Below are 72,089 nucleotides of genomic sequence, written 5' to 3' on the forward strand. Positions count from 1 at the left end.
CATATTTGTCGTAGTTATTGTCATGATTTTTCTCATATCCAATTTATTGGTTCATATTTTATTTTGCTCATTTTGGTATCATGGTTCATCTAGAAGATGTATTCTTAATATTTTTTGTCTATTGAAGACTTTCTCCTTCTATCCTTGGAAATTTTTTGAGTGTGCCGACATTTTTTCTAAGATGTTTAGTTTTCTTTTGTCACTGTTCATAATCACATGCAATTATTTTATGGTTTGTGATCTTCATCCTTCTTGGTGTCTAAGTGAGTTGCTTATAACCATTTAAATGATCATTTAATAGTATTGGCTCTTGTGAGATCAGTAGAGGATAGTTCTAAAGGTTGGGTGTAGGAGGCTATAGGTAGTAAGAGCACCCAATCCAAAGGTGTTGAAATGGACAAGAGTTGATAGAAACAAAAATTTGATAAGATAAATTTATTCATGTCCAACAAGAGACCACCAAAGGGTCTAAGGAACTGAAAACTTACAAACTAGGAAACTACCAATGGCAGGAACAACAAACGATGACCTAGAAAGAGCAAGAGGAGAAAGAAAAAGAAGAAAGGGGATTTTTGAGGGAAGACTTCATGTCCTTCCTCGGCCGAAAGAAATATAGAACCGAAGATCGTCCCTAAGTACCATTGGAGGTGGAGTGTCATTGCCTAGTGAACCCACTACGAGGTCTCACGAATTTGGTGTGACCAAGAATGTGATTGTTTCATGCCCCTTGAGGGGGACATGGGTGAGTAGAAGTTGGTGATACGTTGATTTGAGGCTTGGCTCCAAGGAAAAAGAAGTTGCAAATTGCGATCAAGAAATTGTATGGTCTCCTAAAGATAAAACGACGGGCAACTTTGATCAATGTATCTGAAAAGGGACAATAGGGATCTGCAATCTATGAAAAGGTAGTGAAACCTCCCTCTAATCTCATAGTAGATGGGACAACGAAAAATGAAATAGATCTTTGTTTCCATCTCAGATAAGGTACATAAGTGACAAATTCAATCCTCTTTGTCAAAGTGGTGGTCAATCTGAACACGAAGCCTATGGTGTGACACAATGCCAAGCCAAGTAGGCACAACGCATTACAATCTCGTCCTCAATATCCAGGAAGTGTTCAATATAGAAGGCCATCCGTGGAGAAATGGGCAAGAAGAGAATGCACTAACAATACATGCAACAAATTGGCAAGGGGGTAAAAAGGCACTAACTCTAAAGTTGGCAATCAAAATCTTGAAGGAAAGAGAAGCAAGACTCCTATTCCACAAGTTGGATGGGAAGGACGATCTCTCCCATTGAGGATGCATGAGATGGGAGACATTTCTTTTGCATGGAAGGCACAATAATTACAATCCACAAATTGTTTTTTTTTTTAGGCTAGGCATGCAAATAAAAAAGATGGAATTAATGGTTGTATTCGCATCCTCAAGGTATGCTTTTAGGTTTTGTTAGGCATAATCTTTTTGGGTTTTGTTAGCAAATAATCTTTCCTACCTTCTAATAAGTGTTGTATGTCAATATTGAGTTATTCGAACATCCCTTGGTTGTTTGCATCTTTGTGTGCTATAGAAATCATGTAGTATTTCATATTGCATAATTGTAACACTCTCATCACCAATCCTTTGAATCAATCATTTGTTTCAGTTAGGCTAATATATGCACCTCGAAGCCTTAGTTTATGTCTTTCTCTTTTCATCCATCGTATGATTTATGTTTCTGCTATGTATATTAATATCATTGTATAGAAGTCATTTTAAAGCATCGCTTGCAGATGTCGTAGCACTGCCTCTTTTTGTATGGTTTTTTCAAATGCATCGATCTCTTTGAATTTGTATGAGAAATAAACCGAGAAGATACATGTCCCTTCATGGAACATGTTTATTCATTAATATAATTAATATAATAGAAAACTTAATTTTATATATATTTCATAGGTTTATGCTACTAAAGCTACCAAAACATTAACACTCCCTCTTAGCTAGGGAGAATAAACATAGGACATGTATTACACCATTGGTAATATTTGGTATGAAAAAATTTAAAGATATCTTTGATCAGAAGATATCCACTATTTTGATATCACTAGTATTCGGTCTTCTAGAATATCAACACACAATATCCACCATATACTCGACAAGGTTTAATATCACATCTGATATAATGAGTATTAGTCTCCCAAAATATTGACATTTGATATTCATCGAGTACTCAAGAAGTTTTAATATCACATATGATATCATGAGTATTGGCCTCCCAGAATATCAACATATTATATTCACCAAGCACTCAATAAGGTTTGATATCACATCTGATATCATTAGTATTGGTCTCCCATAATATCAACATTGAATATGCACCAAGTACTCAAAGGGTTTTGATATCACAATAGATATCATGAGTATTGGTCTCCCAAAATTTCGACATTTGATATTCACCAAGTACTCTTTGAGTAATGACCTTCCAAAATGTTGAGATGAAAGATATTCACCAAGTACTATGAGTAATGGTCATCCAAATGCTCAAGTCGCATGATATTCACCAACTACTTTGTGTAATGGCCTCCAGGACATCAATTTGCATAACACTCATCATGTACTCAAAAAAAAAAGTTTATAAAGTATGTACACGTGCATTATCATTTGCTTACCATATAAAACATCCAACATGCAAAGTATAATCTGTCATGATCTACATAGACATCGCAAGATATCCATCATAATAGAAAGTTATTGTATGATCGTCACCTTTCAATAACTTTTGCAAATACAAGTGATGATCATTTGGAAGTCGTCACTTCCTCATGATGTTAATAGGGGGTAGACCCATTATGTCCTACAATCACACGCATGATACCAAAAGTTTACATGACATCAAAACTCCCTCTAAATCTAATATGATCAAGATCTTCAAAGATCAACTAAAACATATCCTCTATTCACTCTTTCATAAGGATGTGTCAAACTCCTTTTGAACATCAATCTTCATAGCTCCTCATCCAAAGTTATCTTTGAAGAAGTGTCCCTCTGAATCTTATATCAATCTTCCTTTTCCTACAAAAACATTCTCAAAAAAAATCAAGGCAAATGCCTCTTATAGTTTATAAATAAGAATGTTAACATTAATTAGAATGTTCGTAATTTAACTCATGTCCATTAGTAACAACATAAACGATTATAACATCTCTTTATTGTCAATAATAGAATTACGATAACACATTACTTTATATATATATAAGTGTTCCTTTTAGATGATATATACTCCTACAAATTCAATATTTATAGTTATCCCTTAAATTTCATCCTCTTTTAATATTCTTATATAACAATATTGGAGATTTATAGTATTTAACATATTCCTACGTACATTATGGTGGGTCCCCATCCCTCACGGCATATGCAATGTCCCTCCTTAGTGACATAAAAACCTAGGGCAATCAAAACTATTAAATAGGTCTATGCAAAGACGAAAAAAGAAAGAAATAAATACTTGTAGCCATCGTGGCTACTATCAATTTGAATTGAAATCAGCCTTCATTGTTCCTCTATCTCTATCTCTATCTCTCTGAGATAAGCTCTTGTGAGTATAGATACTTGACCCATACAAAAGGGAGCGAGGGTGTTAAGAAGTTGCTTAAATTTTATTTCTACGAGGATCTTAAATAGTAAAAGGATTTCTTTCGTTCGTCCTTTGACTTCTCGAGGACACTTGTTTTATGTACCTTCCATAACTTTATTTTATATGTTTGCCCCTCAATCTTGGTTGGAGAGTGTTGTACAATTATGTGTGGGTCGGTGTCTAAAGGCTTCCCCAAACCACATGTTATCAATATGTACCATGTATGGATCAAAGTTACCCGCGACTCCAGCCAAGGCTCGATCAATGAAATCAAAGGTCGAATCATTAAATAATCAAGCTTCCGCCTTTCAACATCCCTTTCCTTTGGCAAAGTTTATTTTGTGTTGATGTTCGAGTTAATATATTAATTGTGAATACTTCTGCAAATACGTGTGGTCACTGTTTCCCCTTTGGAGGGGTGATGAGACGTGTCTCTTCCATTTTTCCCACGCGCCTCTTCATTCATTTATTGCGTTAATCTATTTGTAATGAACCGTCAATATGACTGGTGTTCGCACATCCTTCATCCTATGAGGTGATTTGTTAGCTAGACTCATCTCCTCCACGGTGGTATTGTTCACCATCCATTTGTATCTTGATTACTTTACTCATGTTTCAAAGTCAATGAGACTTGTGTCTGATACTAACGATCGGGGTGATAAAGTCAATACTAAATACCAGTAGCCCTCTTTCTTCTTTTAGCGAGATGCAGCAGTAGATCCCTCCTCTGTGCCTCCAGATTTCTAAGAATAGTTTAACGAGCACCATATCAGATCCAAGGGATCCACATATTTTGTCTTGTCTTATCAGGAAATATGTGGAATCGCAACTAAACTATTTAGCTCTCATGTATTTCAAGTGATTATTAGAATAATAAACTCTTACGTGTTTTAAACTCTCCCTGCCAGTGTAAATGCCACCGTTGATGGACTGAATACCTTCGTTTGTATATGAATTATGAACAAGATTAAAAACAAACAATGCAAGACAACAAAGTCCTAAGATAATCACTCCCTACAGCGCCACAACAGACGTAAGGTAGGAAAAGACGCTATTGGATCCTTGATTGGTTTTAGTTTCTACATTTTAAAAGGATAAAGTATTAACAGCATCTTATTATCAAATGACATGATGCAATAAAGAAAATCTAAGAAGGAAGCAACAAAATAGATTGCATTTACTTGGTGCTAACAATTATTACCCTGGAGAAACATCACCTACTCTGCAGCCTGTGTTCTGGTGTAGCTGACCCCATGAGTTCTAAAAATTTACGTGCTGATATTCCACAGGAACTATAAACCTGGACGGAACACCAGCATACTTTTTCATTCTAACTTTTTTTTAATACAAAATTTGCGTAAAAGCAGAAGTTGTTCATTTCAATTGGTGTATTGAGCCAATTCTATTTATGCTGCCACTAGGACCTTTTTCTAGGGGCTGTCGTGCCACCAAGTAATTAAAACCATAGTTCCAAGAATCACGGCGATTCATGCGATTCACGCGATTCGGCGATTCGATTCAAGCCAAACGATTTTTTGTGAATCGGTGAATCGAATCAGCGATAAAGGGTTTATGAAATAAGTTACTCGCTAAATTTCAAGGGTTTTTTAAATTTTCCGATTCATGGCCGATTCGATTCCGATTCATGGCCGATTCACGATTTGATTCGGCCTTGCCGATTTCGATCCGATTCCGATTCTTGTTACTTTGATTAAAACCTTCACCTTTGATGAAAAAATAGTACAAAGTCAAGGTTGAATAGCCACCCTTACCACACAAGCATTTTTTGCAGCAGGAACATGCTAGAAAATATAAACAGCAAACAAACGGTACGGTCTTTTAATTGCCAAGGAAACAAAAAATTAAACACTTTTCATCGATACAAAATACGGACGAGCCTAACAATAAATTCAAGACAGCATGAAATCAAAAAACAATCATACAAAGAAAATATCTGAAGAGGTGAAACTAGATCAAATTTTGCCAGAGGTGTGCAAAAATAGCAATGTGAGAAATAAATGTCAACAATGCACTTGATTGTCCCTGCAAAATACCATTATAACTTTCTGAAAAGATCTCATGGATAACATTATTGTTGGGGGCAAAATTTAGTCAGCAAAAGATTACACTTTCGTACATTATCTACCAGTTTTCTTCATCATTGGAGAAAGCTAGTTCAACATAATGTAAAGAAAGAATTACCTGCAAGAGGCGTTGCTCTAGCACCGAAGCGAGACCAGGATAATGAATGGCCATTAAGCCATTAAGTGCAGTTGCCCAATCAACAGATGCAGGAATTAAGAATGGTACTACTTCATCCTATGATTGCCATTTCATGTATACTTTTCCATCAGGGTTCAGATGATATTTTACACTCTCTCTGATGCAATACTGCTAGACATTTAATTACCCAAATGGATCTAACATCCAGTCAAGTTACAAACTTAAATGTGTTTTTGCCCCTGTGCTTGATCAATTCTTTCTTAACCTCCAGATATACTTCGGCAAATAATATTCATGCTAAGAGATTGGTCCCAGAAACAATTGCAAGCATTATGCTTTATCTAAAGCATTACAAGAGAGCAACCCAATTGAAAAGAAATTGATGTGGACAATAGTCTACATCCTGAAGCATGAAATTTTCATCTGGAAATGCATGATTAGTATTGATATTATGACGTAGAAAACACATATTACAAAGCTTCTTTCAGCTGGAAAGTCTTTAATATGCGCCGGGCTCTGTCATACTCATTGAGCTCAACTAACATCCTTTTCAACCGACGAGCAAGTCCTGAAATATCTTCAGTACTGGCACCTAAAGCTTGCTTTTTCTCAAGCTCTTTTCCAAGTGTTGTTATGAAGTCAACCAAAGGATGTAATTTGTAGCTGCAAAAGAAAATTTTGATTAGCACAATTCTATTATAACATTAACACGAGGAGAATTAATGTATCCTGGAAAAAATAACAGATTTTCACAAAATTTTATGCATTTTAAATTTGACCTTGCACTAGATTAGAAAGAATAACAACCACTTTTTATTTTAGACATAAATATCTCATCGCAATATTTCAATAGGATGAATGAGGGGATGTTGAGCTGTATGGGGCAAATAATTCCATCAACCATGTGTTGGGAAATATGGAAGGAAAGAAATAATAGGATTTTAAAGGAGCTGGCAATGTCTAGGGAAGTATTTATCACAAAGATTGAGGATTCATTTGTACAGCTAGTTAATGAAACAGCAAAAAGGAGATCAAAAAAAAATATCTCCTTTACAAACAGAGATAATGAATTGAACAAGAGTTTTGAGAGGCTGAGTGTTCCAAAGGATTTTGAACCAACGCAGCAAAAAGAAATCAAGATTTTGAGGAAAAGCACAAAATGGAAATGTCCAAATATAGGATTGGATCAAGATAAATTTTGATGGCGTCTTTAGGTTGCCACCTTCTCTCTCCAATTATGGCTGCCACCTCCTTCAGCTTTCTGAGTCTTTTGGGCTTGTGATTCTAAACAGCCTCTTGTGCTTGACTGGCTCTAAGCTCTTTACCCGCTGGCCTCAATGTGTTGATGCTAGTGTGGTGGACTATGTGCTTACCTATACCTCCTCCATTCCCTTCATCCACAATTTCAGTAACCTCTCACATCCCATTGGCCGATCATGCCCTCTTCAACTTCATGATTCATTCTCTCCCCCCCACCCCCCACTCTCCATCTCCTCTCGCTCACTTTGTCCCACCCCCGCACCCTCTTCTTCTTCCCAGAGACTGACCAGGACCTCTTCACCCTCCATCTTAGACATCTCCCCCCCCCCCACCGCTTCACGGACTCTAGCCAAGCATCTTCCATGTTCGACTTATTGACCATAGTGATTTCGAAGTCAGCTCTCCTCTTCATCCTACACCACACCGCTCCCTCCTCCCTCATACCCAGACGTCATAGCACCTACCCTATGAACCAAAGGTATGATGATGACAATAGAAACATTCACTGCTCTTTGAGGTCGGCCTTTGTTGCTAGCTCCCCCTCTTACACTCACCTGAGTCTATCTTACTAACACATCCTTCGACACAAGAAGCGATTGTTCATTTCTTCTCAATGTAGATCCTTTTGTGACACACTTATCCGCAACCCCAAGATTTTCTAGTACATCTTGTTCCCCCATCACCCCCCACCTCCCATACCTCCACACTTTATTATATCCCTGGCCAACCCTCTATTTGCCTCACCCACCTTTCCCACTACCACATTTTCACCACCTCCAGCATTTACAAGATTGTCAAATCCATGAGATGCAATAGGGCAAAAGATGAGGAAGGGTTCCAGGCTAAGCTTTTCACGCTTGGCATCCCAATCTTGGGCTCCTTCCTTCCCGCACTCTTTAACAAGGTGTTGTGTATTGGTTTCCCTGTTTCTTAGTCAAGACACGTGATCTATCTGATACATAAGTTTAGAGTGGCTTCTGACCCCGACAACTATAGGACCATCATGATCAAGCACACTTTGGCCAAACTTTATGCCACAATGTTGAACACTATCTTATCCAAGGTGCTTCACAAGAGACTTTGTTGGACCAGGGCCAAGCTGGGTTTCAAGCTAACAATCTGACTATGGACCATAATCTAACTTTGTGTGCTATTATAGAGGAGGCTCGGCACCGCTTAGCAAAAGTCTATTACTGTTTTGTGGACTTCCGTAACGCCTTTGATTTCATCCCACAAGTAGCCCTCTTCCAAATTTTTCTAAGATGTTATTGACAACTGTTATGAGGCTCTATGAGACTGTTGTGGACAAATTCAGGACTCTAGAGGGTTTCTTCAATCCTATTCTGAGCACTATTAATGCGAAGTAGGGTTGCCCTCTCTCACCCACCTTATTTGGCATCTATCTCGATGAGTTTGAGGCTTTTCTCAAGGACCTGATGGATGTTACTTGCATCAGATTATGATCTCGATCCTTCTCTTTGCTAATGATGATGTTCCTATGGCCTCTCTAGAGGGTCTTCAAAGGCCTCTTGATGGGTTAGCATCCTTTTGTGACTTACATCAGCTTGTTGTAAACCTGAGTAAGACCTAAGTCATGGTCTTCAACTGCTTGAAGACTTCACATTTACATTTTTAATGCCGAGGTTAGGAGGTCGAGATTACTTCCTCTTATACTTACCGCGAGGTTAAGTTCTCTAGACCTCACTTCAGCTTGAGACCACCCAATCAGCCTAGGATCAACAAAGGGATGGGCTCCCTTGCTAGCTGGAGAGATAGTGTTTCAGCCATCATTTTCAAGAAACTGTGTCTAAGTTGTCCCCCCTAGACTCCTTAGTTAGACCACTTGTTTTCTATGACTCTATGGTGTGAAGCCCCTCCCTTGATTTGGATTGAGCCTCGATCAAGTGAGTTCAGATGCTTCTCCTCCAACGTATTACCAAATGCCATCAATCCACTCTGCAAAGTATTATTCTTGTTGAGTTTAGTGTCGACCCCTTCAAGTTGGGGGCTATCTTTGATTTGATATGGTTTCTCTACCGCCTCTGTACCTATGCAGATTTTGCGGTGGGTCGGCACCACTACTCTTGTTTGGCCTATTGCTCTTCAGTATCCATCATTGAAACTGCCATTGCCACCAGCGCTTGTCAGTACGCTAAGGCTATGATTTTGTCGGGTTCAACTGGGATTGAGATTGACAACCTTCCCCTCTTCTAGTTTTCACTAGATACTCCTGCTCACCTCCTCCCTTCACAACAAGAGCTGAATGGGCATGTCAAACTTGACATTTATAGATGGTACATTGCTACGATTTGGAGTAATCCCATGGGGGGGTTACATCTACGAATGGCCTTCTACACTAAGCAATTTTTGGATATCCCAGATGGGACTATTGCACAGCTGTTGATGTCAGTTTTATACCACTACATAACATATAGCAATTGATACTTGATATAGAATACCAAACACTCAACCCTCTCTTGAATAGTAAATACTCATGAAGAACATGAGAAAACTCCAAGGTTCCTTACACTTGCAGATACTAACTCAGTTATATTAATGTGATTCCTTGGTTAATCACGTAGGCGGGCTTATGTTGTTCTTTAAAGGATGTTAAACTTTTGGTGTGGCGGTGATGAAATCTAGCTTTGCAACATATATTGACTTGACTTTCTCAATTTACTTTTCCTATTTATCTCACTTCCAACTTTGCTCTTCAAAACTCCAACTACTAAACTACTTGTTGCTTTACTTCTACTCCTATGAATGGAAAGATTAGCAAATTGACAGGGAAAATAAGATGAAAGCTTGCCAGAGGCACTACCTCCATAGATGAAATGATTCAAGGGAAAAAGACTAGATTACCACGCAAGGCTTCCTAACAAGCCGCTAGGATGCTAGTGGCCTAGTTTATGGATCCCTATCAAACATCCACTAATATCACCATGCAACTATCCATCTATTCTTACTCTTGCTTAACAACTTTCTTGAAATAAAATCTACTTCAACAACTTCAATGGAATTTAACTTTAACTATTGGAAGTAGAAACCATGCAATAACACCAAGTGTTCTTAATCACCATGCAAGACACAACAATGATAAGAGAAGCAATTTTGGTATTATATAAGCAACAATTTTCTTCAAGCCTTTACAAATGAGGGCAAATGGCCTTATATAAGGGTCAAAAATAAAACCAACATTAGAGATTATGAGGCAAAATCAACGATCTAGATCGAATCCCAAAAACCCTAACTAGGGTTGCCACCCCATCGGCCAATGAGAAAATGCCACCTCATCAATGGACCAATGAAAAAAAAGAAAAGTGGCAACCAATGAGAAGGCACCAAAATGATAGCCAATCAAAATTAAACACTATTCCTACCCAAGAAGAAAGATGAGATTGCCACTTGGGCTTACATCAAATGATCCTCTAATATAATTCTACCCTTTTCTTTCATCTTCTTAGCAAAGGCAATGAACTTGGCTAGCCTGTCATTGACTTCCTTCGTGGGAGGGCAAGGCGTGTGCTTCATCTTGAGCTCAACTGAATTCATCATGTTGCTTGCTGCTTGCAATGCCTTCTCATATTCTTTCGCATATCCGATAAAGGCATTGAGGGAGACAAGGGTACCCAAATGCTTCTTCCTGATGGTGAACTTCCCCAAGTCATCCAATCTCAATCCAAACTCTGTATTATTGACGTTCTCCTCTTTGATATCTTCAAAATCAAGTGCAACCCCAACATCGCTCATCATGGTTGAAATGGAAGTGTCAACACCTAGGCTGTGTTATGCAATCTCATTCTGTATCTCTTCAAGTATCCTCAAGCTGATGGTCAACATACCAAGACTCCACCATATTCCTTCCTCCTTCATCCACCAACTTGGTTCTCTCCAAATATCTCTCCAGTAGCCCAATAACTCCCTGTAGCTTGGGAATGGCTAGGTCCTTGATTGGAAGGAAATCCTTTCACTCCCCTTCAAATGTTTTGAATTTGTCTCTAATAGCCACCAATGACCTGAATGTCGAGATAAAGGAAGGCAAGAAATTTCACCCACCTTGAATTATATCACTAATCCAATCTATGATTTCGTGCAACTCAGCCGATATCCCTTCTATGTTGCTCCTACTGTCTTGCAGAAGGGTTGCCTGATGCAACTATTGGATAGGCAGGCAATCTCTCCAATACTTGTTTTCGGCCTCCAACTTTACAATCCTCTTGTTTGCTTTCCTCAAGCTTTCTCTAATTGAAACCATGCCTTCCTAGATCTCCTCACACTCCATGTCATCAATGATTCTTCCCAAATCATGCTCTACTATCTCATACTCTTGGGCTTATCTCATCCACTGCCTTGCTAACCTTTGGTATAGCAATCTAAACTTTTCATTGACCCCAATCATCACTCCTGATTACCTTTGCCACCGTTTCTGCAATTTGTTTATGTTTCCCACTATCTTCCTTTTCCACTAACCCTTGAATAACTTCAACTGTTCGACCAATCACCACCTTGTCTCTTGGCATAAGCATTTGCCTTAACCATAGTGGTGCAGTGCAACTTCCCAAATCTAGATCCGGTTCAACTAGCAAAGCATCACCAACAGCCTCAGGCGCTTGGTTTACTTCCTCAATATCAATTGTCCTATCCTCTTTTTCACTAGTGACTACCATATTATCTCCATGCTGGTTCTCCAAGAGAGGAGAGTATTCAGTACTATTACTATAACCACTTGATTCTGAATCAGAGCTCACCTCTACCGCGCCCCTTTGTCCACTTGTATTAACCTCTTGGATCTTAGCCTCAATTATGCTCTCCCTTGATGGTGTTGCATTCTGTCTCTTTGTTGCAGGCTCCTAATGTTCTTTGTTTTTCTCAAACTCCAAATTTCTCTTCTTGCTCTTAACTTCTCTTTGTTGTTGGCTACTGTCCCCACCTTTATGTCCGACTGACTCTGTTGAACCTTCTTTCTCTGGCTTCATCTTCTCATAAGGCGTACTTTCCGACTTTGTAATTGCCTTAACTTCTCATTGTACCATGACTAATTGTCCTTGTAACTACCTCTAAGGAAGGATCCTGATGATCATCAAAATCCACTGGACCCAATTTTGTTCCATCCACTATATCATAATCTTCTCTTAGCACATTTTCATCGTCTTCCACTTGATTAGGAATATCAAGGCCTCTCCATCTGATTGCCCTCATCATGCCCAGTGACAACCTTGAGAAAGCTAGCTTCCTCACATGAAAGTCATCCTGTGCATTGGCCCAAAAATCTTCTATAGTAGGAATATGTTTGAATGTGTTTTCGTGAGATGCCTTGATAAGACCATTAGGATTGAATCCCTGTCTTGCTCTATACTATCCTAGATGATACCATTCTAACTCCTTCGCAGCTACAAAGGTGACAGGATTGGGGCAAGTATCATTGCCTATTCGAAATGAGAAGGTAATCCATGTCTCACCTTTAAGTTTCATCATCTTGTCATAATGCTCGAGTTGTCTATCCAACTCCATTAAAACTATTTTGTCGAGTGGGTACCTTGGAAGTCTCTTGGGACAAACTGTACCTCCTTTTACTCTGATATATGTGAATTGTGGAAATTGGATGGACCAACTCCCATATTTCTTAACTTTTGCTTCCGCTTCCGATGAGAGCCTCCTAGTAGGTGTCCCTTGTAATATTCTTACCGTCTTCATAGCAAAGGCATCATAAAACATCTTATAATCTTTGGTGTTGTGTAAATGAAGCTGTAGATAGCACTCATGCACCAAACATTGCCCCAGCCCATTGTCAATCACTCCTACGGCCTTATGTCCAAGATGTTCATATAGTCTCGTAATTAGATAGAAAAGGTAGGACCCCATGTAGAATTGCTTTCCTTTTGAATTTGTATTGTCCTTGGTTGCAACTCTAAATTTTCACTAATAATTCTAGCCCATCAAACTTTCTCTTTACATTTCCAATTTCATCAATAAAATAGTACATCCCGTTCTCCAATTGCATACCTTGAGCCACGTCCATGATTCCACTGAGAAGTACAATAAGGTCACCATAATCTGACTTGGTGAGCTTTGACGACTTGCTGACTCCCTTCTTGCCTTCTTGTAACCAATTTTGCTTTAAATGAATGAAGTAGGCATCCTAATTATCTTGAAAGAACTTGGTTGTTTGATCCATCATTACCACTGTCATGCCTTTATGTTGGGGAATATTGAATACTTTTTCGACCATTTGTCCGCTAATGTTAGCCAACACTCTCTTCCCTTCATCAAAAACGAAGGACTTGGTCACAATATCGAATCGGGATGCACGCTCCATTACCAATTCCGAACAAAGCAAGATAGGAGGGAAAGCTGTCCCGTGTACAGTTCTGCTCTTGTAGATCTTCTTCGCCATGGGGGATTTCCTTCCTTTAATCTATCCTCCAACTGTACCATATTCACTGTGTCGATATTGGTCACTTATTCGCCTCATTTTTGAGAAGGTGGTCTTAGGTATCATGTTTTCCTTATCTTTTTTGGTATTCATTCCCTTTGGATTCTTGCTTGTACTAACCTCCGCCATCCTAAACACTTATTTCTGCCTCTTCGCTCTAAATGATATGAACTACACTTATAAATCTCCCAACCTCTTTCTATCGATGGAATCTCTCTTATTTCTACCTCTCCAAATCCTATCTCTACACTTATAATCGCTTCTCCAACCTAGGGGTGGTACTACCACTTATTTCTACCTCTTTGGTACCTTAGGATGGACTGCACTTATATCTCCCAATTTCAACCCTAGGGTGGTCTAGCTTATTTCTACCTCTCCAAATGTCCTATCATGAAATCTACACTTATATCTCCCAACTTCAGCCTATCAATGGAGATGATGAAGTGGTGGATGAAAAGTGCAAGAAGAAGATAAAGAAATGAACCAAGCAAGAACAAGGAATAAAATCCGCCATTAAAACCAATCTTCACCTCTAGAGATGAATGAAAATCTTACCTTAAATCTGCCTTCTACCAACAATTGGGCCTCTTCAAATTCAGATGTGATCTCAAAAATTTCAGTCCTCCAAAATGTGATGCCTTAGCAAATGGATTACTTGCAAAAATCTGCTCCTTTCACCAAATTTCGACCTCCTTGCCAAAATCACCCAACTAGAAGGAAAATCACTGCCCTAGGGCAGAAAAGTCTGCTCCAAATCATAATTTTGTTCATCTAAATTTGGCCACACTTGCAAAAATCAGACCTCAAAGAACCTTGTCTCTCCACCAAACAAAATCACCCCAGCTGAAGGAAAAAATTCGCTGCTCTAGGAGGAAAATCAGACCTCCAAAATTGTCCGATCTTGCCTAAAATCAAATCTTCACCCACAAATTTGCCTTAGGGCAGAAATTGCCCAGCCTCTAGGAAGAAATTCGCTGCCAAAAATGGAAATCCTCAAGCCAAAATCGCTGCTAAAGGACAAATTCGCCTAGCTAGAAGAAATCCCCCAACACCAAGCAAGAGGAGTGGAAATGGAATGAGGAAATAAGAAAGGGGAAGCCCCTTCTTATATCCTCTTGTTGACCTCCCGAGTGGGCCGACCTGCCTGGAGGGAAACAAAAACTTAAGTTAAAACCCCCAAAATGGCCCAGTTTTAAATAAAACATGAAAATAACTAAGCCCCAAAGAGAAATTGACCCTTTTAATTGCCAGTTTGACCCAGAATTGCAAAATAGAAATAAGGTAAGTCTAGGAGATGTCAAAATTTTCATTTAACAACATTTTGGCAATTAAAATATCATTAAAATCGAATCTAGCAAACCAAAAATCATTTTTTTCCAAACTACGAATTTCCTTTAACATTTTTAAAATCCTCTAGGAAAAATTTCAACCAAATTAATGAGATTGTGCAATTTAATCCAATTTCAATTTTGCAATACAATCTCAATTTTTTAACAAAATAAATTTTCATGGCAACGAAATTCAAACTCTAAAAATTCACTATCAAGATTTCTTTTCACCGAAAAATTTCAAGATTTTCCAAAACAACTAAATCTAAAATTCATTTTGAAAATGTTCAAGCTTGTTCAATTAAATCAAGTTTTCAAAATCCATCTTAAGTCCAATTTTATCCTGCCAGTTATCATTTTAGCCATCAAAAAATATGTTGTTGTTGAAACCTATTAGGCCTAAGGACAAAATTACATGTCCCGAAAAATCTAGTTTCGCACCATGTGAAAACAAACCAGATCCCTTCCTGGCCCGAAGGCGTCCAAGGTGTAAAATCGCCAATTCAAAAGCCTCTAGACAACTCCAAATTTTGCTACTGCAACCAAAAAATTCCCAACACCCACGAAAATTGCCAAGGCTAGCCCGAAAAAGGGGGTTCCCAAAAATTTTGGGCCGATGGTGTGAAAACCTCACAGCAACGCCCAGGCTATTTGTAACGACACTAGAGCCACGCTATGCGTATCTCCCTGGGTTCCTTTTGGGTTGGTTCTCACAAGCTTTGAATCCAAACCATTGACCACATTAATAGGGAGGACCGGATTTGTCAACTATGTACCTTAGCTAAGGTGGAGACTAAGACTCACTTCATATTCCGATGCTCTATTAGCATGAATGCTAATGGTATTCCTTTGGGGTAGTATCATAAGCACTGCCGTAGCATGTGGAGATTGTTATCATGATTGACATGTTTCATTCATGCCTGTGTTTGTCATTGATGTCAACATAGCAATATTTTCGTGAAGACTGGCAGAGTAGCAAATAGAGAACGAGGTCGTACAGACAGAGAATTGATGATCAGGTCAAGCGCAGTTAAGGACGTGTTCTCCACTGTGTCCTGATAACAAGGTTAAGTGTGCATGAAGTAAGTCGAAGATATGGAGAAGATATGCTTGATTTATAGAGGACAGTATACAAACAAAGTATCTAAGAAACAGTTACTAATGAATGGATTGTATCTCCTAACAGAGATAGAATTGTGATATGCAAAGTTAGACAATGACAGAAGACAATCTGATGATGACGTTAATGAGTGCGCAAGGTCTGGAGTCACACGTGTGAGAAGTTGTAAAGACTGTAAGTCGACAGTGTTATATAATTGTAAAATAATTAATTATCTTAATAAGATCCTATTGTAATTAACTTGGAAAGCCTCAAGGCCAACTCAAGGAATTATTTTGAGGACATGGTATAAAGGAAGGATGTTTTCCTTGTTTGGAAATGTGGCTGTGAGTGCATGAAGTGCGAAGTGTGGGAAAAAAAAGCAGAGTATTTGGTAAATGCGAATAAGCGGTCCAAAGGATTATTGGATGTGAAGTTGGCGATTTGGTATCGAGATCAAAATAAGAGAAGTCAAGTTGACAGGACAAAGGAAGAGGAAGTACAAGTACAGTTCGTTTCTATTATTCTGCAAGGAATAATACAAAGATCAGTTGGACAGTAAGTTTAGTGGTCTTGCCCTTGAAGCTGTTTGGACAGTGGGTTCATCTGTCTTCTACAACTCCTAACAGAGTAGGGTCGAAATCTCCTAACAGGGATTCAAAGTCTCCTAACAAGGATTTATATGTACTTAATGTATTTCATTGGCACCTAATAGGGTCCATCCTCTAACAAGGAATACTTATATTAGTACATCATATCCCCACCTGAGTTTTCCCTCTGATCAAGGGTTTCCCTAGTTAAAATATCTAATGTTATTGTGTATGAGTATCTTGTTGTGGTTGCTGATTATATTGCTCATATTGATAAGGATTAATAAGGTTGATAATTGTTGTAATAGTTGGATAACTGATTCACCCCTCCCCCCTCTCAGTTATATTGGTGGACTTTACTTTCTACATGCCCCACCTACTATGAGATTAGAGGGAAATATTACTACTTTATTCTAAGATTGTCGGTCCCTCTCTTTCTTCTTCAGTTACACAGACCAGAGGTGTCTGGCGCCTTACCTTTAGGAGACTATGCAACTCCATGACCATACTCTACAGCTTCCTTTCCCCCAAAGCCAAGCCTCGAATCAGCTTATCATTGCCTCCTTCTCACCCTACCTCCTAATTAGGGTGTGAAGCGTCTGGTCAACACTTCTACCACTACTCATTCCAAATCCATTAGACCTTGCAGCATGATTACTCAATAGCATCACCCCTCCAAAAGTACTGAGAGACACACTAGGATTATTGGTTGCCCTAGACATTACCCTTCTATGCTGGATTTCTTTACACCAAGGAAGGATCCCTAGTCCTTGCCTTGGTGGTGTTCTTGTTCTTGTGCTTGATCTTGCTTCTCTCTCACTTTCTTCTTTACTCATTATCTGCTCTTTCTCGGACACCATTTAGTGGTCCTGTTGTTGTTAGTCTCCTTCATTGTACGCTTTCAGTCCCTTAGACCCTTTTTGTGGTCTCTCGTTGAACATTAATACATTTATCTTGTCTTATCTTATCTTGGGAAATTCAGGACTGGGTAAGGGAGGATGCTTAGTTCGACACTTGAATAGAATGATAATGGGCAACAGTGCTGAGCACATTAGGGAAGCTTCAAATAATATTGAAGAATTTTGAGCTTCTCTGAAAGGTCTCGAACTGGGGAAAAGGCTGGGGGCAGAACATATCGATTTGGAAGGGGATTCAGAAATAATGTAACTTGCAGCTGGCACTTACAAAGATGGCTGAAACCAACAAACAAAATATTAATTCAGTGCATAGAATATACGATCAGCAGTCATATTTATCAGGAAGGGAATGGTGAAGCAGATTAATTGCAAAATATGGCAGCTAGGAAAGAGGAAAGTAAAGAGATATTATGTACGATAGGGAATTGAGTTTTAAGGAATTTCACTGAAATAGGCATGAGATGATGGGCAAGTGGAATACAGATGGGAAAGATAGAACGAAAAGATAAAAAACAAAATTGCAGAGATACTTCATAGTTGGAGAGATTGATGAGTTAAGGAATCAATATGACATGTAGCAGAACTTGGGCCAAATAAAAAGGGTGTATGTTTGAAGGAATCTGTAGAATAGATGGCAGATTATAATTGCTATGGAGGGAACTGGATTTGAAAGGTGCATCAGGAGGAATTAGTGAAGGAGGCGTCTCATTTGCAGCATGCAACAGAAAACCTGGTAAGGTAAGGAGAATTTGATAGCTTCATGGTTATATAACTGGATGGGATACTGCAGGGCTAACAGTCTGTGGTGGACGTGCAGCCCATGAACAAGATATTGTCCCTTGCTGAGATACTTGGCTGAATAAAGAGCAGCAGGTCAAGCTGTCCCAGTTCAATGAGTGTTTTTGTTTAGTTTTTAGTTGGGGTTGGGTTGGAGGACAGCAGTTATGTATACAGTGTTGCTGGAAATGGATATTGATGAAATGTTTATTTATTATTAAAAAGGGTTGTAGAATGATGGTTTCTGGAGAGGGTAACTTATGGTCTATCAATGGATGTAATATTTTCTGGTATCATAAAAGGTGCTGGCCTATCCAGATAATAATGATCAAACAAAAAAAACTACTGGCCAATTTTCTTAATAAATTCTGGTTTTACTTCATCAAACATAAAGACAGGCAAACAAAGGGCTGCAAATCTGTGCTAATGCTTCTATCAGTAGAAAAAGTAACATGAATGAAGATTGAAAAGTGAGATGCATATAAAAATCAATATTAATTCCCCTACTGTTTCAATACATGTAACATGTAGTAAGCAAACAAAGAAATTGCTATGTGCACGTATTACAATTCACAATAAGGTAAGACTGAACCTACAAAAACTATAGACCTATTAAGCATAAGATGGCATTTTTCCTTGGAAAAAACAAAAATTAGTTAAATAACAAAAATAAATAGTAGCATACCTAAGTTCTCCAGACAAACTAGGACCAGTCCAAACACCTGATAATGCTGCAACAACCCTTTCAGTCCTTGTGACTGCATCATGAACATTCGGCACAATATTTCTTAAATGGGGTAACATTTTTGCACATAAAAGTTCATCAAGTGCGAGCTGTTCCAGAACAGGCATTGCCAAGATGTCTTTCCATAAAGCAATATTTTTAAGCAATCGAACAGACATGCCAAATTTGTATGCTGCAATCCGTGCTGCTTGGGATACAGAGTTCATGAGAGGGATACTCCACGTGGGCACCTGAGTTTCAAAACCATAAACTGAGAAGTTTCTAGGATAAAACATAAATATGAATTTTGGGAAAATGCTTCCACAATGTTTCCTAAAGTTAGACCATTGGTAGTATTATAGAACAAGAAATTTTGGGATCGTTTATTCTACTTTCGGTCCCTTAGACTGCTCTGGTCTCGTGGACGTCATTAAAAAGCATTCATTCATTCATTCTGAATTTCAAGTGTGTTAAAAAAATATAAGAACCAACAGTAGTACTGAATTGATTGAATCGACCAAAAGGGATGTCACCTGCAATTCAGCAATAGCTTCAGCTAAGCGTGTACGAACAGCTGCCAACAATTCCTGCAGAGAATCATTAGATGCAGGAATGTAATTAAGAATTACTTGCACTGCCGCAACTGCATTTTTTGTCCCTCTTGTACTCAGCCTGTCCCAGCAGTGTGCTACTTCGTGATGCAATATTGGCAGAGCAATTTTCTCTACAAGTCCTGGAACAAGGTCTGCATCTGCATCTTCTGGTTCAAAATCCTTGACATTCTCTGGCATACCATAGTCAAAGAGAAGAGTGTGCCTGAAGAAAAGGATCATAGCATATCTGAGATAAACCGCCTACTTTGCACAAAACAATTCTTGTTTAACCATAAAGTTTAAACACTATCAAATTTAACCAAGGTCATAAGATGCACACCATTGCATATTATTTAAATCTGCGTCTTCATATAATGGGTCCCACTTCAGCAGCTCCAAGCGTACAAAAGGAGAGAAAATAGCTGGTGCACTCAAGCACATATAAGCATCACGATAAGCCGAAGAGTACAGTCTTTTCCACCCTTCAAATCTTTCTTTAACAATGTAAAGTTGTGAAAAATCTTGCGCAGCATCACCAAAAACATGTTCAGATGTCTGTAACAACTCATCACGACTAGACTGATATGCCTTGCAATCACTATCACTTTCATCACTGCTGGATTCCCCTTCTATATGTTGATTAGCAGCACCATCTGAGGCAGTAAAAGTTGCAGCTTTCTTAGACGCCGTGCGAGCCCTCCTCTGCTTCCGGGCTTCAGCCCTTCGCTTAAAATCTGCCCGTTTCTGCAAGTTAATATCCCGACCAAACTCATCTAACTGAGGAGGCAAATTCAATCCATCTCTTGCAGCCAAAGATGCAGCTTGTGCTGCTGCTGCTGCCGCTGCTGCAGTAGCTGAACCACCACCTTTACTTAACACTGATTTGGCTGCATTAATTGCTGCTTCAACTTCTACCATTTCATCAGCATCATCTGATGCTCGTCTCTCTACAATGGCTGTTGCACGCTCTTCGTGAAGCCTCTGCATTTGCTCTTCAAGTTCCTCAATATAAGGTGCCTTATCCTGCAGTTTGTGCACAAGGATGATGTTTAACAGTTAAAGGTGAAAAATAGTTCAAATTTCTATATTAACAATAACAGTGAAAGTTTTGCAATATAAGACAACCATACAACACCTCTCACAGAAAACTATAACATAAATACACTTTTAAAAACAAATTGTTTGATCCTACCAAAGAAACATATTCATCCATTGAGATCAAATAGCTTCTTAAACGATGCAGAATTCCATGCCAAACAAAGATTTGTAGGTTTAAGTATCAGGTCAGAGACAGCCAATTTCACATGGAAAAAAATATACTATACTCTAAATGCATAATAAAAGGAACAACCGTAACCTTTATCTTACAATTGAGATTTCCATCTTACTGACTTGCAAGACAACCTTTGCAAAGATCGTAGCAAGGTGCTTCAAAAGAATCTGCCACACTCTCTTACTTATATCATCAGTATTGAGAATAGAGAGAAGTCTTGTATGTTAAATGTCATGTTAAATAAATCCACATGATATATAGTAGTTAGTAGAATGTTTATGTTTGGAATGTTGAGACAGGCATGTCATCATAACGTGCATTTCAAGTTTCTGTGAAATTGTGTAAAGCACTTAAGGCAGAACATTGGGTTGCAGTGATCAGGGTACTGGAATATGTAAAAGTGACACTGGACTTTAGCATTCTGTATAGCAAATATCCTAGGCTGGCTGGATTCACACATCCAAATTGGGCAGATTTTATTGATGTTGAAATTCACTTATAGATATGTTTTCGGCCTTGGTATGGGTGCCATCACATGGACCAGTAAAAAGAAACAGGCGGCAGCTCTTTTGTTGTTAGCAACAGAGCATCAAGGAATATGCAAACTAGCATGTGAGCTAGTATGGCTTCAGAGGGTGCTTTCAAACATGCACATTTCCCAAACAGGGCCTTTCACCCATGTTTTGTGACAATCAAAGGGTCCTACAGCTTTCCAAGAATCTAGTATTTCATTAGCGTACCAAACTTGTAGAGCATCATTGACATTTCATAAACATGCACATTTCCCAAACAGGGCCTTTCACCCATGTTTTGTGACAATCAAGGGGTCCTACAGCTTGCCAAGAATATAGTATTCCACGAGCCTGCCAAACTTGTAGAACATCATTGACATTCCATATAGCACCATGCAGAAAATGGATTGGTGACGTTGCAGGATTGTCCGAGGACCAGACTCATACTTACCTTTAGTCATGATAAATTTGTACAATTTTCAGATAAACTTCATGCAGTTAGCAGACTGACCAAGGAGATCTTAAAGTATTATTGTAATATGTGTTTCTAACGGTCAATTAAGTTGTAAGGATAGACTTAAGGAATGTTCTTTTATTATTTTAAGATATGCACTTATCATTTACTATTTGTCAATCTTATTCTTTTATAACTCTTGTATAAAGAAATTTTTGCTCCTTTATTTTTGATATTAAAGAAAAAAAAAAAAAATTCGCTCCTTTGTTAATATTGAATATTTTTTATAATCATAAACTCTAAGAATAAGAGACCTTATATTATATTTTAACTTTACCTGACGGAATATTTACTGTACTTTCCTTTATGATCAATGTATTGACCCTCTTAATTTATTACTATAAACCCATTTTTAATGCAAAATTCCTAAGCCTCATAGAAAATTTATGACAAGCATTGTGGATTTCAAATTGGCTTAAACAGGGTATATTACACATGTCAAAAGCATATTTAGAACTTTCTCCAATTCAGAATTATTCAAAGTGAATTAATGAAATTTAAAGATGTCATTAATATAATTTATACCGTGTTTACTTATTCAAATTTTAACCTGATATTAAATTATTAATATATTTTATACACTGCATTAGGTTGCTGAGATTAATTTCACATTGCAACTAATTGTTTTGAGACAGCTTCTGAAGTTGCAAGAGGCATTGACCAATGGAATTTGTGGAGGCAGAATGGGCCAAAAAGATCAAATCACTGATCCTAGATGACAAGTGGGGGGTTCACCTTGAGTTTCCACCAGCCCGTCATAATTATCATTACCATCATGGTCATTAGTACAAGTACATTGTTTGGGAGAAATCTATGATAGCAATAACAAGATGACCACACCTCTTCATCTCTCTTCATATGCATTATCTCCCAAAGATTACACCACAAAAATGCTTTCTTTGCCTAGGAGAAGGGCTCCATATAAAAACATTGTAGTAGTTAAGTACAAAAGAAGCATTCCAAAGAATCTTCTCAGATTTGAAAGTGGTGGACAAGTTTAGGACTGAATTTGATAGGTTCATCATAGGAAATTATTATTGTGCCTAGTCTTTGAGACAAGTACAATTGGATGATTATACATGGGGTACCTCCGTTGGCGAAGTTATATGTTCCGCCAAACTCTAGCAATAAGAATCTAATTTCTTACAATTGGCAAAGTTGTATGTTCCTCCAACCAGGTAAGCATTTCTGACCATTCCTTTGCATTTTTTAGTGTTATTGACTTCCTCTGCAATTTCAGGAAGTTGCAAGTTATTTGTCTATTAAGCATAATTGGAGTACATACTTCTTTATTCACTCCATTAAATAAAACCAGTTGGAATGTCTACGTCCTTTCCAACTTTGGTATTCTATCTCATAAGGAAGTAGACAAGAAGTAAGTGTGGTGAAGAATTGGCATATGGCTCCTGAGCCTACCAACTATGACGATCCATGATCAATCAAAAATTGTTCAGGTCTTTTGAACTAGAGTTTTGGAATATCCTTATCCAGGTATCTCATTTAGACTCATCCCAACTCCCAACTCCTAACCCTCACTTGAATATTGTTTCACTAAGTATATCATAGTTGTAGTCTTCCCTCTACCTGGGTGCTCGTTCCATGTCTAGCCCAACTTCCAAGCACCACTGATTATTTCATACACTTTTTCCTAGTCAAATTTTAGCCCATTCCTTCAACTCAGTCCCCCTAGTGCATCTCTGATACTCTACCACACAATAACTTCCTTTGTATTTACTGTAAGAGATTGGAGGACAAAATTCCTCCAAAATGATACTAGTTAGTCATTTCCAAAAACAGATCCCTGACATTCCAGTGCTCATTTATCTCATCCAGACTATTTGTTTGAATTTACCTTCATCACATGACCTCCCAATCTCTGAAAGAAGTGAAGAGGTGCTCCCAACCTCTGAAAGTTTTAAACTCCCAAAAAAAAAACTATACTTTCCCCCCACCTACTCCCGTGTATGTCCAAAAACACATTTAGAACCAGATTTGGTTCAAAAAATATCGAAAAAGGTTTTGCCCACTTGAAAAACCACTGCTCAACATTTGGCTCAAATTTTCATGCATTTTTCTCTTGATAGACGAGAAAACAACATAGAGTACCACTAAGCAACCAAAAAATGATATCCGATGGCACCCACAACTCAATATTTATGTAAACTGGCACCAATTTGGAAGTAAAAACAATGTGGTGGTGAAAATTAATCACAGCAATTGAAAAGTGTAGGGACCAAGCATTTACAACATTTCGCCCTACATTGTTTCTAGCAGATTTCATTGGCACTTCCACCCTATACACACAGATCTAAACGCCAGCATTAATTGACATGATGGTGAAACACAGGACTAAAGTTTCATACTTACAAGCATAATTTTGAGTCACAAGGGGACAATTTCAGCACATGGTTTTTGGATTCATGACACCAAAAGCATGGTTCTTCCCTGTAAATGCAAAAATGGCAACATTTGTTCATATCAGAATCATGTGCCCTCGTTGCAAATCTATTTCGGGTCTACATTTCTATTGTAACAAGTTAATCCTTATTCTTTTTCAAGCAATTCATTTATTTCAAGCTACAAATCTTCATTGTGCTTGTGTGTATAATTGTAAACAATTTTGGAGGTATTTGAAATCCTTTATTACCATAGATTATTAAATTTCCAAAAACAAAAGCGCAATATTAGAGGATACTTCTGTCCCATTCCAACAACTTGTCTTTATTTCTATTTGAGAGTTTCCAATGTTGACATTTGTTGTCTTTAGTGCTAATATATGTTAGTTTGCATCCGATAGGTGTTGTAGAACATACATTTCCCTTGTGCAAATGTGCAGGGGAGGGCAAAAACCTTTCAGGATTTAATGTGGGAATAGCAACTATTTAGTTGTAAAATTAATCAAGTAGAACTGCATTAGAAGGTTTAAGCTCTACAAGATAAAGCAAAGCACATTAAACTTATTTCTCTGTCATTAGGTTTTTGTATAGATTTAACTCTATGTTGCATGAATAGGCACTAATCTGATAGTTGAAAGTCAACCGCTCATAACATTTAAACTGAAGAAAACCATTTTAATAACTTTCTAGTGGATTGTTTGCAGTTAATTTGTCTTGCCATTGTGCACAAATTATTGGAGATCCCTACTAGAAGTTTTATGAACTGATAATCGATTATACCATTAAAAGACTTTTGTATGATGTGAGCTGTTGGGTTAATGATGTTGTAAGCAATTAACAGGGAATATATCTGCAGTGACTTCTGCCCTAGTTTTATCTTAAGATCCATGATTTAACCTAGTGTTGTTTGTATGTTCAAGTAATTCTCGATAAAGTAAAGTCCCCTTCTGAAATAGGATTTAATATCAAATAATAATTAAGAAAATAAATATAAATAAATAAATAGTGTAACATGAGCACTAGGGGCCATTCGGAAAGGTTTCTACCACAGGGAAGATAGTGGGGGTGTTGTAATTGTTACAAAATTCAAGAAGAGTTGGCAGATTAACGGATTTCCGGATGATTCATTTATTAACAGAGGAACAAATGTGTTCCTTATAAAGAATTACAAGGACGTTGTTTCTAAAAGAATTACAAGGACGTTGTTTCTAAAAGAATTACAAGGACGTTGTTTCTAAAAGAAACAACGTAGACTGAAGACGGAATTAGAAACAAAACTAGAGACGGTATAGGAAACATTCCTATCTGGACTGAAGAAAAAAGAGACGGAATAGGAAACATTCCTATCTAGACTGAAAGAAGGACTACAGACAAGTAGTTGACTATTATAGAAAGTATAAGATATTATCTTAATACCCTCCCTTAATGGTCAATGTACGGATGTCGGAACATTCTGTGATAACTGAGACCCTCCCTGGATCTACAGAATGTTGAAACCAAGAAGCTTTGCCAGAAGAGTGCTATGACTCAAAATAAGTTGCAATTACAAAACTTCGTTTTTGTGGAAAAAACGGTAAAACCCAGAATCTCACACAACCTTGCGTATTACAGACAACTTGAAATGATTTTTGAGGAGAAAATCAACAAACCCAGAATCTCACACAACCTTGCGTATTACAAACAACTTGAAATGATTTTGAGGAGAAAATCAACAAACCCATAATAAAACAGAAACAGATTCAGAAGGCGAAAAATGCAGCTTCGCCTTGATCAGGACCCGGAGAAGTCGAACGCTGCGTAACACCCAGAATAAGTTGGTCGGTGTTTCGATATTCGAAGATTGCGATGATGCGCTGCTTCCAGATTCCATAATTGCGACCATTGAATTTGGAATTATGTTCGAGCTGAATATTTGTCAGAGATGCCATGGCACGTTTTTCAATGAAAAACTGTGAAAATTTGTGAAGGCACGTTCTTCGAGGCAAAATACGAAAGACCCAGAAGAATCAGAGAATGACCCAAAAGAGAGCTCGAAAAACCCAGAAGGAATCTGCTGTCGTTTTCTGGATCCGCTGGCTCGAAAATCGAGGCACAAAAATCGAAGTCTCCAGAAAAAATGGACAACCCAATTGAGCTCTCGAAAAACCCACCAAGAATCTGCAAACAAAATATTTTTTCGACCCCAAAAATTAGGGTTTCGAAAAAAACGGCCCTAGCTGAAAAAAGCTTGAAAAAACTTCAGATTTCTTGATAAAAAATGGCAGATTTTTCTTCAAGGGTCGATGTGCATGGACGAATGGGGCTAGAGTGTGCTGAACAAACACAGGCAGACCCGAGTTCGGGAATTTCTCTCGGCCAAAAACCCTAAGCGGGTTTTAGAGAAATTCAACAGAAATAATTTTGAAAAAATTTAAACAAATAATTTCACGAAAAAATTTAAGTAATAGCTCTGATACCATGTTACAAGATTCAAGAAGAGTTGGCAGATTAACGGATTTCCGGATGATTCATTTATTAACAGAGGAACAAATGTGTTCCTTATAAAGAATTACAAGGACGTTGTTTCTTTTTAGAAACAACGTAGACTGAAGACGGAATTAGAAACAAAACTAGAGACAAGATAGAAAACATTCCTATCTGGACTGAAGAAAAAAGAGACGGAATAGGAAACATTCCTATCTAGACTGAAAGACGGACTACAGACAAGTAGTTGACTATTATAGAAAGTATAAGATATTATCTTAATAGTAATATGCTATTCATATAGTACTTGAAATGCTACATGAATATCAAAAACATCATAAAGATTATTTCAATTAGTAGCATGATATCAAGACATGTACAAAATCATGTACATAAATTCATAAATATGCATATATACTCTCTGTGTGTAACGGTGACCTTTACAATAGCTAGTAAACCCATTTTCTATCGCAAATGCTACAGCTGCGAATTTGGCTAGGAGGATCCCCGGCAAAGTGATGGTGACACGAAGACAATGGTGGGGGGACTCAGGAGCGCCAAGTCCCCAATCTGTGTGCAGGGAGGTGGGGAGGACGAGTTCCCTTGTTACACTGTAAATAAATAATAAAATATAATTACAAGTTACTCAAGTTTAATGAAAAGTCAAGAAGCATGTAGTGAAGGGTTGTGAGTTCCTCAACCTTAAGATCTAAAAGGGAGAAGATTTCATTTGAAAAGGGACATGAACAAAGCAATGAAAATTAAAAAATTAAATATCAAATAATCATGTTGGAATTGGAAAAGAACTGAAAAATAAACCTAAAATATAAAAAGAGCGGCAATTAAGATTGGTTAAGGAGTAAATAAAATATCGAAGAGACGCCACTCTTGGGAAGATATATTAAGAAATTGCAGAGTGCATTTGAAAAGAGCAAGCGTTTATATCATACTTACATTTGCATATCTGCAAATGAGAAAAGAAAAGTGAAGATCATCAAAGAAATGTTGAATGCATAATTGTAAGGAGTTTGTAGCAGAATTGTATGGAGAGTAAATGCAGATATAAAGGAGGAATATTTGCAGAAATAATGGAATATGCTGATAGAATTGAGAACGAAAGACTATGCAGACTTGAAGGAAAAGAATAAAAAGAAGACGTATTGAAGGTGTGAATCAAGAGAAAATTAATGAAGATGAAAGGATAAGGAAGTGGTCCCTCCAAAGGTAAGGTTTCTGGAGATTTGTAACTCTACCAAAAGCAGAATTGCCGGAAACTCTTCTGTCTCCTTGGGTACGCGTATCCCCGTATCCAATTTGGAAGCATATCCAATACTGCCCGGATACACATCGAATATTGTACCCGTGTCTGCCTAACAAACTTGATTTTTGAACCGTACCAAATACTATGGGATTTGTTTTTTTTTCTAAGATTTGACATAGATCTTCCCTTTAAAGAAAAAAACTATATTAAAGCAATTTTTTTTAAACAAATAGTATAAACAAAACCTCCACCGAATGAGAAAGACAAATAAAATGTTTTTCTATTTCAGCAACCCATTTTTGGGTTATCTTCTAATGCAACTCTTTCATGTTTACATATTGTAAAGCATTAAATTAACTTATAAATATTTATGTAGCATTTATGTGTCAATATTTCTTTTGAGATAATGAAAATCTCCTACAATAACTTTGAAAACTATGTTAAATATATGTATATGTGCATCCATATTAGGGGTCTTAAAAAAATGGTTGTATCCGTACCCAATAGCGTATCTATATTTGTATCCGTATCCATGCAACTTTGCCAAAAAGTGCTACTTATGAAAGGTTGTGACCATTACAAAGGTGCAGACATGGTGAAGGGGTGTGACTCTCCCTCATGTTGGAAGACAAAAAAGTTTCATTTGAGAAGATAAATAAGTGGTTCCCTCATATTGGAAGATAAAAAAGGAGTGTGACTCTACCTCCTATTGGAAGATAAAAAGACTCAAATCCTATGGAAGGTGGTGGCACTTTCACTGGAAAATTATTAAGGGGAGATCATTCCAAGCAAACATCAATACATCACCACTTGTCAATGCATCGCTAAATCAAGCAATCCATGATTCAGCAAAGGTTGCATCAAACAATCTATAAATTAGCAAAGATCAATTCAGTAAAGTGATCAAACAATCAATCAAATCATCATCAATCAATTCACATGTTGGAATCAGAAATCAATTATCAAATGTCTATCAAACCAATCAATTCGTCAATCATTTAAATGTCACCTTATCATATCCACAATCACTGACTCAATCATCAACAAGAAGAAGACACAATAAGAAAGAATGGATTAAAAGGTCACACCTGTGACCTGGGTATGGATATTATGTGGAACATGAGTACATCAGAAATCTCTTCGTGATTATCTTTGTTGAGTTATATATGCAGTTCTGGATCATGATATTATGTGATTGTTCATTTATGTATGTATGTATGTATGTATATTTCTGAGTTAACATACATTGCATTATGATCTGAGAATATTTTGCTATTATATTTGCCGCATTCTGTATGTACTGTCTGACTGTTAGGGTTAACAGTGATGAGATCACCTTCCAAGCATGTCAGCTCATGACATGTGACTAAGGAGTCCCATAGGGCCGAAGAGGGACAAGGGACTACCTTTGGGCTTAGGAAGAAGGGACTATCAGAACACCTCATTGTGAATATTCCTCATAGTCTCTATCATGGTGAATAAATGCATGGACATTGAAGGTAAGGTAGAAATAACAAGATTGACGGTAACGTGGAAGGGCACTACACTAGGTAAGCCACTTCATATGGATGGCATGGGCACCATCAGGCTAAGAGGGAGAATGTATCTGCTCTTGGGCCTGGGGTACGGGGTCACTAGGACACCTCATTGAGTCAACCAAAATTATTACTCCTATATGTAAGACAACTTAAATCTGATTGAAGCAATCTATAAATTTAATTTGCATTTCTAATATATGTTTATTTCTAATTTAAAAATGCCTAATTATTAATTATGTTTGTAAACGATTCCTTGCTTGTGGGATCTCAATCAGAGAGAAAAAAGGTATTAGCAAAATCCTATGGGCTTTAAAAAATTGTAATCTAGAGCAAAAAATTGGTTCACATAATTTGGGGATGCTAAATACAGCTACCAAATCATCATTGTGTGAGAGTTCATCTTAGTTTTTCCATCCATTTTATCTGGGAAAACCATCTTGAGCTCACCAGGGTTCAAAGTGCAAAAAAGTTTTTAATATTCTTGTTTGTTGGCCTTCACAACCCCTAATTTGTCTATGTTGACATAAGAGCCTTAGGGTTAGGGATTAAAACAAGAAATATAACTCACCCTTGAACAACATAGAACACAAAAGAAATTCATCTACCTCTAAATCAGCATCTATTTCATTTCCTCCATCCCACATAGACAACATTAGAGCCTTTTTTGTGGATCTTCACCCAAGAGAGTATGCAACTCTAAATGCAAACTCCAAATCTTTATATCAACATGACATTCTTTATCACAGTGCTTAGAAAGCCTTACATTGTCTAATATTTTAGCCATGGTATTAGCATTAATTACCTTTACTATCTTGGTTCATCCTATTGCTTGTGCTTATTGTAGGCGATCCTCTTCATACCTAACTCAAAATAGTGTGCTTGAACATGTACCCCATCTATGTTTTGGGGCTTGACCATGAGAACAATCCTTCGTACATGATCCAACAATCCTCCCACATAACTTTTCAGCACCTCACAATCCAAAATGTCATTACCAAGTTGAACTAGTTTCTTATCACTAAATGTTTTAGCACTTTGTTTATATTCCTGCTTCAAATGACACTTAGTTACCCAATTTGCATCTTGGAGGTGCAAACCAAGTCCAAATGCACTATGATCTAGATGCATCCTAAATGTGCATGCAAGACTATGGATGTGTACCAAGCGCATCCACAAGCCTAGATGTGCAAGATGGATGCATTTGAAGTGCACTTAGGCACATCCACGGTCTAGTCCTAAAATTTGACTTTAAAAACTCATTCAAAAGTGACTTAAAAGACAATATTTACTTCTTTTTACTTTTTTTGGTGCGCCAAGGAATTTTGTGCGGTTTCAAAGGTCTTAGTTTGGCAGTGCACGCTACGCCTGCCTCAAGACCCTGATAAGGGGTGATGTCTCCCACCCCCCCACCCCCAATTTCATTTTTTAAGTACACTACAAATATGGTTTGCACAGTATGAATATTTGATGATGTTATAGTGTTTTAAGGTTTATTTAATTGGCATTTAATATTTATATTTGGCAGTTGGCATTGATCAATGCAGTATCATACTATCAAATGATTTAAGTTACAGTTTTGTATATTTCTTTGAATTTTGTGTGTGTGTGTGTGTGTGTATAGACACACACACACACACCCAAACCCCAAAAAAAATTGCATGAACCCGCATTCTTATACCCGTACTCATATTAATAACTTAGAAATGATGTAATTACAAAAAATGAAAAAAGAAATGGCGAAGCGATGTTGGACTGGAAACTAGAGAAGATTTTCAGCGAACAGCAGGAATTTAGAGAGGTTTGGGAAGTCAGGAAATGGATGGGAACCATTCAAGAGACATGAAGGAAGGGTTTACTGGGGGGATAGGAAGGGGAGGTGGCAAAATGGGAACAAATCTTTTAAGGATAGTTTTCAATGAAAGAAAGTGGGACAGAACAATGAAGATAAATGGCAAAATGAGAGAGCAAGATAGAATGAATGTGGCTGGAGAACTCACCCAATGCAAATATTTACTTCACTAAATTTGGGTGGGAAAGAGGTTTTTGAAAATATAGCTAAAAATTTGAGAAAACCACAAGCTGTTGAAAATCAGGATAAGCAAATGGTCGAGGATCAGAAATGGACTCGGTGCACAGTGGAGAAAGTAGTGTTAAATAGTAGCTTGATAAAGGGGAGAAGTGACTTTCTGGAGAAAAATGTTTTATTTCTGAAATGGGGTGGGCCAAAGTTTGAAATGGAGAAGGTTAAAAAATGGTGTGATGAGAAATGGGGGGAAGTGAAAGATTTTAAAACTATGGAAAATGGTTTCTGCATGGTAACAGTTGAAATAGCACAAGATAGAGACTAGATTTTGAATAGTGGACCATATTTTATGGATGGGTATGGATTCTATTTAAAGAAATGGACCATCAACTTTGACCCAACAAAGGAGGTAATAAAGGAACTCCCTATCTGGATAGGGTTAAGAAACTTGCCTCAAGAATATTGGTAGAAGCAATGTTATAGAGTGATTGGAAGCAAACTCGGAACATTTATTAAGGTAGTAGAAACGGTGGATAAAGAAACTTTGCAAATTTTCCCAAGGATATGCATAATGTGGAATGACTACCACCCAATCCCGGAAATGATTGAGATATTTAGTGATGGAGTTGTGTGGAGACAGCCAGTGTCTATGGAAGAGGGGTTAAAGGTTAGTGAATTTTGTCTAAAAGAGAAACATGATTCTGAAGAGTGCAAACAAGATGGTTGTAATAAAGAGAAGGAAGTGGAAAGGCTACTGAGGAGGGCGACAAAGATTGCAAAGAGTTTAGAAGTGAAGAATGGGTAGAATGAACAACAGTGGAAGAGGGATAATACAGAAATAGAAAATGTGATGATGGTAAAAACTAGAGCAAATAACTGTCATGAAAGAGTTTGGAGGGGCTATGAGTTTATGGATGGAGATCAGAGGATGGGAGCAGATTTGGAAGCAGAAGAAGGAGTCTTAAATGTACAGCATAATAAACAAATGGGTGATGCTGACAAGCAGTAGAGGAGTGAGTCGAAGATTTGTGAGATAGGGTTTGGTGTGAAGGCAAGGGAAGAAGAAGAAAAGGGAAGGACAAGCAGAAGTGCAGAAGAAACTGAAATAAGGATTCGCAGGGTAGAGAAAGGAATCAAAGAACCTCAGGGGGGCCGATTGCCAATTAATAATGGTATCAGAAAGACCAGAGGAAGGACATAAAGAATGGGAGGAGACTAAGATGGTGATATGGATAGGGGGGATTGGGGATGTTTTTAAGGATATTGAAATCTCCCCAATCAAAAACTTAAAAGGAAGATCAAGGGAATCAAGTTCGGAGGAGAGTCTTAATGGGGAGGAAACAGATGGGGGTGCAAAGGAGGAAGATTTTTTTTGGGCTCGAGGAAAATTTGATCCTTAAAGAAAACAGAACCATTGAGAAATCTGAAAGTAAAAAACATAAAGTGTCGACTGGGGAAAGCCAAAAAAGGGGAAGACGAATGATCAATGCATTGATTCGGATAGCTGGAAGTGAAAGAGGCCAAAGCAAACTGAAGTCGGGAAGGGGAAAGAACCCCTCCCGGAAAGGATGAAGATTCTCTCGTAGAATGTCAGGGGATGCAATGCCCCTAACAAAACTCACTTGATTAGGAGAGGCCTGGATCAAGCAAAACTGGATTTAGTGTTCTTGCAAGAAACCAAGGTAAAGATAAGTGAGGTAGAAGGCATGAGAAGAAAGTTTTGTAGATGGGAAAGTGAATAGGCAGCCGCTAAAGGAGCCTTAGGAGGTTTATGTGTCTTTTGGAAAAAGGAAATAGTAAAGGGAATTGTAATACAGTCTAAAAGGAACTAGCAATGGTTAAAGGACTCCTCAAAACAATTGGGATATGATCTCAATGTTATTAATGTATATGGCCCAACTCAAAGCAGCGGGAAGAAAGAACTCTGGAAAACATTAACAAAATTGTTAGAAATTTTACAAGATGAAATTACCATAGTAGGGGGGGATTTCAATGCTATATTATACCCAAGAGAAAAAAAGGGAGGAAAAGGATAGAAGTCAATTCCACAGGAGGACTTTTTAACCTTTGTGATGGATAATGGACTAATCAATATATCTTTCAAACAAGGAGAGTTTACATGGAACAATCAGAGGCAAGGTTTTGTTAATATTGCTGAAAAATTGGATAGGTTCCTTTTTGGGGGGGGATTGGACTAAAGTTGATTGGTCTGTGGATGCGTAGATTATGCCTATCCATGGGTCTGCCCATTTTCCCATTAGTCTCAAATTACAAGAGGAACCCACACCTGATCGGTGCCCTTTTAAATTTGAAGCTATGTGGCTGAGAGCGGATGGTTTTAAGGAAATGGTTGAAAGGTGGTGGCAGGAAGCTTCGAAGAGGGAGGGGAACATGGCTTTTAAATATTCAAGAAGCTTCAATTTATAAAAGGAAAATTGAAGGTGTGGAATAGAGAATCATTTCAAAACATTTTTAAAAGGAAAAAAGAATTGGAAGCTGATTTGAAAATCTTGAATGATAAAATAATTCAAGGTGGAATGGATGAGGATGATTTTTAAAATGAAAGGCAGCTAAAAAAAGAGTATGAGGAGACCCTGTTAAGAGAAGAAATGTTTTGGAGGCAAAAATCTAGGGAAACATGGCTGAATGAAGGGAATAGGAACACAAAGTTTTTCCATAACTCAGTAAAAATCAGAAGAGCTTATAATAAAATCTTCTCAATTAAAAATGAAGAAGATGAGATGATAAAAAACCCCATCATGATACAAAATGTTGCAATCAATTTCTTCAAGGATAGAGGTAGATCAGAGGATGGGGGAGAGGATTTAGATGAGGAGGTTTTGGAATGCATTACAAATGAGCAAAAAGCAAGGTTAAATGTTGTGGTCTCTAAAGAGAAAGTAAAAAAAGCGCTTTGGGGCTTGGGGAAAGACAAGAGTCTAGGACAGGATGGATTCACAGGAAGTTTCTTTAGACTCATATGGGAATGTATTAAAGATGAAATCTAGGAGATGGTGGAGGAATCAAGAAGGGGTGGAATTGTTATAAAAGATCTAAATAACACTTTTATAGCCCTAGTCCCAAATAAGGAAGAATGTAACTCCTTTGATGATTTTAGACTTATCTCTTTATGCAATATTGTGTATAAAATTATATCAAAGGTTGTGGCGAATAGGCTAAAAGAGGTACTGAAAGATGTAATCTCAGAGGAACAAAGTGGATTTGCTCCACGAAGATCAATTTTTCAAGGGGTGATTATAGCTCATGAAATGATCCATTCGATCAAAACAAACAAACTTTTCAAAATGATGATCAAGTTGGATATAAGAAGAGCTTATGATGAGGTAAATAGAGTCTTTTATTTAAAGTTTTCAAAAAATTTGGATTTAAAGAGGAATGGATTAGTTGGGTAAAGGGCTGTTTAAATTCAGTTAGGTTTTCAGTGCTGGTTAATGGGAGTCTCTAAGGCATTTTTGAATTAGAAAAAGGGATTAAGACAGGGTGATCCTCTGTCTCCTTTCCTATTCATTATTTTGGTAGAAGTTTTAGGAAGGCTAATTAAGGATAGAAGGGTTAAAAGCCTATGGAAAGGGATCAAGGTTGCATGGAGAGAAGACCCAATGTCACATCTACAGTTTGTGGATGACACATTCCTCACGGGAGAAGCCTCAGAACGGGAAGCTAGATTAATGAAGAAAACTTTAGAAATTTATGGGTAAGTTTCAGGAAAGAAAATAAATTGGGCAAAATCTGAAATTTTCTTTTTTAACACCCCTCTTTATAGAAAAAGAGATATAGGAAGAATTTAGAATATAAGACAGGGAGTTCTGCCGAGTAAATATTTGGGCATCCCTCTATTCCAAGGACAAAATAAAAGTGAAATTTGGAAGGGATTAGCTAAGAAGTGTTTAAGGAAGATGGAAGGTTGGAAGGGTAAGTGGCTAACCTCTGCAGGAAGGATTTTGTTGTTAAAATCTGTTGTTTCAGCAGTTCCGATTAACTCAATGATGTGTTTAAAAATCCCGAAAAAGGTGATTAATTTAGTAAATAGACAAATGAGGAAATTCTTCTGGAGTGGGGCAGGAGAGGGAAAAAAATGGTCTTTACTAAAGTAGGAGAAAATATGCAGGCATAAGAAATTTGGAGGGGCAGGTATTAGAGACTAGACTACAATGAATATTGCTTTAGAGGGTAAACTGGTGTGGCAGCTAGCAAATGATACTGAGCAGGTGTGGATGAGGATTTTAAAGGCTAAATATTTGGATTCAAATGAGAATATAAGGATTTTAACTATTCAAAATCCGATAAGAGGGTCAGCAATATGGAATTTTATGCTTTCATGCAGGCATGTCATTACTGACCATACATCTTGGGTCATAGGAAATGGAAATAGGGCAAAGTTCTGGGAGGATTCTTGGAATGGATACAAATCTTTAGATGAGGATTCAGGTGATGAACACTTGAAACTGAAATTATATGAGAGGTGAGGCAGGAATGTTCGAGATTATATGGAGGAAAGTGATGGGGTTCTTGGGAAAATTTGGAATTGGAAAGACTGGAGAGTGGAGGGCCTTTCGGATGGACAGCAACAATCCCTAAGGGAGATCTTCAAGAATAGGAAGGTCTACATATTAAATAAAGAAGATAGAATAAGCTGGTGTGCAGCAGCTTCAGGTAAATATTCAGTTAACGTGGGATATGAAATTTTAGATTCTAAGGTTGATGAATGTTTTGAAGCAGGGGACTTATGTTGGAGTAAAGAAATTCTCCCAAAGGCTGGCACATTTGCATGGCTAGCAATTCAAGGAAGAATCCTAACAGAAGAGAGAAGACGAAGATTTGGTTTCCAAGGACCTACAAAGTGTGTAATGTGTGGAAAGGATGAGGAGAATGTAAATCATTTACTGTTAAATTGTGAGATAGCAGCAAAATGTTGGAGTCACCTTCAAGGAAAGTTGGGCTGGGTAGAACCTTGGAGCCCCTCTCTCAAGGCATTTTTCATTGCATGGCCGAGGGGAGGAAGAAAAAACTGGTTTGGATGCATTTGGAGAATATGCCCCTCAATAGCAATATGGGAAATCTGGAAGGAAAGAAATAGGAGGATTTTTTAGGATAAATCATAATCAACTGATCAACTTTTAAATCGAATAGACCATTCTATTGAAGAAGTGGTGAATGCAGCAGTCTTTAGGAAAAATTTATCAAATAGTGTGTTTATGGGCTCTGATAGGGCAATTCAGAATAGATGGCCAGCGATTAAAATTGGAAATGCAGGAGATACACGATTAGCAAATTCTAAAGCCAAGAAAAGGGAGGAGGTGAAGTGGGAGGCTCCTGAAATAGGCTGGCTAAAAGTAAATTTTGATGGAGCCTCCAAAGGCAATCTGGGAAATTCAAGGGTTGGATGCATTGTAAGGGATAATCTAGGGGATATAGTGGCTTATGGAGCATTAACACTGAAGGATGGGACAAATAATGAGGTGGAGTTCCAAGCTGCCTTGTTAGCTTTAAAATGTATAAAAAGATGTGGAGGGAGGAAAATTATTTTAGGAGACTCAATGGTGCTGGTGCAGGCGGTGAGTAAAAATTCAATTATGGAGGAGTTAAATGGGTTTGAGGAGTTTAAAATATGTCATGTGTTTAGAGAAGCTAACAGGGAGGTGGATGCTTTGTCAAAATGGGCAGTAGGTTTAGTTGGTGATGGGAAGACAATATTTGAATATTGTAGCCATTGGAATATGATGGAGGAAGTAGAATTTCACATTGATTAAAAGTTTACCTGTTTAAGGCAGGTCAAATGCATTGGAGATAGAATGAATTGATGACCGACGTCATAAAGGACTATCAGTACGAGAGGAAGAGATTTGGGAAACTGGCATTTATTACACTCATTATGACAAAGGGTGGCAATTTGCCGGTTTTGATATGTGTGGGAGAATGATGGGACTTTTGCTTCAAGGGGAAGGCAGTTGAATAAAAATATAGAGTAATGAATGGAACGAAATTTAACCACCTAAACAGTAATCGACAGAAGTGAAAGCGACAGATTTGAAAGCAAATGGAGGCAACCTTTACCTTCTGAACTAGTCGATAGCAGAAAGCTCTTTTTGGGCTAGTGCAGGACAAAAGGTTAAAAATGTTGTTAAAATGCCCAACGCCTGGAGTAGTGGATGCCGTGAAAGAGACAATTGGTGAGCTTTTTCAAAACTCTACACATCATTGGAAGATCAATGAAGACATTGCGGCAATCTTAATGGCGTGGGGAGTGGAAGTTGAACGCCAGGTGGATGAGGTGGAGTGGGTGGAGAAGAACTTGTTCCCTGCAGATTTAATTGTAGGAATAGACTCCCTCTTAGAGTGGGCATGGCTGGGGAAAGGCTTTGATTACAACGAATGCTATGAAGATTACAAGGAAGGAATGAGAAGAGGCCGAATGGGATTCCTGTGGTGGCCAACAGGAGTGGAGAAAGAAGTTTATAAAGAAAGAGAAAAGGTGGCATGGACAAAATTGGTGGCGGAAATTGAAGGCTTTCTGGAGGAGAGTGGGCAGAGGGTTAGAGGTTTTTTCATAAATCACCCGAGGAAGAGGAGAAGTGCAGGGGAAAGAAGGATAAGGAGGATGGATAGGGAGAAATTCCTAGTGTGGGTGGAAGAATGATGAAGATGAAAGGGAAGAAAGGCAATTTTGCCGAAAATTTTGTGGCATAAGTGGCAGTCATGTTCGAAGTGATCAAAGGAAGGGACTTTTTGAGGCAAGCTTTGGATTCAAAAAGCGAAATAGAGAAATTCAAAGAAAAACGGATAGTTTTTGATGGCATGTTGTGGGCGACCGAGATACTGATGTTGAGGAATGCGTACAGGAAAAAGGGTCGAAACGAGGTAAGGACAAAGATAAAGGAAAAACCTGAAATTTCAAATGATAAACTTTAATTTCGTTCCCCTCTGCTTTTTTTATGTTTCTAATGAAGCCAATTATGAATGGCTATGATGTATTTGGGATGGGCTTTCTTGATAGGGGGGCTGAGGGATTTAGGAGTGTTGGTTTGTACAATTTAAGGGTTTCTAGTAAAAGAAATGTGCATGTAAAATGGGTGGCTACCTTGGGAAGCCAATTGTAATTCTGTAATATTGATATTTTATTAATATAAAAAAACCTATTACCGACCAAAAAAAAAAAAAATTTAAAATGGTGTAATTACATCATTCTTACCTATTCACAACAAATTGGGTTGACTTATTTCCTCACTAATGGTTCATAACTTTTCCCCTAGAAAAAGTTCTTCATGGGTTTTAATAATTTTTTCCTCAAAAATTATTTGTTGGGTTTAAATAATATTTGCGTCAAAAATCATCTATTGGTTTTTAATAATATTTTTCATCAAAAATGATGTTGAATTTTAATAATTTTTTCCTCAAAAACTATATGTTTTGTATTTCTTGAATCCAAGTTCCTTTGGTTTTGATCGAGATGGGTTTTAGCTAGTCTTGGTCATTGACATTATGCAAATCTAAGGAGGTTCCCAACAGCAATAGAATGTTCTAAACAATTTATGAGCACAAGACATGTACAATCTTCTACAGGGTAGTTAGAAAATGACCATTAAAGGAGGGTATTAGAATATTGTAAAGTTCCTTTAGTGGTCATCTTAGTTAGTCATTAGTTTATTAAGTAGTTTCTGTTTTCATCTTTAGTTGACGATAAGGAACTTTCATCACCTTTGTTTGATACATCCTCGACTTACCATAACAAAGACAAATATAGACAAAACTAAATCTCCCTTTGCAAAACCCACTAATATTATTTTCTGCAATACTCTTTTAACATATGGTTGGATATGAATCTTGGTCTTGGCTTTGGCTTTAAATAATTTCTCAGAAGTAGAATATTCCCTTCTCTCCAATTGCCTTCACAAATTCACCTTCTTCTTGATGCTCTTATGTGGGATCCATTCTTAATGTCAAAGCAAAAATCATGCTTTCTAAACCATCAACTATTCTTCTGCAATAAATATCTTTGGGACATAATCTTCTAGTGCCAAGAAAAATCCTCTCTACACTAATTATTGGTCTTTTCGCCCCACACATGTTTCATTTTTTCATTTAGCATAATAGAGAAAAGAAGTGCTTGCAACATAGAACAATGACTATAAATACACCATATACTGTAAAGTAACCAAAGTACGAAAAAAATCCATAAGAGTGAACTTCGAGAGCCACATAAGCTTATATAAAGCTCTACCACAAATAAACAAGCTCCCTAAAAACAAGCTCTACATTTGTAACTAGCCCTAAAAACCAAGAATGCCTCTTTGTTGTAACAACTAATGTTGGAAGAGTGCAAACATGAAAGTTATTACACGTGTCTCCAACAACCGTATTATATTAAAATTTACAAGTTGCCTCCACACACTATATCTTGACTCGAACAACCCCTCAAAAATAAGAAATGGAAGTTCAGCTGTCCAAAAGTGCAAAAAGACCAAGTTAAACACTTCATATTCCATTTCTATTTGTTGCATAATGCTTAGCTGCTTGTGCCAATATTAAATCATCCTGACGTTTTCCCATCAACTGTAGTAAACAGAGCATTCAAAGCCACAATCACATACTTGTTATGGTGATTATACAATCACTATGCTTGGAGACCAATGGTTTCACCAAATGAGGAAATAGACTTAGTTTTGTCACTTAGATTCAACTGAAACTCTTCCTTGCAATGTTCTAGACCACTAACACCATGAAAACAACCAAAATATAGCTGAAGAAATCCACCAAAGGTACACTCAAAACTTACTTCTAAGCTCCAAGACTTCATTAACTGAATGTCAATCCTACACTCACATATTAGTTATGGCATTAACAGTTACGCAATCACTACATAAGGAGACCAGTGGTTTCACCGGAAGAGAGAAAAAAACATTGAAACACAAGGACTCACACCCCCCTCAAAATCTCAAAGTAGCTGCCCCCAAGACATCCCCGCACTGGGTACTTGGTGTAGCCGCGTACCCTCACCTCCACCATTTTGTAACCACATCACAATCGAGACTGGTACTTGAATTTCTATTTGATTTTTGATTTTTGAATGTAACTATTGGGTATGTACTATGTTACTATGTTAAATGTTAAATGGTTTTGATTAATGTTACGATTTGGCTATGTTCAAGTGTTTCAATTTGGTATGTCATACTAAAACATCATTTCATAACTAGCTTTTCAAGAAGTACTAGTATACTTTACCACCCTACCCCTTCCACCCCCCCACCATCCCCCCGCCTTCCCAAAATTGAAGCCCTTTGTCCCACTGTCCTAGAAAGTCATCCCAACATCCCCCAATACCGGTATTACACTGGAAAAAACTTACTTTGTCACCTACATTTTGACTCAGGCCCATTCTAACAATGTTGTGGACCACTGACAATGTGAAAAAATCAAAATGTAGTCCTCTCACTGACAAAACATTCCGAACTTAGGCTCTACATTTCATTCTAACCTCTAGGACTTCAAACTTCCACAATCCATTTTTTGGATAGCGAGATATATATTTAAAAGTGATGATGACATATAGATGCAATGCAACATCTATCAAAAAAAAGCATAAATATGAGTCAATTTGCAACTAAGGAAGATTTGTTACATTAGAAGGTTTTGTTACATTGAACTTCTGATAGGCTTTTGTAGACACCATTTTACAAGTAAAAAAATATCAATCATTTCAAAAATAGGCATGAATGGTTAGCCAGAATCAAAAAAAGAATCCATTCAATAGCTCATAAGGCTATCATTCTCTATATGTATTGAAATCAATGCTAGCATGGAAAAGTGATCAGATGGTACCTGTAGAAAGTCACATAGAACAGCAACAAAGTCCCGGAGCTTTTGCATGAAAATATATTTCTTCCCTGCAGATGCTAGAGAATTCTCAAGAATGGTTATGTTTGTCAAAGAAGTAGATAAGTTCTCATCTACTCTGTATAAATCAGCCGTGGTCCTTCCATGACTTTCCTACAATTCAAATATACTAGTCAGTTAACAGTTAGAAGCACCCAGAACCAAACATAAAGTAACAGTATGATCTGATAAATCATTACACTTGACTCCAGGGCATGAAAGGCACACAAAACGATAATACTTGGTTAAAGCCTAATAACACAATCAATGTCATCCCAACAAGAGGTAAAAATGAAAGTAACTACTGTTCTAGGTTCAGTGATTCTTGTAATAAAAACGCAAGGGGTTCTAAGCATCAAATGCTGTCATTATTTTGAAATGAGCAACTCCCCTGCTAGGAATGGTACTCATGCATTCCCCTAATGTGGTGGCTAGCAACCAAAAAGGTATCCTTTAAGAAATGGCCTCTTAAAAATTATACAGAAATCCTAGTGAGTCCAAAATAGGGAAGCATAATCTCGTATGTGAATTTTTTCATTGAACCATAAATGTTTAGATGGTTGGCAGTTTTTCCCGTGTATCACATTTTTTGCAATTCACAGAGCACATATTCCTGAATCTATATTAGTTGTATGGTGATTCAATTTCCAAATATACTATCAATATATCACTTGTAAGAATAGATGTTCAAACGTGTGCAACTATAGACATTTAGAAATAGATATAGTTCCGTTTTGTTTCAGCCACACAATCAACTGTGTTATTACATAGTATTGGCACAAACTACCAATGTTGCCATGTAATCTATTTGATGGTCATTGCATCATTCAAGAGGGGATTTTCCCAAATGAATGGAAATTATTATTATGTCAACATCTATTTAGTCAATGTTACTGGCCGTCAATTTTGAAACCTTTTGTATTTCCCATTTATCTGAATGGTGTGCCACTTTTTTGTTGCATCAGGGTTAGGAGTGGCAGCTGTCGGCTGTTTCAGTAGTCATAATTTGAATTCAGGGATGTGTATCCAATTTAAATTTCTTTCAAATATAATAAACTATAGACCACAATAATAATTTTCACAACTAAACATAGATATCAAATCAGCCAGAAATTGTAGTTTAATAGTTGATTATTTAATTAACATATAACATTAAGAATATAGCTTAAAAGAGTCAAATTTATCTTTTGCAGTGGCTACTAATTTATCCTCGAGTCTGCAGTGGTCTACTTCTTAATGAAATGCCTTTGAAACCTCTCCAAATCTGCCTGATATCTACTTAAGAATGCCACAAGCTGCTAGTTGAAAGGACATTTCAATTCAATCTGAGATTATTCAAATTAGCAAAATGGTGTTCTCCATGTAAAATCATTCTAAAGAACAGTGGGTTTTCATCCTCTACTTCCGGATATAGAGGGTTTTCATCAATTGCTTGATTGAAATGAAATCCCCTGCCACACACAGAAGAAAAATCAGATACCAACACAAAGATACTCCTACTTATTTAAATAATATTGTTGTATTTAGTATCAAGGTCAATTGTGTCTTATGATAGTTTTAATATCGTTCTTTGTTTCTTTCAATCCAGTTAGCTTTTTTAGTTGTCAATCATTTCTGTTATGGAGAGATCTTTAGCAATCTCTTATTTGAGGAGTTTGTTCCTTTGTTTAGTAATGAATATTTTCAATCATTTTATGGTATCAGAGCAGAGATACTCTTTCTGTGAGTATTTGACAAATTTGGTTTTAATGAAATTTGTGGTGTTCTCACCACAAACTTTTGGGAAAAAATTTCAAACGTTTCTGAATGATTTTTTTGGCATTAAATTCAAGGATTTTTTTTCTGGTTTAAAAAAAGGGAACCCGTCATACGCAAATTGTGACATCTTATCAGGAAAACCGTGTTAGAGGTTTTTGTACCACCTGCAGTGCATGCGAACTACTCATAAGCCTGCACTGCTCAAAATTTTACTGCCCGTGATCTGAAATCCACCTGTCCTTCCCATGCCTGAGTTCCATTTTTTTCTGATTTCTTCAACCCATGAGATCTGCATGGTTTTGTTTGAACGGTGAAAGGATTTATTTTGCACACTGTGACTAGGGAAATTACACACCTCATTTTCTACTTGTCTTTGGCTACATTTTTGTAAGAATTGTAGTCATTCCTTTCTGCTCACAGCTCATATAGAGTTTTCTAGGTCTGTGTTCGTTTTCTCTGCCCTTATTCATGCTGCACAAAGTTTTTCTGCTGATTTTTATCATTTTCAAACATAAAATGAGGAATTCGAGATCTGCATGTATTTCTGCTTCTGCAGCAAGAGTTGGCAAGTTTCTTATCAGACCTGGTCTAGTTTCTAATTTTCATGAACTTTTAAATAAAATACAGAGATTGTGAACAATTTTGCAAAAATCATGGATTTGACAATTTCTTCTCAATAAGGTTTTCAATTATTTTTCCTAAAAAAATTCAGTAACAGCTGCTGTCCTTTGTTTTATGTTCCTTTGGACTGTGAGAGGGATGGCTTCATTACCCAACATCATGATGGAAAGCAGTCAGAAATTTTAATGGAAAAAATTACGACACCTAAAAGAGTGGATGCTTGCCAGAAATCTATTCACAAACAATCGTAAAAAGGGGGGTCCTTCTTTCTTAAAAATATGATAGATAGAAAAATATTCTTGCAAGATAATTTGATGGAACCCAAGGACAATGTAATTTCTGAATATCTTATCAAATGGAAAAACTTGCCTTTGGAGGATGCAACATGGGAAGGAGAGGAGATACTCAAACATCCTAGTTTTCAAATGCTTGAGGACAAACATTCTTTGGGTGGGGAGGACTACAATGTCCCCAGCTCAAAGCAATACAATTAACACTAACAGCAGTTAGCTGTCCTTTCCTTGGATTACCCAAGAGGAAGAGGACGTAAAGCATCATTGGGTAAGAATGAAGTCCTTGGCTTGTTCTAAATTCTAATATTAAGTTGGGTGCACGTCTTTTGACGCAATTTAATTGAACTTTAGTTATTTTAAGTTAGGCACGTTTTCTAGGCAAATTAAGTGACTTAATAGAACATATAACAAAAAGTCTAGGTGGGCCCCAGCTTCAAAAGGTTTTATTGGTGCACACTTTAGGGTTTTATTTTGAAGCGTTGGATTAAGAGATGGAATATCAAGGGTGGAGATTGATTCATCTTTTTAGATGGTACAATAAAACGCCTTAGAATTGATTGTGTGATTAAGATGTCTTCTTATTACTGCCACATCTTGGCTTGAGGATTGACACCCTAACGTATACCTGATTTCAGTAAGACATGAGGGCTCTCCCTAGTCAGAAGAGTGTGTTTCGGTGGAAGAGCTCTGGTTTGTGAAACCCTAGCACATTGTTAGTTCTGGGCTACAAGTATTGATCAGGTTTAGAGGCCAAATTAAGGACAATGTCAGTGGAGACTCAGATCTGGGGACATTCACTGTTGAAGATCATCTGCTTCTGAGTTTTTGAGAGACTTCTGCAAGGAGCAACTAGAACAGACTATTTGGCAGTCATTTTCGGAGTCTAGTGCTTGCCATTATGGACAGCTAGGTTTGATCAAGTACAGAAATAAATCTAAGGTATCTTTATCCCTAACTAAATCTGTCTATATCTCAGAAAAATTAGGGAAAATCAGACATGCCTTTCTAAAAATTCTGGGTTATTTTATAATCATATTTTTTCATAATAGCAATCAGAAATTTCTGTTTATGGTTCTATATTTGATATTAAATCTGAGATGTAACGAGATTAAAGAATCATTTGATGCAAAGTCATTTCCACATTTATGCCCTGGTTGTAAAAGTTTTTGTTAACAGACTTGTGCCTTAGTTTGCATATTTTATCGTTTCCCTTTTAGTATCTCATTTGGGGATATTACAGTGGTATCAGAGTTGTTAGACTTGGCAGCATGCTGGGTTTTGTTGCATGCAAGCAAAAGGTGGTCACAGTCTGGCGAAATTTAAAGGAACAATGGCAGGTTCAGATCAGCCCCCATCATCAAGTGAAGAATTAGCAAACAGGATGTTACATGATAAGACTGTTCAATGATAACAATCTGTACTTGAGTGAGTTGGCTCATAACACAGCAAATGGTAGGGTAATGGTGTATAGAGAAGAAGGAAGCAAAACTGCAGACAGCACAGCACATTCTGCAGGCCAATCCTCAGAGTCCCGACCATTTATGCCCACTTTTATACAAGAGCATGAACATGCACAAGTAGAATTGATGAAGAAAAATGAGGATGCTAAAATATTAGCTAAATATCAAGCCCTGGGACCAGATTTCCAGTCAGACATCTATTTCAAGGATTACTTAGAAGTCACCAAACACACAAGGCTAAGACAATCAGAACAATCAGGGAAAACAAAATTATGGGTTGCAGAAAAAGTTGGGAAGTTTGTCTATACATAGTTTTATAATTTGACAGCAAGAGCTTGGGTTCAGAAATTGTACACCTACTTTGCATTGAACCAAATGAAAGAGAGTGATCCCATAAAATTTGCTACACTCCACCTTGAAGGTGTTGCGCATGAATGGTGGTATCGCGGTTTAGTAACACAAAGACATGGTGCCATAGTCTCTTGTGACCAGTTTTGCACTACATTGATGAAGAGATTTGACCAAATCGATTTGGAGACACATTTTAGAGAGTTAGCTCAATAGAAACAGGTTGGCAGACTTGATACATATATTTCAGAATTTCAGCGATTATTAGTTATGGTTACTGATGTGTCCGAAAGGAGATTGATTTTTTGGTTCATGGCAGGTTTGGTTGACCCTCTTAAAAGTTGGGTCAAAACTTTGGTTGACCCTCTTAGTGGAAAAAATTACGACACCTAAAAGTGCGTCGTTTTTCGTGCCTCAATTTTCAAGCCAATGAAATCAAAATCTGACATCAAATTCTATCTAAGATGTTTGAATCTTATCCGAGTGTCTCTTCAAATTTTCCGGGTCTTCAGTCAATCTGCCTCAAAGTTTGTGCTATCTCATTTTTTTCACATTTTTCATTGAACAACGTGCAATGGCATCTCTCATCAATCTTATGCTAGAAGGCAATCAGAGTTTCAATGGAAAGAACTACAACACCTGGAAGCAGAGAATGAAGACGATCTTCAAGTATTGTCACCTTGAAGTGCTTGTTCTAGGTACTAAGACTTGTCCTACTACAATCGATGCTACTCAAGAGAAGTTTGATGAGCGTAATCATGAAGCGGTTATGATAATTAAGCTTTCAATTATTGATGATCAGTTGCTTCAAGTGTGCTCTCGCAAGACAGCTACAGAGATCTAGACAACACTAAGGATCTCCACAAGATATTAGAGAAAAGCAAAGCATTCTTTCTAAAGAATCAACTATTCTCTATCATTGTGGATGAGCATGCCCTTACTGGAACATCTTCTAAAGATTAAGGACATTAGAGATCAACATGAGGCCATTGGTTGTACAATGGATGAAGAGGATATGGTGGTCATTACTCTGAGAAGTCTACCACCATCCTATAAGCACTTTATTGAGATGCTCAACGTTATTGCAACTAATGTTGACCTTAAGTTCTCAAATCTGTGCACCAAACTTCTACAGCAGCATTGTTGGAAACAACAGTTTGATAGCAATGCTCCTTCGTCCTCCACTGAACAAGCATTTTCAGCCCAATCCTTTCACAAGGATAAAGGCTCATGTCAGTCATCTTCTCAGTCTCAAAATAGCTACAAGAAAAAACAAATCCGGTGCAACTATTGCCACAAATTTGGTCATGTGATCCAAGAATGCAAGACTCCCATTGCTTTTGATCAATGTTAGCACGGTGGATCCCAGCCACAAGCCAACATTGCAAAACATGCAAACCTCTCTAATCAACCTAAGGTTGCCTTTTATGCTTTTTGAAGACATGCAAATTTTTGTTTTTTGAAAATAGGTTGATCATTAAGGGAGGGTATTACGATATTAGATAGTTTCTATTTACTCTCTCTTCTGTCTTTTTCTAATGGTCACTCTTTTTCTAATGTTTCCATAAAATCATCTTGTTCATTATGGAAACTTTGTTTTTCACTCTACAAGAATGTTTCTTTTTCCTCTCTTATTCATTGTAGAAACATTCTCTTGTACTTGTATATAGAGATCATTCATGATCTTTGTTTAATAACACATTCATTATTTTACCATAATATATATCTGACAAACACTATGCAATTGAGTTTTAAAGCGAATGGTAAAAGCTTTGTATTACGAGGTTTATCTTCAGATGCACCAAGAGTTGTTTCAGCTAGGAGAGTGGAGAACAATTTTCGGCATTTAAAGGGTGAGTGGGTAGTGAAATGTGTCATTACAGGTAAATCCAAGGAAACGGGACAAAAAAGATATCATGTTGACATACAAGGCTTGTTAGACAAGCATAGCTTGGTGTTTTCAGATTTACCCCATGGCTTACCTCCAAATTGTGGTTTTGAGCATGTCATTGAGCTTGTGAGGAACATGTCTATTGTCACAAATCCCAATTGTCATCCCAAAAGATTCAAGGATGAGATTGAAAGGACTATTTAGGAGTTGTTGGATGCAAGACATATATGACCCAGCTCTACCCCATTCGCTTCTCTTGTTGCTTTGGTGAAGAAGGATGGAACTATGAGGATGTGCATTGATAATTGAGCGCTTAATAAGACCATCAAGAACAAGTATCCTATTCCACATATTGATGAGTTGTTGGATGAGCTACATGGAGGAATCTATTTCTCCAAAATAGGTCTTAGATTAAGATACCATCAGATTCAAGTTTAAGGGCAAGACAAGCACAAAATTGCTTTTAGGTGCCTTCAATATTGTATTAACCATGTGTTCAACAAATGATTGGAGAAAATTGTGTTAGTGTTCTTTGATGACATATTCGAAAATAATTATAATTTCTTGGTTGAAATTGCCTATCTTTTATTTTCGAAATTAGTTACATGCCTATTTGCTTCCAACTCTCTCTATAATCCGACTAGGGTGTCTGTTCTGAGAGATCTGAATCCGCCAACTTCTAGTTCGTTCTACAACCCATTTCTATCCAAATCCGTCTGTTTTCTGCACATTTCCACCATATTTTGTGTTTTTTTGCAATAGGGACTTTTTTTTTGTATCGGATCAAAAAAGAATTCAGAAAATCTTGATGGGTATTTTGAAATCTCAACTGGGTTGTCTGTTTTTCTAGGTGCCTCAATTTTCGAGCCAATCGATCCAAAAACCAACAACATATTCTTTCAAGGTTTTTTGAGCTCTTCTGGGTCACCCTTCAAATTTTCTAAGTCTCTACTTTTAGAGGGTTGCATGTACTTGCATGTTGCTTGCATGTGTTGCTTCACCAGGCAAACTCGTGTTTTGCCTCCCTTACAACCCTAATTTTTTGTATTGTATCAAAAATAAATTACGAATTCTTGATGGGTATTTTAAGATGTCAAATAGGTTCTCTATTTTTTCTAGGTCCCTCAATTTTTGTGTCTTGATTTTTGAGCCTCAGGATCATCCTTCAATGTTTTTAGGTCTTCTTTTTTTTGCCTCGAAGAATGTGCCTTCACAGATTTTCACGTTTTTCACTGAAAAATGTGCTACGGCATCTCTGACTAATATTTTGCTCATGGGAAATCAGAAGTTCAACAGTCGCCATTATGGCACATGGAAACAATGGATGCTAACCATCTTTGAATATCGCAACAACGATAAGGTGGTTCTAGTTCACCGCAATCTTCTCAGCAGAGCTCCTCTGCTCCAGCTTCAGAAGGCTCTAGGAAAAAGAACATTCAATGCAACTATTGCCGCAAGTATGGGCACATGAAGGTTGAATGTCAAAAGTGCTTAGCTGCTCTATCTAAGCAATCTGGTTTGCAGCCCACAGCAAGCAACACGGAGCACCTTGAACAGACAAAATCTACCTTTTATGGTTTTTGACAAGTTTGTGCTCTTGATAGATTAACCATTAAGGGAGGATATTACGATAATAGATAGTTTATATTATCTTTGATTAGTATCTATTGTAATCTTAAGTAAATATTAGAATGTTTCTAATATTTAGTTTTATGTTTCTAGAATAGAATGTTTCTATTCTTTACAATTGTCTCTTAAGGAAACATCGTTTAGTCTTGTATAAATTGATCTCTTGATCACGATTTATAAAAAGCAAATATTTTCCAATTACTTTGTAATAGCATCTTTATCACCTTGATGAGGTATTGAATATTTTGGCAACTAATTCCCTTTTTGAAAAGTCATCGAAGTGTGAGTTTGGTATGACTGAGATATTATATCTTGGCCATGTCATTGGGAATGGTGGACTAAAAGCCCATAGGGAAAGATTCAAGCTATACTTTCTTGGCCACTGCCAAAGAATGTATCACAATTGAGGAGCTTCATTGACTTATGCACATAATATAGAAGCTTTGTGAAGGGTTTTCTTCATTAACCACTCCTTTGACAGATTTGACCAAGAAGGATGCCTTTGTTTCAACAAAGAGTCTCGAGGAATCATGAATCATCTTATGAAGGTAATAAGTAATTGTCATGTTTTGGCTTTAACAAATTTCTTTGAGCCGCTTGAACTTGAATGTGATGCGTCTTGTATTGGTATCGGGGCTGTTTTGATGCAAAACAAGCATCCCATTGCTTATGAAAGCAGAAAATTGAACAAAGTAGAAAGGAGGTTTTCTACTCGTGATAAGGAGATGTTGGCAATCATGCACGCAGTTGAGAAGTTTCGCCAATATCTTGTGGGCAGCAAATTCTCAGTGAAGACTGATCATAACAGCCTCAAGTATTTCATAGAACAAAAAGGATTGAATGAAAGACAACATTTTTGGGTAAGCAAGTTGCAAGGGTATGATTTTGATATTGAATTTGTTAAAGGGAAACATAATGTTGTTGCTCATGCATTATCTAGAAATCCTACATTTTCTTCACTTTCAGAAATTTCAGCCACCGGGAAGGATCACATATTAACAGAACATACCAAAACCCACCATGCTTGTGACATTTTAGATAGTAAAATAGATGATGAAAGGTATAAGGTGTTGCAAGACATCATCTATTACAAGAAACGAATCTATCTAGTACCAGATAGCTAATTCAAATACAAAATTCTTCTTGTTGTTCGTAACAATCACCTGGCTGGTCACCCTGGTTACTTGAATACATATAGGTGTCTTCGTGAAAGATTCTCATGGAAGGGAATTGAAGATGATGTTCTTGAACATGTAGGAGAATGTCTTGAATGTCAAAGAAACACGGCTGAAACTTCTTTTCCAGCAGGGCTGTTACAACCACTTCCAATTCTGAATCAAAAAAGGGAGCAAATATCAATGAATTTTATTGTTGGGTTGCCTAAGGTGAATGGTAAGGATTGTATATCTGTTGTAGTGGACAGACTTACAACGTATGCTGATTTTATGCCTATGCTTTTCGAAATCAAAGCACCACAAGTTGCCGGCTTGTATTTTGAGAAAGTTTTCAGATTGCATGGAGTGCCAAAGAGGATTGTAAGTAATGAGGACAGGATACTTATCAGTACTTTTTGGCAAGAATTGATGAAGCTAATCGGAATGGAGCTTGACCATAGCACTAGTTATCATCCTCAAGCGGGTGGTTGAACTGAAATTGTAAACAAGTGACTCAATGGCTACTTGAGGAATTATGTTTCCATGCAGCAAAAGGGATGGGCAAAATGGTTGCATTTGGCAGTATTTTGTTACAATAGTGCATAATAACGTAGCATATGAGCATTGGCATGACACTTTTCAAAGCTCTATATGGCTATGAAACTTCTACATTGGTGGATTTAACCTTTTCCAAATCTAGAGCTCCAAAAGCTCTTCAGTGGGCTAAATAAAGTCAAGAAATCCTCAAAGAGCTCAAGCAGATTGTACAGATTGCACAGGAACAGCAGAAGAAATATGTGGATCACCATCAAGCTGAGAGGCCTTTTTGTTGAAAATATAGTAGCGGCAATAGAGATCTTCTACCTCTGGTAATTGATGTTAAGTCCAAGTTTGATCTTCGGTTCATTCCTTAGAAAATTGTCTGCCTCCTTAAGTATTTTGTTTGGTCTTTCTCATTTCTCCTTGATGATATTTGGATATGTGATTCTGCTCCTGTATGATTGTGCCTAGCATCTCTCTTCATTTTATTCTTCCGACAGCTCCGTTCTTATTCTTTCATGGCCCCCATGTCTCATGACTCAGCAGCTGAGTCAGTTTATTATATACATATATGTTGTTCAAAGGCATCATCGAGGAATCTGCATCTGCAGCAGAGATTATTCAAACATTTTTGGTTATATTGTTTTTGTTATGAAGCACCAACTTCTTCATATTCCTATCAGTTTATTGAAGCAATATGAGTGTGTTGTTTCATCTTATGATGTAGCAGTGAAAGTTCGTAACAGCAGAAGTTCTCTTGTTTTATATTTTGCTCATTCTTGTATTGTCGTAATGGTTGATTTTTCTAAGTATTGTATTGTGGTTCATTCCCTTGCAAAGGAGTATTTTTTACTGTACGTGAGATTGCCGACAGTGAAGAGATATATTATTTTTCTAAGAATTATTATTGGTACTATTCTATGCAGTCAATATAAACTATATGGTATATGTGCGAAGGACCATTTCCCACCTTTCAATATCCGACCCACACGAACAAGGATTAGTAAAGCAAGCCTTCCTTTAACATACATTAAACGCATTACCTGGGGAATCTGTGCATTATATCCGACACTCTTTTGTTTGTATCTGATCATTCAATGATCGATGAGCAATGTTGAAGCTTTATGATTAAATCTAGGCAAAGTTGTATCTGGGATTCTTGTTTTGTCATGCTGAGGAATTTCAAAAGGTGCAGGTATTTTGTAACTGTTTTGGCAACTTGAATAGAGACATTTTTGTTTATGGGCTGGGTTGTTTCCCTCGCAGAGGAGAGTTTTTCCTAGGATAACCTCTTGTGCATTTGAGTTTTTTATTTATGTATTTCATTTGTCGCAATCTTATTATTTCAGTTCAAAACTTAACGTGGTATCAGAGCGGGTTTGAAGAAACTCGATCCAGAACCAGAAGTAATATGCATTTGTGTTTCTTTTCTCTCTTTCTTTCAGTCATTCTCTGTGTGTGAAAATGGTGAATAGCTTATAAGTTGAAGATAGGTTAGATGGTTCTTCAAATTTTGCATCATGGAAGCCCAGAGTTTTAGTTGCTCTTGAAGAGAATGATCTTTTGGATGTTACAAAGCCATCTGATGATGCTAAGAAAATTCAATGCAAGAAGAACAAGACTATGGCTGAAAAGATCATGATTGATTAAATTAGGATCATTTGAATCTTGGGATTTCAAAATTGGAATCCGCCAAGCAACGACATGGAACATGCGTCATGCAATGAGGCATGGGTATGTGAAGTGTTCAATATTTGGAAATTCGAATGGTCTTCATTGGAATTTGAAAAGACCTTTGTGTGTAAAATGAAGAGTCAAATGCAATCTATTTATGTGATTGCTCAATGTATTGTAATCAATCAAGTCGAAAGCCATGTACTGAAATATTTTATTATCAATTAAAGCATGGTTATGGGGAGACAAATCTCCCCCTTAAAAGACATGTCCCGCAGACAAAGACACGTCTTTGAGACTTTTCGCGTCTCCAGAGACCTCAAAAAAATTTGGAAACTTCATGACGAAGTCTCCCAGTCTCCTCATCCAAAAAGTGAAGTCTCCCTAAAGCCTCCTAATAAACAATAAATGTAAAATACAATATTAAATTATTTCTGTATTTGAGCCCTCATTTTAATGTTTTTAAAGCAAAATTTAAGACCAATGACAATTTAAATGCTTTTTTGGAGAGCATGATAGCTGAAGACCTTAAGATGGATGATCACAACCTTGTGGAGTAGATAATAGTACCATCAACATACTAGTACTAAATAGATTCTGGTTTTTCTTTACTGTACTAAGTTTGTTCATTTTTGTTTGCATATTGGCAATTTAGCATCAAACTATACTTTTTTTTATTTAAAATTTGAATATGTAATGATAATCTCAGCGATTATCGATCTGATATAATGATGATCATATGCAATATTTGGAAAACAAGTATGACTATGAGTTACAATAATGTGATAATGTGAGTTTTGAAATATTTATCTCTATTTTAATGTGGCATTACTATTATTATTTACTTTACTCTTTTCGTTTAGTATTAGACTCTTTAAACTATTGAAAAAATTGCTGTCTCCAAGTACCCCCATCTCCTACTTTTTAAAAATTGGTGTACTGGTACCAGTACCAGTAGCAAAGACCTCCAAGTCTCCCCATCTCCCGGTGACCTTGCAGCAGAGGTATCATGAATTAATTCTGAGAATCGTTCCAGTTCTTCCATTTCTGTATTCCTGAGGCTTGGAAGGAATCAATTGTTGCTGGGGTATTGGAATTTGTGATAGCTTCTCAACTTGGCGTCTGTATTTGAAAAGTTAAGTGTGAAGGAAGGTTGTTTGAATTCTGCAAATTCATCTTGTCACTGAATGCATCTGCAATTTCAAATTTGGGAACGGAATTGTGTTTGTAAGGCTGCCGTCCACTGAACTGGGCAGCATTGGGCATTATTGGAAGTCTGACAAATATTTGCAGACCTGTGTTTATTCCTGGTGACCTGCATTTGGATCCTTGAGGCCTGCCATTACTTGTCTTTAGCCTGTGACCACAATTAGAGGCCCTGTGTTCACTCATTTGTGATCTGTGATTTGCGGAGAGAGACCTACAATCTTCCCTTGGAGGTCTGTGATCAACACTAGAAGCCTATGATTCTGATTTGGGGTCCAATGTTTAAAACACCAGTGGTCACGTTGCTTGTTTGGGGGTTCAGGCAGCGCTTATGGAGACTGCATTGTGCTAGGAAGAGAAGGGTATTTGCTACAGGCTGCCATTTGGACTTGAGGATTTTGCCTTTGCACATAAACAGGTCCATTCTTGTAATCAATAATATCATTGCAGTTTATTGTGATCAAATAAAATTCAGTACCAATTCAGAATTATATGTGCAAAACACAAAGGGCGGAGTTATATATCAGTTGTTAGGCATTTGTCTAAGCAAAAGACTTGAAGCTAGATTTATCTGATAATTGTGAGTAGTTTATTACACTTCCTAGCATTTGTTCGAAAATTAAAACATCATATATACAGTGATAACTGAATTACTCGTCAAATGTTTGACAAAATGTCAAACCATTAAATTGTGAAAAGAATTGATGTTTGACTTAGTATTAACCAGCTGAGGGTTATTACAAGGCATGATGGAAATGCATTCTTTTCTAGGAGAAGTTTGAGGTGAAAACCCTTATTTCACCCTTTGCAAGTAAGCATAGTGAATCCACCCTCTGCGAGTAGGCATGGTGGAAGTCATGTGTGTGGTTCCATGACTTTATAGTTATACTTTTATGTTTTTCTATTCACCCTCTAGGAGTAGCTATGGTGAAAATTATTATGCTGAGTTAACAATATTATATTTGAGAAAATATGCAATGAGGTTTTGTTGACATTATTACTGGGCAACTATGTGCATTTGTCATGAGAAGGCTCTCTGAAGATCTCTCTCTTGCTAAGAGGGAGTGTTAAAAATATGGTAGCAGCCATTGAGATCTTGTACCTCTGATAATTGATGTTATCTCCAAGTTTGATCTTTTGCTCATTCCTTAGCAATTTTAGTCTGCTTCCTCCAGTATTTTGTTTGGTGTCTCACATTTCTCCTCAATGTTATTTGGATGTTTGATTCTGTTCTTGTATGATCGTGACTAGCATCTCTCTTCATTTTAGTCTTCCGACAGCTCCATTCTGTTCTTATTCTTTCCTAGCCCCTGTGTCCCGTACTCAACAGCTGAGTCAGTTTATGATATGCTTATAAGTTGTTCAAAGGCATTGTCGAGACGTCTACAACTGTAGCTGAGATTATTCAAACATTTTTTGTTATATTGTTTTTGTTATGAAGCTCTTCTTCATATTCCTGTCGGTTTATTGAAGCAATATGAGTGTGTCGTTTCGTCTTATCATGTAGTGGTGAATGTTTGTAATGGCAAAAGTTCTCTTGTTTCCTATTTTCCTCATTCTTGTATTGCCGCCAAAGTAACAAGAATCGGAATCGGATCGAAATCGGCAAGGCCGAATCAAATCATGAATCGGCCATGAATCGGAATCAAATCGGCCATGAATCGGAAAATTAAAAAAACCCTTGAAATTTAGTGAGTAACTTATTTCATAAACCCTTTATCGCTGATTCGATTCACCGATTCACAAAAAATCATTTGGCTTGAATCGAATCGCCGAATCGCGTGAATCGCATGAATCGCCGTGATTCTTGGAACTATGATTGCCCTTGCAAAGAAGTCTTTTCACTGGAGATCGCATACAGTGAAGAGATGTTATTTTTCTGAGAATTCTTATTAGTACTATTCTATGCAGTCAATATAAGTATATGGTGTGTGTGAAAAGGATTTAAGAGACTTTATTATTTTATATCTAGATTATTAGTTCTATTATGGATCGTGCATTATTTTTTATACTCTCTTTTGTTTGTATCTGATAAATGACTATGAGTTGTGTTGAAGCTTTATGATCAAATCTAGGCAAAGTTGTATTTGGGATTATTGTTCTGTCATGATGAAGATGTTCCCAAGGTACACACATTTTGTAATTGTTTAGGCAACTTGAATAAAGACATTTTTATTTTTGGGTTGGGTTGTTTCCCTCGGAGAGGAGGTTTTTCCCAGGACAACCTCTTGTGTATGTGTTTTTAATTTTTGTATTTCATTTGTTGCAATCTTATTATTCTGGTTCAAAACTTAAAACACTTTTGAGGTGGGGGAGACTTGGTAGTTGCGCACTTCAACCTTACAAACAATCCTCATTTAAGATAAGTGGGACCAAAATACTTAAACCAAGATTTTATGGACCTTTCAAGGTAACTAAGAGGATTGGTGAGGTAGCACATCAGCTGAAGCTGCCATCTAACAGCAAGATTCACAATGTCTTCCATGCGCCATACCTCAAAAAGGCACTTGGACAGCAAGTGACACCTTTAACTGAGCTACCCCCATGGATGAAGAGGGCAAATTGACACTTCTACCAAAAACAATTCTACAAGTGAGAGAGAAAAGGCTGAACAAGGTTATTTCTGAATATCTTATTAAATGGAAAAAACTGCCTTTGGAGGATGCAACATGGGAAGGAATGAGATATTCAAACATCCTAGTCTTCAAATGCTTAAGGGCAAGCATTCTTCGGGGTGGGCGGATACTTCTACCAAAAATGATTCTACAAGTGAGGGGGGAAAGGCTGAGGAACAAGGTTATTTCTGAATATCTTATCAAAGGGGAAAACTTGTCTTTGGAGGATGCAACATGGAAAGGAGAGGAGATATTCAAACATCCTAGCCTTCATATGCTTAAGGGCAAGCATTCTTTGGGGTGGGAGGGCTGTAATGTCTCCAGCTCAATGCAAGACAATTAATAGCAGTTGGCTGTCCTTTCCTTAGATTACCCAAGAGGAAGAGGATGTAGAGCATCATTGGGTAAGAAATGAAGTTCTTGGCTTGCTTTAGATTCTAATTTTGAGTGCACGTCTTTTGATGCAACTTAAGTGAACTTATGTTTTTCTAAGTGGACTTAGTTATTTCAAGTTAGGCGCATCTTTTTAGGCAATTTACATGACTCAATAAAACATATAACGATAAGTCAAGGTGGGCCCCAGCTTCAAAAAGTTTCATTGATGCACACAAGTTTTTGTTTTGTAGTGTTGGATTAAGAGGTGGAATATCAAGGGAGGAGATTGATTCGTCTTTTCAGAAGGTATAAAATACCCTGACTGGCACATTTGGAGTTCACTGTGATGAAGATTTTTTCTTATCGCTTCTGCAACTTGGCTTGAGGACTCAAGCCCTCAAGTATCCCTGATTTCAGCGAGACGCAAGGGCTATCCCTAGGTAGAAGAGTATGTTTCAGAGGAAGAACTCTACTTTGTGAAACCCTAGCACATGTTAGTTATGTGCGGCAAGTCATCGGGTTTGGAGGCCAAATTGAAGACAATATCAGTGTTGGAGACACAGATCTGGGGACATTCAATGCTGCAGATCGTCCATTTCTAATTTTTTGAGTGACTGATGCAAGGAGCAACTAGAACAGACTATTTAGCAGTCATTTTGGGAGCTAGTGCTCGCCATTTTGGACAGCTAGGTTTAATCGAGAGCAGAAATAAATCTGAGATATTCTTGTGCCTAAATCTGTCTATTTTCATGTCTATATCTCAGAAAAAATAGGGAGAATCAGACATATGCCTTACTAAAAATCCTGGGTTATTTGTAATCATTTCTGATCATAATAGCAATCAGAAATTTCTGTTTATGGTTCTATATTTGATCTAAAATCTGAGATGTAATTAGAATCATTTGAAGCAAAGTCATTTCCACATTTATGCCTAATTGTAAAAGTTTTTGTTAACAGACTTGTGCCCTAGGTTGCATATTTTATTGTTTCCTTTTTAGTATCCCATTTGGAGATATTACACTGTCACAGAGTACATAATGAATCAGATGCTTCCATGATTAGACGATTTCACTGCAGCATCCACAGACAAGCGGCAAAGCAGAGCAATCACCATGACGATGTGAAGGGCCTCCAAGCCACTGCTAGCCATTCTCCTTGGTTAAAGTGACCGCATAATGTCGACTTCGGCATATTGGCAAACAGTAATGGTGCATTTTCCAATCATTAATGGTGTGGATAGGTTCTGCAAGTAACACTCTGCTTTTCGAAAAAAGGTTCATTGTTTCTATCCTCCCTCTAAACTTAATTGAGTGAGTGGAGAATTCTGATTGAGCGGAACATTCTGTACTTCTAAAATATATATATGCTTTAAGATATTTGCTTTCAAAAAAAATGTAAATACCAATTAATACTTGTTCTGTCCAACTTTGTTTTGCTAAAATATATCTTGAAAAAAAAAAGTCTATATTTTGTTATTTCTCCTGACCCTGATACTACTATTTTAAGCAACATGCCTACCACGCAATTTTGCTACTATTCTTTTAAGCAACATGCCTACCATGCAATTGTCTGACAAAAAAATCTACAAAATGGACTCACCTTCAGCCTCTGTAGGTTCTCCCGTAAAGCCCGCTTGGCAACTTCAGCCTGTTGTGACATAGACAAAACTTCCACGCTTCGGCTTATACCACCGGCTGCCCAAGCGGAAGCAGGAGTATATCCACTACCCACATATCCAGCTGTTTGAAAGGAGCTAGGGGCAACAGTGTTGGCTGAAGGAGAAGTTGAAAGCGGTACAGAGGTAGCCCTATTAGAAGCATCGTCTACCCTCTTTCCTAAACCCTTTCTGAACTGTTCTTCCTCCCATCTCCTTTCCTCATCATCATCCTCGTTATCACCGCCACCCACTGCATCATCATCTCTGGCCCTGCAATTTCAAAGATTTACACATTTTATTTTATTTTTGTTATTACAATATTGAATTGTCATTTTCTTACATTTAATGCATAGTCTTAAATATTTATTAGTCATCATTCCAACAAAGAGAATATTATTACAGAAAACTTGCCATGTTCTCAAACGGAGAAACTATTGGTATGAAGCACGTTTCAAGGTAAGAAAGAAAGTATCAAAAGGCAATTGTTGAATCTAATCCAGTAAAAGCAACCCTACCTGGAAGCCAAACTACTATGTAGATATTTTGATGAATACATTTTTGTGTTTATGTTGTGGAAAACCGAAAATAAGAAGAAATATTAAAAACTAAACTTATCCCTACCTAGAATCAAGTGCCTCATGCTCCAGCGACTCAAAAACACCCTTTTTAACCTCCATTGGCTTGTCCCCCACCATCGCCAACCTTCCATGAACCTCGTCTTCATCTTCACTCGACTCCGCAGCTTCTTCCTTCAATAATTCTCTAGGGCCGCCCCCATCCAAGGGAATATAATCAACGGGCGCAGCCCGGGCCTGCCTAAGCCTTTCCCTCTTTGCCCTAATAGCATTTATAGTCGCCTGGTCCGGAATGCCAACGCTTGCTGAGGGCTCAATTCCCACCGCCCCCAACCTCTTCTCCACATTCTCCTTATTCCGCCTAAATGCATCGGCTTCCAAATTATCTTCCTCCTCGGCCAAGGGTTTAACCAAACCCTTCAAAACAACAACGGTCTCTGCAGGAGGCTTGTCCGGCGGAGGCGGCGGCTTCGAGCCCCCTAGGCTCTTAGTGTTCTTCTGTAACTCGAGAAGCTTCTCTTTCGTGTACTCGCCTGCCTGAGGTTGAACGTTCGAAGAGGGGAGTGTCGCAGTTTTCCCTGCAGATATCTTATGACCCAAATTTCTCTCGAGGCTGACTTTTTTCTTGGTTTTGACGAAACCTTGATCACGAGCAGTGTCTTCTTCGGCATCGAAGCTCAGCAGGTTTCGAACCGAGGACTTGGCGGCTGGTTTTTGCTTAGATTTGCGCGTGATATCGTTGTCGTCAGCGAAACTAAGGAGGTTCGAGCCTACGAGCTTGTTGGAAGGTTTTTCTTTTACTGACTTCTGGTTTTTCTTGCTGCCCTGGGGTGGTTTGATAACTAGATTATCAGTTTCCTCTTCGCCATTTTCATCTTCTTCCGCTCGGCGCCTGAAATTCTTAGTCTTATTCATCGTGCCACTAAATCTTTTTTACAATTTTCATCGTTTACGAAATTGCCTCGATAAAAAGAAAAAATTTAGCGTCTCTACGGGGGAATTTTTTTGGCAAACCTCTGATGAGCTCTGAAGTCTAGGTAGATCGTTTAAAAATTCTTCAGTAGTTGTAATACTCTACAAGATATCTAATGAAAACCGACAGTGAAGAGAAACTATTATCCAGTAGAGAGGAAATGGAGTAAAACTTCTTTTATGCGCGGGTCTGGAATTCCTGGGACATCTTCAAAGGTCCTAGTTTCAGGAATCAAATCAATGAGTATTCACGGTGGAGTGTATGGGACTTGTGCAATAGTATCAAAGTAGTAATATGAATTAAAAAATATATTTGTAATACTACAATAAGAGGTTCAAATGATAGTTTTCTCCTACTTAAAAGTGATGTTGGAGGAAGAAGAAGACGACCCTTCTAATATTTTCTCTCCATTGATTCAACCCCAAAAAAACAAAATTGTTTCTAGAAATATTAAAAAGCGGAACTACTTTTAAAGTTAATCTTATAATATGAAATACGTAATAGTATATAGTTTTTAATTTAATGAATAATAAGTAATCAAAGATAAATAAAATATATTTTTTATATTAAAGTAGTCAAAATAAGGGAGTTGATTCTTATGTACAACAAACAAATAAGAGTGGTGGAGTCATGAATTAGCATTTACCGCACACAGACAATAAGAAACAAAAGCAAACAATACAATGACAATAGATTATCAGCATATATCCTCCAATAATATTAAAAACTCGTCTAAGGAGGAGGAAAACAAAATTGACATAGTCTCATTCAGCCTAGTATCATCCACAATCAATTAGTAAAATGTGAAGAAATCATAATTAACTATCCACATAAGTTTTAAAAGTAATAAGTGTAAATCTAAAGCCATAAGGCTGATTGTAGAGAAACTAGTCCAAAGAATAATTAATAAATATACATAGTGTCATGCAGGGCTAAACCATAAAAAAGATCCTTAAGGATCCACCAAAGTCTACTCAAGATAAGAGAGTAAAACCTAAAACGATAGTAGGATTCAAAACCTACAACCCCATGTCACATATTGCCCTGCACAAAAAAGTATCTACGTCACTTAATTGTTCTTTTTGTCATCCTTTAGCTTTGACAACATTCATTTTCGTCAAAAAAAATTCTATTCTCTTGCTCTTCATCCTGATGATGGATCACTGTGTGTGATCTGAAATGTTGATGCTAAAAATTTAAACACAATCAAATTCCAGAAAAAAAATCTGATATTAACATTCATTGTGTTCAAACTATTAGAATATTTAGAATAACTAAGAGGAGGGATGACTCAATTATCCTCAGGCCCAGATGTACCAATACAACTTTTACTAACTTTAAACAACTTAATCAATCTCATAAAACCACTCAGTCCATATAGCAACTCATCAACAACTTAACATATTCATTCATCACTTAGCTCTTTGTTCTATATATGTCGACTAACTATAAATAAACAATAGTAAATAGCATGCATCACACATACAACACTCACACATATATGAAACCAGGATTTAATGTGGAAACCCAATTTAGGAAAAACCACCAAGTAACATGCTACCACTTTTCATTCTTTTGAAGTGAGCTCAGTTAAGAGCCAACCCTGTAAAAGGTTACAAACACAAAACACATTGTTAGGTGTGGTCGTGTTAAAGGATTTAATCACCCTGTTAGGAGTGGTCTAGTTAGAGGACTTTGGATCATTCTATTAAAATATCACCTTGATTAAAGGATTTACAAGATGTTTGTTAGGTCAACCTTATAATATATAAGATTATAAAAAATAATAGATTGAGAGTAACAAAATGAAATATCTAAAAAGTATTAAAAAAATTAATGTAAGAAATAAAAAGTAATGATTTTTGTTTCTAGATTTGATTGTGTATGTTTTTTGACATCAATGTTTTGGATCACACTTTGTGATCCATCATCGAGATGAGAGAAGGATGTCAGATGAATATGATCATAAAAGTTTTTAATGTAATGAATAAAAAGTAATTATTTTAATTCTAGATTCATTTTACATCCTTCTCTCATCCCAATTATGGATCATAGAGTGTGATCCAAAATGTTGATGTCAAAAAATAGACACAATCAAATCCATAATCAAAAATCATCATAAATGGATTGTGGAAATTTAATATTGGAAATTAAAAAAATCAAAGATAGTAAAATATGTTTTTTTATATTAAAGTAATCAAAACGAGGGGTTTAGTTCTTATATACAACAAGCACAAGTGGTGAGGCCACGGATTGACATTTACCACACACAAATAACAAGGAATAGAAACAACTTATTAACAATACAATGGCAATAAATTATCAGCATATCTCCTCCATTAATATCAAAAACTCATCTAAAGAGCTAGAGGAAAACAAAATTGGCATATTCTCATCTAGCCTGGTATCATCCACAATCAAACAATATAATGTGAAGAAATCATAATAAACCATCCACATAAGTTTTTTAAGTAATAAGTGTAAATCTAAAACCATAAGGCCAGACGTAGAGAAACAAGTCCAAAGAGTAAGTAATAAATTGTGCATAGTGTCATGCAAGGCTAAACTATGAAAAAGATCATTATGGATCCACTAAAGGCTACTAAAGTTAAGAGATTAAAACCTAAAACTATCATAAGCTTCAAAAACTAGAACCCCATGCCACATATTGCCCTACACAAAAAAGTGTATCCACGTCACTTAATTGTTCTTTTTGTCCTCCTTCTGCTTTGACAACATTCATTGTGTCCAAACATTCATGAGAAACCTAAACAACTCTTTGGTGACATCTCCACCAATGTCCACATTGTTCTCTGTATCATGTTGCAAAAGACATAGGATGGTAGATGAAGAGTGCATGACATTTAGTGTAAAATTGGCCAATCTAGAGAATCTTTATCCAAAATATCTAACTTCTTTTTAATTTTCCCAATTTCCTCCCCACTAGCAAAACATACCCCACAACTACCAATATCAAAATTCTTGCCACTAACATCATTAGCAATCATACCTTCACTAGAAATATGTCTTCTTCCATCCTGATGAGCTGTCATTATGCATGATGCTAAACAGCAGGAATTCTTTCGAACTCCTCTCTTGAAAAGTCAATCTTGTGAATCAACTCCAAGGTTTCGGGTGATCTTGTGACCTACTAGAATTTGCTCAGTTGAAGATAAATGTTTTTGTTCGCAAAGAGGCCTTTGTTGTTTCCAATGATTTCAGATGAGACATAGCATTTGTTCGCTGCTTCAAAATAAACATGCAAAGAACTATGTTTTTGTATATTTTCCTATTTTTTAATGAATGCAATCTAACAATGCAACTAGTATGAATTCCTAAATTAACAAGGGGTTAGTAAAGAAAATAACAAGTACTTTAAAGAAAACAATCATGAAAGTAAAATCTTAATGGACATAAGCTACGAAAAACAACATGTCTGCGAGTTCAGCTTTCAAAGAAATTGGTGGGTAACCAATGAAAGTAGGAGCAGCGCTTCCTTAATTCCACTGGTGCAATCATCGATGGGAAACTTAATAACCATATGATGTTTCACTCTTCATCAAATTGCAAGGCCACAGAAAGTGCGCTCATGCGAGACAAAGAGTTATGCAAGCACAACTTGGTGATTTCTTCTCGAGCTAGATACGTCAACAAAATTCGCAAAACCATAGCAAACACCAAAATTAAAAGATCGCACAACGAGAAATAACACAATAAACTTTTGGCTCAATCACAATTCCATGAACATATATTCACAAAAATATGACATATTTAGGCAAGAATTACTACACTCCAAATGCAAGCACCAAAAGCATAATATTATTCCAAAATAATGTCGGCCCTAATTACATATTACAATCTTGTATTTATAAGAAATCATCTCCTCAATTTGTGTTGAGAGTGAGAGATATATTCATGCAATAATATGCTTTTAATTTAATAAAAAAAACTAATTATATACAAACCAACAATCTAACTGGCGCTTAGTAGGACTCCATCCATTTTTATATTCATTAATTAGATGCATGAGCCTTTACATGTCATAAAACAAAGAAATTGAGAGAAAATAAGAAGAAGAGAGCCTTCAATCGAAGTAGAAGTGTCTGGAATTATCAAAAATAGAATTTGATCCTTTATTGGGCATTTATTGGAGTTAAACTACTGTCAGAATGTGTTTTCCATGCATGAAAAGCTCTAATTTTTGAACTAGCAGTTAACTATCGGCACACCTCAGGAAAAAAGTGCACCTTGGAAGAATAATATTATTCCAAAATTACTACACTCCAAATGCAAGCACCAAAAGCATAATATTATTCCAAAATAACGGTGGCCTTAATTACATATTACAATCCTGTATTTATAAGAAATCATCTCCTCAAATTGTGTTGAGAGTGAGAGATATCTTCATGCAATAATATGCTTTTAATTTAATAGAACAAACTAATTATATACAAACCAACAATCTAACTACTGCTTAGTAAGACTCCATCCATTTTTATATTCATTAATTAGATGCATGAGCCTTTACATGTCATAAAATAAAGAAATTGAGAGAAAATAAGAAGAAGAGAGCCTTCAGTCGAAGTATAAGTGTCTAGAAGTATCAAAAATAGAAGTTGATCCTCTACTGGGCATCTTTTGGAGTTAAACTACTATCAGAATGTGTTTCGGATGCATGGAAAGCTCTAATTTTGGAACTAGCAGTTAACTATTGGTGCACCTCAGGAAAAAAGTGCACCTTGGAAGAAGCGCACCTGCACACCTCTGACTTCTTCAAAATTCCTCCAACACTCTGTGACAAAAAGTGCACCAGCACACTTGGCACACCAACACAGCAGTGCACCTCAAAGGTCCAAAATTACAAAATTTCACCAAGTGTCGAAATTAAAATTCTAGCTTTTGGGTTTTGTCTCCCTTCATACCAGAGCTATGTTTGGATGTTTGCCCTTGAATTTCTCAATAATTTTAGTGATCTTTGTCACTTCCAGTAAATCTAAAGCATTATACTTATCCTTAACCTTTTGCCTATAATTATCTACCTCTATACAGGTCTCAACAAAATCCTTGAGTTTAGTATCCAACTCTAACAAGGCTTCTTTTGTTCTAAATGTCTACCGAATGCCATCATCATTAGAAACCTCATCAAAAATCTTTCTAAACTTTTGTACTACTACCTCAACTGGTATCAATTTCTCTCATGCATTGTCTTCGAATACGTCTAGACATGCATCACTGTAATGTTTCTCTAGCTCCAAAATTTGCTCTCGGGCTTGGTCCTTGAGCCGATGGATCTCTGCGTGTAACGATTCCATTACTTTATTACCATCCACTATCTTTTCTATCCAATCATCAATCAAATCAAGCTCTTATGCAGTATATACATCCATAAGCATTATGTATCTCTGGCCCTTGATTGCCTGTAACAACTGTAAATCTTTCTACCAGGTATGTACTGTATACACTAATCTAATGTGCTAAAAATACTAATTCAATGAAAGCATTTACACATTAAACTAACATAACATATAAGAGAGACAAAGAGAAGACAAACTCAAATGAGAATGTGAGCCATGGATAGGCTCTCTCCATGAGATTGTTCTCTTGTTTTTGGGATGTGTCTATTTATGGATTGGGGATGTATGCTCAAGTGCTCAAAATGGCTTCAATGGAGATGGGTAATGGCAAATTGGTAGCTTTGTGAGCTCTCAATTTGGCATTATAAGGGTATGGGTATGGATTTTGGCTCTCAAAAAGGCATGATAACTTTACTCAAATGGTTGTGATGAAATGGCTTGGGAGGGGATTCAATTTATAGGCTAAGGGCTTGAGGGATGGAGGGCTAAGATGCAAGGAGAGATGAAGGCCTAAGGAGGGCTAGGATGCACTCAAAGGAGAGCACATGGATTGTGCTTGTTTAGCACCAATGGAAAGGTGACACTTGTCACAAGGAGGATGAGTGTGAGAGGGTAGGGTAAAGGGTTGGTTAAAGGCATGATGAGTGGGGTTGAGTATGTAAGAGAGATGTAAGAGGAATGAGTGTGGAAGAGGGAAGAGTGTGGAAGATGGATGTAAGAGTCATGAGTGGGCTTGTAAGAGTCTTTTATGGTTTGTAAGAACACTCATGACTTGGTGGCTGGGATTTTTGAGGGGAGACTTTGGTTTGGTTTAGGAAAGTCTTAAACTTGCTTAGGGAATGTGACAACATTAGGGGGTGGATTAAGCTTGGGTTTAGGATTAGGGATAAGTTAGGAGTTTTTAGATTTGAGGATTTTATTTATCAAATAGATTTATTTAATAAATGGGGATTTTTGGAATTAGATATAAGAATAGGATTTAATTGATAAATAATAGGTTATTTGATTTATCAATTAGGACTATAGATGATTAATTAAATTAATCAGCTAGGGATGGCAAAGGATTAATTAATTAAGAATTTAATTAATGATGCCTTTAGAGATAACTAAATAGGATTAACGAAGCGGTGTAATCAAATTTAGGTGTCTACATTTTGCCCCTCTTTGACATACTGTTGAGACAACACTATTTCAAAGAAGTTCAAATGAAGAAGACACGAGGAAGATGTTTTAGCAACAAGGTTGCCCCAGTCTCAGATAAGAAGAGGAGAGACTAGACTTAGATGATGCCCCCTCAAGAAGGCAGCAAAGAGAGAAAAGAGGCTCGACGGCTTTTTGAAAAGTACAAGAAATCGAGATGAGCAGAGACACAGATTGGCAAAGAGGAGGGGTTGAATTAACTCAAACTCTCACAGTGGGAGAATGATAAAGGAGAATCAGAGGCACAATAGTAAAGCAAGCTTAAGACTTTCCAGGATTGGGGGGAGGATGGAGGGGCAGAGCACTATAAAAGGAATCCATGGTAGGGAGATGGATGATGGAATGATAAAGTTGATGCAACAGGATTTCAAAGAGTCGGATTGATGGAAGATGGTTTTCGGAGACCCCTAGGACTAGGATTGTGGATCTCGAAAGATGAGGCTTGGTGGATTGATTTGATTGGTGGATCCCTAAGACTAGGATTGTGGATCCCTAAAGCTAAGCGTGAGGAGTGATTTAAAGAGATACTGATGCATAAGCTGGGGGAGGAGTGATAGATGCTGGAGATGGATGGGGGATAATGGAGATGAAGGGAATCCATTGAAGCTTTTTTGAGCGAGGGGGGATACTTCAAAGAGAAGTACCACCATGTAGTTGAGCACTAGATTTGCTATAAGACTATTGGTTAATTTTCAAGGTTACCAAGAACATCAAGGCCTTTTCACCAACCGTCCAGAGGACTGACGAACTGACTCAAAACAAACACGCAAGGATTGCCCCAGTATCACACATGAATCCCAGAGGAAGCAGTGTGGGAACGACACTGGGTAACCCACAAGCAGAAAAGAAAAACAAACGAAAGACCTAATCAAGACCTAACACTCAGATTGCCCCATTCACAGTATACCATGATATGGAAGATCATGGCAACCTCGAGGAGGGAACAAAAAGATTGCTTGGAAAAGATATTTCAAGATCCAAAAGGGAAGATTCCGAATCAAAAGAAAGTGAAAATCCAAAAGAGAACCGTTTGCCAATGAGATGGGTAGGACGAGGTACTAATGGACCAAGATCAGACATGAGGAAAGCTATATCCTGCAAGGATCTATCGGAGAGCACCTATGCTGATGGATCTGGATGAGTGATGCATCTGGCAAGCTGAACTAAGAAGGATAACACTTTGGTGACATGAGATCTAGCTAAAGGATGCATTGGAATAGCTAACGAAGATGTGCGATGTGTGCAAGATGTTGATCAAGGAAGAACTGACATGAAAGCTGGATAGATACAGTGGTACTAAGCTAAAGAGGATGTACAAGCTGGCTGACCAAGATAGTTACAAGCTGAAGCTGACCAAGATAGTTACAAGCAGGCAAAAGCTCAAGATGATAGGATAGCGGGATGGTTCGATGTTGGTGCAAGATGCAGAAGCTAAGGATGAGGGGATAGCGGAAGATATGGATTTGGGGAGGATGCATCCCAATGATGATGAGAGATTTTGTGACCAAGGATAGCTAGAGGAGCAGGATGAGATGGCTGGATAGGATGGTAGATAGCTAGGATTATGATGGATATAAAGAGATGACATTGGGTTTGCATGAGGATAGCCTAGAGCTAGATACCAATGACAAGGGAGGATGGACAAGACAAGATCTCCAAGGAATACAATGCCCCCAGTCAGAAGATGACATGCGGAAGGAGGTCTTATGATGGATGTGATAGGATTGAAGCTAGGATGGAAAAAGCTGAAGGGGCTAGGGAGATGGATGATAGCTATGATGGTTGGCTGAAGCTGCAGGAGATAAGTAAATGGTGTGAGATGGAAGTTGGAGGGTGGTGGATAGGTGGATAGATTGGAAGATGGAGTTGGATGTCAAGAGATGACCAAAAGCATGAGGGTGATAGGCTAAGCTGGGGAAGGCTGGATTACGCATGACGCTTGTTTGCCAAGTTTTCATCATGGTACTTGTCCAAGGCGCTTGAATTGCCAAGTTTTCACTAGTGGATGCTTTATTTTTCTTTTTTTTTTGAATTTTTGACTTTGGACTTAGCTGGAATGATTTTGGCTTTTTTTCAGCTTTTTTTGGCTTTTTTGGAAATTTTCACTGGCTGTTGGAATGTTCAATTTTGTTGCTAGCTATTGGTACACTGGATGTGTGATTTATGCAATAGATTGGATTAGATGGGATTGATGGTAGGAGATGGAGGGATGAAAAGGTTGGAAAGGAGCATGAGATGGGGATGCTTGTAGGATCAACATTGGCACATTTTGGGATAGGTGTGAAAAGAGCATATGGGGGATAGATGGTAGATGTGGGCTTGATGGAGGATTTGTGGAAGCGCGCTTAGGGATATAGGCACCCAAGATGGAGTTAGGAGATGGGGGACATGAGTCACTGGATGGAGGATTAGCAATGGTGAATGTCATTATGCATTGGGTTTCAACTTTTTTCTTTGGGATCCACATGGTTTTGGATTTTCATTTCATAGGCTTTTGCATTGTTTTGCATTCTTTGATTGGATTTTTCCTTTTTGGAGTATGTTTTTTAAAATAGACATATGATTGCCTAGGATGTGGATTTTTAGCTTTATGCATTTTGAAGTTGGCATTTACATTGCTGTGGTAAGCTTTGGGAAGATGGTTAGGAGAAGCTTTGTGAGATGGAGAGAATATGGAAGAGTGTGTAGGGGGATGATGATGGATGATGCGCCCTAATATGTGCCTTTGTTGATCTTGTGTAGGAATGGAGGGAATAGGATTTTTATGATGACTGATAGGAGGATGGAGGATGGTAGATTTTGGGACATAGGGACCCAAAATGGATTTTGTGGATGAAGGGGGGATATGGTTGGTTGTTTTGGGCTGCAAAGATGGTGGAGGGGGATGACATAAGATTTCTTGAAGGAGTGATGGGAGGCTGGCATGGTGGGTTTGGAGATAGGCTTGGGTTAGGGGTGTGGTATACCAACACCTTTAGATGGTGAGCCTTTGGATACATATCCAAGACCATGAAGTCCTAGATTTTGTTGTGCAATAATAGGCTTTCTAATTCCTTGTTCTTGTGTTCCTAAACCTTGACCTTGATAATGCCATCGATTGAGCATTTGAACTAGCTGAGGATACTTTTTGCTTGCGAAAAATGGTGGAAGTGCTTTATTAGATGTACTGCAATGGGGAGATACTGTTCTTAATTCTTCTGCTGAGAGGAGGCCACCATGGATGAATGTAAGTGAACCAAGGGGGTAGATTATAGATGGTGGAATAGCTTAGATAGGTGGTAAGATGGAAACATGGAGTGGAGGAGATGGTAGGATAGGATCTTGATTTGGCTGATGGGATGAAAAGATATCCTTCAGTAGAGGAGGTATGGCTTGAGTTTTTGGAGATGGAGGGGATGATGACTGCACTATGGATGGAAGACATGGTATGATGATATCTTCATTTATGCTTTGGGGGATGTCAACATGCTTTTGGGCAGGATCTTGATAGGATTGGATTGGAGTGGATGGTGCGATAGGAGGTGAAGGGATGGATTCTTCAAAGGTAACAGAGGGAAAGAGGGGAGATTTGGTAGTGGAGATGGGTGAGTAGAAGATGGATGCATAAGGGTCATTGTGGGAGATTTGGGAAATGCTTGGGGGTGATCTGGATAGGATTTGGAGGGATTTGATAGATGGTGGGATTTTGATGCTTGTGGGAAGTGGAAGGATTTTAAGCAATTTGATGGATGGTATGAGGATGATAGCAATGGGAGATGGAGGTGATATTATAGATGGGGAAGGTTCATCACTGACTACTTCACATGGTTGGATTGGATGACATGGCTTATCGACTGTTGGAGGCGGCTTTTCTTGTATTTCCTCTAGGAGATTCCTTGGAGACTCGTGTGTCAGAGGTGGAGGTGGATTGATAGGAATAGCTAGTGTGATGGGGGTGGAAGATTGGAAGCTTGGTTGATTAGGTGATGAAGGAGAAGCTGGGATATCATATGGCATAACTAGATAGTTTGGAAGAATATGTGGATTTTGGGGGATGCTTGGGGGAATGTTTCTAAGGCTTTCAATATACCATAGTCAACAAGATTTTCATCATCATTGGAATAGGAGGTGGCAGGAGCAAGGACAATACGACCGAACACATCATGATAGGCTTGGGATTTCATGTTTTGATGATGAGTCGGATGGGGATGGCGTCTTGCATATGGATGAACATGGAAGCTCATGTTTGGATTTGGATTAAGCATAGATTTTTTATTTATCTGATGAAAGATTTCCTAGGGAGAGTCAAAGCTGCATGAAAGACCTAAGGAGGATTGGCTAGAGATTTTTGGCTTTCCTATGGATGGAAGACTTCAAGGGCACGCTGTCAAAAAGTGAGAGTTTTGCTTTCTTGTGCGCTGGATTTGGTGGTGGCTGTGTCAACTTAAGGATAGACTAATGATCCTATGGGCATGACATGAGATTGACCACTTTTGGATCCCAACCTTTAGCTCAAGGTGATGAGGGATACAAGTGACAAAGCTGGATTACCCTAGACAATGCTCTGTCCAAGGGATAACCTTGGTGAGATTGGTTGATTGGTAGGTTTGATTGGATAGCAAATTCTGGCAGAGTGACAACAACTCTTTAAAGGCTTGGGTGTGATTTTGGATTGGGTTGCTAGCTGGTTGGGGGGATGATTTGGATGGACTTTGGATTTGGGATTGTTCTAAAGCAAAGAACTAGATAGATTCGGTTGCGGCAGGGGAGCTTGGATGATTTTATGATGAGGCAGTGACTATGCTAAGTATGCCTTGAGCTGGGAGATTTTTGCTTTTCTGGGATTTTGACCAAAGTTGGCAAACATTCTTTCAAAAGCTATGAACAAACAAGTAGACAAAATTTTGGAGCAAGCACGTCAAACACACCAACATCCTAGGAAGCTTTCTACAAGGATAAAATTTGGTTTAGCTAGGGAGTCCTCGATATATGCAAGGTACGTGAGGCCCAACTCCGTTGATGAAACCAAAAAGATGTCACACAGCCAAGAGGAGCGGTAACCCACTTCTCCTCTTTCACTTCTCAAGGGTATAAAGTTCCTTGAGGCTTAGCCCGAGTGACAAAATCTTGATTTCAAGAGAGGTGTCTTTGGATTCACCTCCCGATCTTTATACTCCGCCGGAACGCTGGAGTTGAGGTCGTCCAAGGGGTGATGAAATCCCCAAGCAGGCCTCCTAAAAAGTGTAAAATAAGACCACATACATGATCTTGGGTCTTAAAAGACACGGGTTCATTCCAATTGATGATTTAGATTTTGTAAGCTATGATTGAAGACACTTGTGATTATGGCATACAAT

General features: G+C 37.6%; 1 protein-coding gene across 1 annotated transcript; it reads right to left on the minus strand.

Annotated features, from left to right (window-relative positions):
* Window positions 1-5,634: 5,634 nt before the first annotated feature.
* Window positions 5,635-60,462, minus strand: LOC149533577 (GC-rich sequence DNA-binding factor-like protein). Its single transcript, XM_089803183.1, has 7 exons — window positions 59,273-60,462; window positions 58,594-58,921; window positions 41,377-41,544; window positions 19,900-20,582; window positions 19,500-19,782; window positions 18,928-19,217; window positions 5,635-6,501 (listed from the first exon to the last, which is right to left on the minus strand). Exons 1-7 carry the CDS (start codon window positions 60,139-60,141, stop codon window positions 6,309-6,311), a joined length of 2,814 nt encoding a protein of 937 aa, XP_089659309.1. The 5' UTR covers window positions 60,142-60,462; the 3' UTR covers window positions 5,635-6,308.
* Between the last annotated feature and the right edge of the window lie 11,627 nt (window positions 60,463-72,089).

The sequence above is a fragment of the Cupressus sempervirens genome, chromosome 10 (genome assembly GCF_028749045.1).
Source record: "Cupressus sempervirens isolate cs-2001-9-10 chromosome 10, ASM2874904v1, whole genome shotgun sequence".
NCBI lineage: Eukaryota > Viridiplantae > Streptophyta > Pinopsida > Cupressales > Cupressaceae > Cupressus > Cupressus sempervirens.

Excerpts from the sequence above, each read along its gene's own strand:
- LOC149533577 (XM_089803183.1), bottom strand. The coding sequence starts at position 60,141 with ATGAATAAGACTAAGAATTTCAGGCGCCGAGCGGAAGAAGATGAAAAT. Across the intron at positions 20,583-41,376 it reads TTCTATGTGACTTTCTACAG|GATAAGGCACCTTATATTGA; the intron begins GTACCATCTGAT and ends CACAAACTGCAG. Across the intron at positions 6,502-18,927 it reads AGTTTGTCTGGAGAACTTAG|CTACAAATTACATCCTTTGG; the intron begins GTATGCTACTAT and ends TTTCTTTTGCAG.